At 40.4% G+C, this 72,089-nt stretch overlaps 3 protein-coding genes across 3 annotated transcripts; all 3 read right to left on the reverse strand.

The window, feature by feature from the left end:
- Window positions 1-5,797: 5,797 nt before the first annotated feature.
- Window positions 5,798-41,448, reverse strand: LOC104596239 (uncharacterized). The gene is made up of 8 exons (XM_010257317.3): window positions 41,181-41,448; window positions 40,330-40,455; window positions 39,017-39,115; window positions 35,582-35,724; window positions 33,144-33,252; window positions 32,108-32,215; window positions 6,573-6,713; window positions 5,798-6,482 (listed from the first exon to the last, which is right to left on the reverse strand). Exons 1-8 carry the CDS (start codon window positions 41,250-41,252, stop codon window positions 6,060-6,062), a joined length of 1,221 nt encoding a protein of 406 aa, XP_010255619.1. The 5' UTR covers window positions 41,253-41,448; the 3' UTR covers window positions 5,798-6,059.
- Window positions 41,449-58,911: 17,463 nt separating this feature from the next.
- Window positions 58,912-62,883, reverse strand: LOC104596240 (putative calcium-binding protein CML13). Its single transcript, XM_010257318.3, has one exon. The coding sequence runs from the start codon at window positions 59,752-59,754 to the stop codon at window positions 59,311-59,313; it is 444 nt and encodes a 147-aa protein (XP_010255620.1). The 5' UTR covers window positions 59,755-62,883; the 3' UTR covers window positions 58,912-59,310.
- Window positions 62,884-63,033: 150 nt separating this feature from the next.
- Window positions 63,034-63,672, reverse strand: LOC104596241 (putative calcium-binding protein CML13). Its single transcript, XM_010257319.3, has one exon. The coding sequence runs from the start codon at window positions 63,670-63,672 to the stop codon at window positions 63,229-63,231; it is 444 nt and encodes a 147-aa protein (XP_010255621.1). The 3' UTR covers window positions 63,034-63,228.
- Between the last annotated feature and the right edge of the window lie 8,417 nt (window positions 63,673-72,089).

The following is a 72,089-nucleotide window of genomic DNA, read 5'->3' on the forward strand; positions in this document are numbered from 1 at the left end:
GGCTGTCTTTGATATGCCAATCAGTGAGATCCTTAGATGGGGATCAAAACCTGGGTATGTTGGGACAGTCTGAGAATTCATCTGAGTGGGTGATCATAGTGACAGGATCAGCCCCTTTGTCGGACAAAGGGTAATGATCGGGAATGCACTCTCTCTGATGGAAACCAAACTGCCGGCAGTTGATTTCAATCGTTGGATTTTTGTTTTGCAAAATTAATATATATATATATATGTACGGTTTCGAAATGTTTGCAAATGGTTTTAATTCACAGGATCCATGTGAGTGGAGAGTGCGGCACTGTTCCTTACAGCCGAGGGAGAGGTCCTCTCTTGTCGGGCAGTGCTTGATCATTAAGGGCTGAGAGGTTAAGTGTAAGACCATTTAGGATAGCACCTGATGGGCTAATCTTGCACCTGCCCACAGTCCTTGGGTTTTTATAAGATGGCTTGGCCCAGGGACCACTTAATGTAAGTGTTGGGCCCATAGGGTCCATGTGATGGGCTCAGGGGTTCACTGAGCTTTTCAGTGAATTCGGTTGGGCCTTATAATAAAGGCTGGGCCGAACCCATGTGGCTGGTGTGTAGATCAATGCTTGGGTCCCACGCCATACAAAGAAGCCCAACTGGGCAGCAGATTGGAGACTAGTTAAACACTGAACACTTAATGGGCCAAAAGCCCATTTCGAGCTGGGCTGATATGATCACCCATCTATGGGGCGAATCTGAGATTAATGTTAGTAAAAGGATAGGGCCTTTAACCTTATCCACTATGGGAGACCAAATTCAAAACAGATTTGAATCTGGTAACCTCCTGATAAGATCAGGAGTAAGCTAACTTAATATGCAGATAGGATTAAGATAATCTCATATCCAAATACAGATTTGGATTGGGATAACTCCAAAATAGGAGGTTTCTTAATCAAGAAGAAAAGAGGAGAAACCCTAAGAGAAATATATCAGATTTCGAACCAAGGGTTTGTGGTGCAAGAAATTATCCTGCAAAAAGAGATTAGATCTCATACAGACTCCAGAGAGAAGAGAAGCAGTTCAACCATCTTCGTCCCAGGAGTTCTTCTCCAGCCGCCACCATTCCCTCTTGCAAGATTTGATCTTTGCAGCAATAGGAAGTCAAGAAATCAGTTCTTGACATCAGTCTTGCGAAAAAGACTGAGAAAGATTCAGTGTTCAAAGTTTCCAGAGGATTCTTGCGAAGGATCCAGTGTGTAGGATGCACCCTGCTGGTTCTGTTCCACCCACAGCTGTGTCATCTTCAGCAGGAGCGGATCTTGGTTTCTTCTTTGGGTGTGAACACCAACTTTGGGAGATACTGCTTCTCCGAATTAGGTATATTCCTCCCTTTTGCTTTTTGGTTCAGATCTGGTTCGATTATGGTTCAAGTAGGATCCTTGAATATAGTATTCTAATTTAGGGAATATGATTCCCAGTTGGAAGAAGGTAGGAAATTTTTGAAATTCGCCCACCCATTCCGCAACCTTATTGGCGTCCATTTTATGGATCCTACCATTCTTTCATAAACAACATATATATTATATATAAATAATATATATACTATAATATAAACAATTGATTTGACCACAATATTAAAAACTAGTGTTCAAACAATATATTAAAATTGCATTTCCTCTTGGTAAATAAGTAATTTTTTATTATCTCATAAATTAAATAATAAAAAATAAAAATATAGAATTTTTTATAAATTTATAAAAAAATTTAAACATACATTAATATTATATATTCTTCATATTAAACAAAAATATGTTTGAAAAATGAGAATTATTGTTAGTAAAAATAGAAATGGCTAAAATACAAAGAAAAAAGGAATTAATGTCTTAATCATAGTCCATTTTCTTGGTTAAATAGGTTAATGGTTCAACCAGTAAGGTCCTTTGGTTACTGATTATTATCATCATCATCATCATTTGGTAATGCTATGTGCAAAAATAAATGCAAAAATAAGAATTACTTTTATGGATGATGAAAATATAAAACATGATTTAAAATCAACCGAAAAAGAAAAAATGGTTTTTCCATCCAAGTGGTGGGTTAGTGGTTCAACTATCTATGTCAAACAGATAAACACATTATGTTATTATTAAATAATAAAATACATAAAATTCTAGAAAATGTAAAAATTTATAGATAATTTTGGGTGCTTTCTATAATATTATATATTCATCATATAGAAAAAGTGTGATTAATAAGAATTATTTTCATTAATAATAGAAATAGGATAAAAAATAAAGAGCATTAATGTCTAACACATGACCCCACTAACCATGTCAAATGGTTCAATGATTTAATTAGCTAGGTCATTGTAGTCAAGTGGTTTGGTAGGGATGCAAATAGATCGGATCAGATTTGAATCGAGGTATATTTGAATTTGATTCGATCCAAAGATATGATCGAATCTCATAAATATTGATTCAAATCTAATCCGATAAATATGCTGGATATCCGAATCTAATACAACACGAATTAATTTGAAAAATAATAAATTATTAAAAGGAAAAGAAAATATAATAGTTGAAATAAAGAGAAACAAAAAATATAAGTATTTTTTCAACTATTTTCATCATATAAAAAGTTTACAAAAATGCAATATAAATGATACACACACAAATACACACACACACACACATACATACATACATACATACATACATACATACATACATACATACATACATACATACATACATACATACATACATACATACATACATACATACATACATACATACATACATACAATATATATGTGTGTGTGTGTGTGTGTGTTATATAAAATTGATTATTTGACCACAATATTAAAAACCAATATTCAAACAATATATTGGAATTGCATTTCCTCTTGAAAAATAAGTAATTTTTATTATCTCATAAAATAAATAATAAAAAATATAAATATAAATTTTTATAGAAAAATTTGGACATGCATTAATATTATATATTCTTCATATTAAACAAAAATATGTTTAAAAAATAAGAATTATTGTTAGTAAATATAGAAATGGCTAAAATACAAAGAAAAAAATGAATTAATGTCTTAATCATAGTCCATTTTTCTGGTTAAATAGGTTAATGGTTCAATCAGTAAGGTCATTTGGTTGACTATTATCATCATCATCATTTGATATTGCCATGTTCAACGCATGTACACATTTACTAGTAAATATAGAATACCAAAAAATCAAACTGGCCAAAAACTGAAACCAATCAATTGGTGGTATCTATTCGGGAAAATGCAAAAATCAATAAGACCGGTTCAATTTCAAAAAGTTGTCATGGTTAGGTTAACCAAATCATAAGCACCCCTAACTGATACAAACCAAAATTCTTTTTGGGTGTTTCAGAGGTGTAATGTGGGGACCCACTGTTGTGGGCTGCCCACAGTATAATGGGCCATGCCAGGCTGGCACGTGGGTTTGGGCGAACCATGCCTGACTGGCCCGAAACCCTTCAAAAGGGAAGCTTGGCACAGCCATGGCACGAATCCAAATGAACCTGTTCTGGGCCATGGGTGGTACGAGTTTTTTTTTTAATTGAAAAAATAAAAAAGGTAAACAAATTAACAATATTCAAAATAATCTTAAAATTTTATTCTCTATATATTATGCTGTGCCATGTTGGCCCATGCGGCTTAAAACCCAAACCCGGCACGGCACAGTTCGGTTGCTACAGTAACCAGGCCGTGGCCCATATCATGCCGGGACGTGCCGGCCCATTTTAATTTCTAGGGTTTTTGGCAACGCTTTCCATCTTATCGTGTCACACCAGTCATGGCTTGAACTGTGAAATAGAAAAATTTTATAATTTCTATGACTTTAAATTTTTGAGCCAATGATTTTCCAATGGTTTATTCAATGAAAGCTTCTGCATTTCATAGCTGGGATTTTCCATGTTTGTAGTTTAATTTTGCCACGTGTTGTATATTTAGAGCAACATGATCCACCAGTAGCCTAAGCCAAAATCAGCATGATCTGATGATTTCATATCATGTAATTTATGCATTAAATAACAGCTTTTGAGAGTTTAAGATAGACAGTTGCGGTGTAATGGTGGAATCTGGATACTAGGGTGTTACCCAAATCAATTAAATTTTACATTTAATGAAAAATTAAACATCCAAATAGAAGTTATCTAATTCCAATTTATTTTATTTTATTTTTTTATTTTTAATCCCATTTTCGTTGAGGCAATTAGAAGGGAAAAAATGCTAAAAAATTAGTAAGAACAGAATGTTACTTTCCTACATAACTTAGGCTCAAAGTATTGGTATCACAAAAAATAGAACAAGAGAATTTTATGATACATATTGAAATATGATTTTCTTTTACGCTAATATCGAAATATGGTTAGATTATGAATGAATAAGATGAAATTATTAGGATACATGCGAAGATATAAGAACTTGCATATGACCCCACAAATTTATCAATATCACTAAATATAAGGTTAAAATAACTTAAACCCAATATATCTTCATATTTACATATATAAATATCATATAAATATGTAGTATTTATATTATATGTTTATATATGTATATATACATGCATCAATAATTTAATGTTTATAGGCAAAGATTTTTTTCAGTGTAATAATAGTATGGTACTTTTAAAGTTCCATAACATTGTCCCATATATGGTTAACCTTGAATGGCCAATTTTTTTTGATACATTAGAAAATTAAACCGAACCGGATGAGATACTCTGTAGTATCTGTGAGTGTGATGTAGTCCAGCTCCTTCAATCAAAATGGTGGTATCAAATCTGTGAGTGAATGGTAAATCTTAAGTTTAGGGTTTGATTATGATGCCAGAAAAACATGATACTTGAAAAACTTATAGCGAATCACTTGGCATCTTAAGAGTGGTAACCAATCAGGTGGTTTTTGTCAAAATTTATGAGGGGTTTTGATTGATCAAATTCTTTTTTGCATCATAATTTTTCTTCCAAGTAATGAGAACATTCTTTCTTCATAGAACAAAAGAAGTAAAAAAATTGGGCCAACTCGAACCAATCTGAAGTTAGCATGTTAGGGTTCAATAACTCGGGTTAAGTTAGTGTTGAGTTGACACCAGTACAACCTGACCTGGCCTGACTTGCACCCTATTTTTGAACTTTGTCTATCACATTGACATTATCTAGTTGTAGAAAACTGTCTACTTATGACACTCTACATCAACCTTGTATCACATTGGTGGTTTACCTCCTTAATATCAGCATTAGCACAAGCAAGGTTCAAAATTTTGATATGATACACCCCATATCAGACATATCGTATTGTATTGGACATTTTACGAGACACTTATTTACAGGTGTTTCGGGAACTGGCCTCTATTTAATGCAAAATATGGTTAAAAATAGGCTCAAAAACCAAATATTAAAAAAAAAACTAAAATATATATAAAAGTGTGCCATTTTAAGTATCAGGGCATATCAATATTTTGAAACTTAAGCACAAAGCAGAAGAAACCTTCTCCTCAAACCAATGGGTCCACCCATGTTGTCATCATTACAAAAAAAAAAAAAAAATTATGACGATGCAAAAAACCCATGACCCTTTAAATGAGTCACACAAGTCGATGAGTCATGGATGACGGATCAAGTCAATGGTTTTTGTAATAGAAGGTCAACTTACAACCTGACCCAAACCAGGATAATGACCAAGCTACCGGTCCAACCATCCAAATGAACACTTACGAGCTATGATACAAAGGGCAGCATCAAATTACTGGCAATTGCATCTTATACAGCAATCAAGCAATCGACAATGTCACCAAAACCAATAAAATATTAATATTCATTGAGTGCCACCCACTTCTATCTCTTGGAGTTTCTAATCATTTTGAATGCAATTATTCCAGGCATGCACTGAAGAAAGTAATGAATCTCAATCAGAATTGAGCCACACGAGACCTCAGAATTCCGCCAACCAGACTCGAGACAGACTAGGCAGTTGCAAGAATAAAATCACCAAACATTCATTGGTTTACAAACTCAAAGCATTGACTTGTTCCATGTCACACAACTTCTCTAGACTTTCGACAACACTTCAACGTAATGTACAATTTCTCTGCATAGAACGACTGCAGATAAATAATTGATAATGCCTGAGTAAGTAAGTTGGACAATGGCCTCAACATTCAAGATATTTCCCTGCTTCTCAGTAACTGCATGGGCTATCAGGAAAGGTGTTAGATACTCCAAACTCATGGAACTGATGCTTGCAGTATTGATGGGCTGGTCATTCAAATCATTGGAACTTGTGCTTTCTGAAGCTGGGGGTAGATTATCTTCTGTGGAAGGACTAGCACCACCTCCTATATCATCCTTCTGAGAGTCATCTGCATCTTCTCTTCGATCATTCTTTTCACTAGGACTTCCACCACTATCACCCCTTGGTGTGCCTGGAACCAAGTCTGGCCTAGCTTCAACTCCAACCCGTCTTAGGTGTAGCTGCCAAATTCCAACTTAAAGTTAAGAAACATATCCATTGTCAAATATGAAACAAGGACAGAATTAAATTATAGCAGTTATACACTGTACCTGGAGATGTAGGTTAACTTCATCTGGACGTGAAAGAAAAGGAAAATCACCCCCAGTCTTCAAGTATGCTTGTCTTGCCTCAGGATATCTTTCACGTATTTGATCTTTTAATTGTTGGGGAATGGCACAGTAGTCATTTGTCTACAGTAGAAAGAATGATCCAGTAATTGATGCAGGAGCAAGCATGTCAAAACTGAAACTTTGATATTTTTGTACTTTTAGATACTAAGTATATTTTGCTCATCTTATATTGTTACCTATGGGTGTAGCCTTGTGACTTGATTTGTCTTTTTATTCTTTTTGATAGATATGGTGACTTGATTTGTTTACCCATGGTTTTGTTGTGTTTGCAATTTCACAATCATTGGTTAAGTGTTTTAGGAATAATTGAGTTTTCTTTGAGTCAGTATATATATTAGTTAAACTTACAGCATATTGTGCTTATGGGGAGTCATTCTTATAAACCCTATGGTTATTCCAGGTGGCCATCTAGTGATTCTGGGTTTCCTCTCTCTATATAAAACCCTGGATTTTGAGACTTCTGGTTTTCTTACAAGAGAATTTGGTCATTTTGTGGAAACTTGCTTAGTATGCCTTCAAATTAGATTTTACCACATACAATCCATCATTATAAACACCTATTTTTATTGAAATGTTCCACTTCTACATGTTTATTTTGATTTTTTTTTAATTTTTTTATGTTTACAAGAAAACTGTGCAAACTTGAGCGATTTGATCCAAATTCTTTCCAACCCCACATAGTCCTTACTTTTAGTCATTAAATCATCTCTAAACCCTATTATAGCCAATCAATACCTTCCTAAACTCACCCTTCAATCCAAGGTTTGAAGTATCGATACACCCCAATATGCCAGCAGGGGTGTACCAATACTTTTTACCCCATGCTTTTTTATTTTTTAGTTTTCTTTTTTTAATTTCAGTTTTACATATATTTTAATATTGTTTAATAATTAAAAAACATTGATTTCCTGAAACTTTAAATAGGTGTATTGGAAACCCAAAGATACGATAAAATCATCCCTAAACCCTATCCAAGCCAATCAATAACTTCCTATTCTCACCCTCCGAATATAGTTATCTTAAACCATTTGGTATCATAGTAGTCGATCCTACATACAGTTTGGTATCAGAACAGTTGATCCTACATCAGTTGTTGAAACAACCAACAAGAACATCCAAATATCTGTTCTTTGGATTCCAGTCAAAATCTCATACAAAAATAATCCACAAGAATTGCTAAAATAGGCCAAGAACTACAATACTTTAACATACCAGTTTCAAGATACAAACAACAAAACAAAACTGGATCAAGAGTAGAAAATCAAACTAATAACTACAGCCTTAGTCTACCCAGAATCATTTGATTAATTACTACTAACTGGATCCACAAATTAGTAAAAAAAGGGCAAATTTCTTGAACTATCCTTATGGTTTAGCTAATTGACTAACTCTACCCCTACTGTTTACATGTTGTCTTAAAGTACCCCTACTGTTTCTGACAATTGACATCGTCATTAAGTGCTAACAGAAAACAAAATATCGAATTTGCCCTCCAAGATGGAGTTTCTCCTCTGATAAAAAAAATTCAAGAACCTTAAGAGAATCTAAGGAAGGAGAGAGAAGGTGGTCCTATTGGCTCCACGAAAACACGATAATGGATTCTCCTGAAACCTGAGTTGTGCAGGGCCAGGGATAAAACTTGGATTGTTTCTTCATGGAGGCCACGGTGAAACCTGAGTTGTGCAGGGCCAGGGATAAAACTTGGATTGTTTCTTCATGGAGGCCATGGTGAAACCTGAGTTGTGCAGGGAAGGATGAACCTCCAAAAGGATCAGATTTGTAAAGTAGAGAGGAGGGGGAGGGCGGTAGAGATATGGAAGGTGGGTTCTGGTTTGGTTCTCAGTTGTGGCTTGATATCATTTACGATTACAACTACAACTGAAAGCACATCAACAAAAAGAAACTCATCTGATATGGAAAAATAATGGAGGCAGCGATGAAGTTTCAGGAGAGAGAATATGAGAATCCAGGTTTACTTCACCCTTCTCAGGGACCTGCCTCCTTGTCTCAATAACCTGTAAAAATCAAATGCTTGGTGAGCATTCATCACTCAGTTCCACTTCCATCATCAGTTCCACTCTGGTTTCAGGCGAGTTGCAGCAGTAACTGTTGCAGGTAATGGAGTTTCTCCTCTCCGTCTCTGACCGTTGCAAGTTCCCTGCTGAATTTCAAAACTTCACTGGAGAGAGAGAGGGAGAGCTACCGAAAACACCCCAGAACCGGAAAAGGTTTCAACGATAAATCAATGCTGGTAATGGAAATGGTATTACTGTCATTTTCTCAAAATATAACAGTCACGTGGTGTGGCATGTGAGCGGATTGTGATGGAACCCTAATGGCAGGGGAGTAATTAGTCAATTGTCAGAAAACTTGGGGGTACCTTTAAGATGATATATAAACAGTAAGGGTAAAGTTAGTCAATTAGCTAAACCATAAGGGTAGTTTAAGAAATTTGCCCTAAAAAATCAATTCCATATACTCATCGACTCTAACCACCCTGTGCCTAAAAAAAATGAAACTAGCCACCAGTAACTGAGATTTCAATTACTGCCCAGGGAAATTTTAGAAACTGGAATCTAACCATCAGCCAATGACTAGATCTACTAAAATTTAAGCATCATCCACCAAACACATTAATACTAGTTTAGAGATGCAATGCATTGTCACTAAAGAGATCTGAGCCATCTTCCATTCTGGCAAGGATCCAAGGTGGATTGGGAAGATTTCTCATTTGAGGGCAGTAAAGATTGCTTCACTTGTGTAGAGGAAAGCACAAGAGATCCATTTGCTTTCAGTTGGCAGTAACTAAAGAAGAGAATACCCATGCCACCAATATGAAAGAAATAAATGATACAGCTAAAAGCTAACAGCAAAAAATAACATCAATAATAAATAAACCAGTGGGACCACAAACTAATCAGCCCCTTCTCTACACTCCCCCTCAACTTGGGAATAGACATTTGTTATTCCAAACTTGTGTAAATCTGCCTCTAACTTAACTTTGGAGACTGTTTTGGTCAAGAGATCAGCAAGTTGCATATCAGAGGCTACATAGGGAAGACATACTTCTTGAGAAGCAACTCTCTCTCTCTCTCTAATGAAATGTCGGTCCACTTTAATATGTTTTGTTTTACCATGCTGTATTGGGTTATGAGCAATGCCGATGGCAGCTTGATTATCACAATACAACATCAATGATCTTTCATACTCAATTCCCCATTCTTCAAGTAGTGATCTCAACCATAACACTTAAGCAACACCATTAGCCATAGACATATACTCTGCTTTAGCATTGGAGTGAGCAACAACATTTTGTTTCTTGCTCCTCCAAGAAACAAGATTTCCTCCAACAAGAGTATAGTATCCTGAAGTAGATCTCCTGTCATCAATACATCCTACCCAATCTGATCAGTATATACTTCTATCTTCATATGACCATTATTCTTAAAGAATATACCTCGACCTGGACACCTCTTCAAGTAGGCTAGTGTTCTTTCAACAGCAAGGAGATGAGTTGTCTTGGGAGAGTGCATATACTGACTAACAACACTGATTACATAAGAGACGTCAGGACGTGTTAGGCAAAGATAAAAAAGGTTTTCCACAAGCCGTTGATGCATACCTTTATCTTCAAGAGGCTCACCTCCTTCCACACTTATCTTACGATTTTGCTTAATAGGTGTGTTAGCAGGTTTAACCCCCAATTTTCCAATTTCCTCTAGGAGATCAAGGACATATTTTCTCTAGGAGATAAAAATGCCATGCTTGGACCTTGCTACTTCAATTCCCAAGAAATATCACAACTCAACTAGATCCTTCACTTCAAACTCTTGACTAAGTAAATACGTAAGGCAATTAATTTCATCATTATCAGTCCCTGTCACCACAATATCAACATACACATTTAAGAGAGTTAAAGTAGAGCTTGCCTTCTTAATAAAGAGAGTGTGATCAGACTGAGCTTGTACATAGCCAATTTTTTCCCAAGCAAGTCTAAATTTGTCAAACCATGCTCTTGGAGATTGCTTTAGACCATATAAAACTTTCTTCATCTAGCAAACTTTCTTACCAGCATTAATTTTGTCAACTCCATTAAGAAAAGCATTCTTAATATCCATTTGGAACAACGACCATGAGAAATTTGCAACAAGAGACAACAAAAACTCTAATGGTATTAATTTTAGCAACTGGTGCAAAGGTTTCCAAGCAATCAATACCATAAGTCTATGTGTACCCCTTTAGCAACAAATCGAGCCTTGTATCTTTCAACTGAACCATCAACATTGTACTTTATTATGAATACCCATCTACACCCAATGGGTTTCTTCCCTCTTGGTTGATCCACTAATTCCCAAGTATCATTTTTCACAAGGGCATCCATCTTAACCTTCATTTTTTCCTTCACTCAGGCACAACCAGGGCTTCTTGCACTATTCTAGGAATAGATATGGCAGCAATGGAAGCCAAAAAGGACTTGTATGATGATGAAAGGTGGTTATAGAAAAGGACATGGGAGATGTAATAGGCGGTAGAAGAGGTGCAACGACGCTTCCCTTTACGTAACACAATAGGAAGATCAAAATCATTTGAGGGAAGTTGAGGCTCAGTGATGGTAGTAGGTATGTTATCTGTAGTAATAGTGGGTAAATGGAGTGTAGTACCTGAATCTAGTGTTGTGGAGGGGACTTGAATTGGCCTGGACTATTCATTACCGGAACCAACCTGCCTCCACCATCATTTGTGAACAATTCTTTGCACTTTTGGTAATTCCCATCATCACACTCCCCTTCATTAACAGGAATAGGCAATGGGACTTCCTGAGCAAAAATACCCTGCTCACTACTCTCCCCTTGAGGTGGAACTTTAGGATAATAAGGAACATCCTCAAAGAAGGTAACATCCATGGGCACAAAAGGAGTTCCAGAAACAAGATCATAACAGCAATGCCCCTTTTGATTTTATGCATACCCAAGAAAAATACATTTTGTTGCCTTAGGATCAAATTTAGAACAGATAAGCCCAAGTATTTGAACAAAGCAAGTGCACCCAAAGGTCTTTAGAGGAATAATAAACTAGTCCTTATTAGGATACAACAGGTTAAAATGAGCTTTCATGTCTAAAACCTGTGAAGGAATCTTGTTAATGAGATAGACAACAATGTGGATGGCATCCCCCTAGAAATGTATAGGAACATTAGAATTCAATATGATGCTCCTTGCAACTTCCAATATGTGATGACAACAGTGTGGATGGCATCCCCCTATAAATGTATAGGAACATTAGAATTCAATATGATGCTCCTTGCAACTTCCAATATGTGATTATTCTTTCTCTTAACTACTCCATTTTGCTGAGGCATATAGGGACAAGTGCTTTGATAACCCCATGCTCAAGAAGGTATGAGGCCAAGGGTTTTGCAAAATACTCCTTGGCATTATCAGATTTGAAATTTTTTATTCTAATTCCAAAATGAGTCAGGACCATCTAGTGAAAATCATGGGTCAAAATAGGAACCTCATCTCAAGAGCGCATAAGACACCCATGAAAAATGAGAATAATCATCAACGAATGATAGAAAATATCTGTACCCTCCCATAGTAGGGATAGGTGCTCTGATAACCCCATGCTCAAGAAGGTATGAGGCCAAAGGCTTTGCAAAATACTCCTTGGCATTATCAGATTTGAGATTTTTTATTCTAATTCCAAAATGAGTCAGGACCATCTAGTAAAAACCATGGGTCAAAATAGGAACCTCATCTTGAGAGCACATAAGATACACCCATGAAAAACGAGAATAATCATCAACAAATAACAAAAAATATTTGTACCCTCCCATATTAGTAATATGGTATGGTCCCCAAACATCGGTATGCACGATTTCAAAAGGAATAATGCTTCTTTTATTACTCAATGAATAGGTTGATCTACAATGATTTACTAATTCACAACTCTCACACCTCAAACTGGACACTTGGACTGACTCAGACAAGTAAGAAAAAGACTCTTTAAAGACCAAAAAGATAGACCCAACTGATTATGCCAAAGCATAATCTGACTTATAGACTAAGACACAAAAGACTTCCCAACTTTATTCCTCCTAGGTGAATGCTCAAACAAGTAAATTTCATTTGTCTCATAGCTAGTCCCAATCACCATCCTTGTTGCTAGATCCTAGAAAACACAATGATTAGGGAAAAAGGTCACCGAACAGTTCTGATTTTTAGTGATACTACTAACTGAACGAAAATTATTACTGAGCTTAAGCACATATGAAACTGAGGATAAAAAAATGGCATTAGACACTCTGATGTCTCCCTTGCTAGAAATAGGAACAAAAGAGCCATCAACAAAAGATACGTTGTCTTTACTAGAGGATAAACAATATGAAGAAAATAAAGAAGACAATTGGTCATATGATCAGAGACACCTGAATCTACAATCCAAAAAAAGGCTATTGTTAGCTAGGGGAGAGGCATGGTAAGCAGTTGTGGGTGCTCACGATTCGATTAACCGAACCGTGGGCCTATTTTTTAAACTGAACCGGTATTACCGGTTTCTGGAAAATTGGTAACCAAAACCAAACCAAAGTTGATCAATTAACCGGTTGACCAGTTTGGATAACCGTCGATTTTTTGGTTTTTTATATTTATGGTATATATTACAAAAAATATATAAATATATAATAAAAACTAGAAATATATATGAAATATTATATTTTAAATAATAAATAATATATTATATATTACATATAAGTTGAAAATTACACCTACAGTAATTCAAATGATGCAAGAAAAAAAGGGAAGAGAGAAAAGATCGATTCAAACCTCTCTCTCTACCCCCCTTTCATCACTTCTATTAATAATTCTAAGTCTGAGTACAATTACTTGGATGTCCTTAATGGGGCGACCAACACTAAAGAAATAATTAAAGAAAATAAAAGGCCCACAAGGCCCATAACTAAGAAACATAGCTTTTAAATACTACTTAAAAAGAAATAAAGAACACTACGGCCCATTCAGCCCATTCTCACTACACTCCCCCTCAAGCTGAGCATAGATGTCAATCATGCCCAGCTTGCTTATATAATGTTGAACCTTTGCCTTTGGGACTCCCTTAGTTAGAAAATCTTCTAGTTGCTCTTCTGATGCAATGAAAGGTAGGCACACCTCTCCTAAAGCCACCCTCTCCCATATAAAGTATCTGTCTACCTCAATGTGCTTAGTTCTATCATGCTGAACTGGGTTGTGAGCAATGTTAATAGCAGCTTGGTTATCACAATACAACATTAGTGGCTCGTCACATGAAACACCCATCTCATTAAGGAGAGATATAAGCCATAACAACTCAAAAACACCATGGGCCATAGCTCTATACTCTGCCTCAGTTGAAGATCTAGCAACCACTGACTGCTTTTTGCTCCAAGAAACAATATTTCTGGCTACCGTAGCACAATATCCTGATGTGGATCTTTTGTCATCCACATGTCCTGCCCAATCAACATCTTTATATGCTTCTACCTTCATGTGTCCATGTTTAGAAAATAATATACCCTTCCTAGGGGTTCACTTAAAGTAGCATAACACCCTTTCTGCAATAGCCATATGTGTCTCTGGGAGCATGCATGAACTAGTTGATGACACTTACAACATATGAAATGTCTGGACAAGTCATACATAGATAAAGAAGTTTCCCCAATAATCTCCGAAACACTCCCCTGTGAGATAAAAGTTCTCCATCATTATCTGAGAGTTTATGATTCATATCAATAGGAGTAGAGGCAGGTTTAGCACCAAGTTTTTCAGTCTCAGTAAGAAGGTCTAGCACATACTTCCGTTGAGAAATAAAGATACCTTCCTTGGACCTAGCAACCTCAATGCCCAAAAAATACTGCAACTCCCCTAAATCTTTAATTTCAAATTCAGATTTGATAAACTTCTTGAGAGCATGAACTTCTTCTATATCACTGCCAGTAACCACAATATCATCTACATAAACTATAAGAAATGTCACTAAAGTGCCTTTTCTCTTAACAAAGAGGGTATGATCTAATTGAGTCTGAGTGTAGCTGAACTGAATAAGAGCAGCCCTAAACCTGTCAAACCAAGCACGTGGAGATTGTTTCAGGCCATAAAGTGATTTCTTCAATCTACACAACTTATCCTGCATTTCCTTGCCATATATACTAGGAGGAAGGGACATATATACCTCTTCAGTGAGATCACTATTCAAGGATGCATTCTTAACATCAAATTGATACAGAAGCCAATCATAGCTCACTACGAAGGATAAAAGAACTCTCACCAAAGTCATCTTAGCAACTGGAGAAAATGTTTCAATGTAATCTATCCCATATACTTGGGTACATCCCTTGGCAACAAGCTGGGCCTTATACCTCTCAATTGACCCATCTACACGATACTTGATAGTGAAAACCCACTCGCACCCAACAGGTTCCTTCCTAACTGGCAAATCAACAAGATCTCAAGTATTGTTTTTATGAAGGGCTTCTATTTCAGTACTCTTAGCATCCCTCCAATCTGGTGTGGCTAAGGCTTCTGAAACAAACTTTGGGATGGATTGAGAGAAAATGGAGGCTAGAAAGGCATAATTGAAAGGATCGGAGATCCATCATATGGATGGCCAAACCCTGCAGGAAGGTTGGGCGAAATTTCAAAAATTTCTTTACTCTCATCCAAGAATCCTATTCCCAATTTAAAAAACTGCATTTTCAAGGTTTGTTATTGTAACCAAACCGGACCAAATCTGAAACCAAGATTAGAGAGGGATATACCTGATATGGAATCTACGTGAAAAGCTCCTCCCAACATAGGTGTTCACGCCCAAAGAGTGTACCAAATCCTCCCTCCACTGAAGATGACACGGCTCAGGATGAGGCAGGATTAGCAGGTAGTCCTTCACCAAGAACTTGCGATTCTTCAGCAAGAATCGAATGGGGAAGTGAGCACAGCTTCAAAATTGTTTCTTTTAGCAAGAAACAATATCAAGATCAAATCTTGATCAGATCCAAGAACTGGAGATCGAACAGGGTAGGGCGGCAAGAGTAGGAAGAAAAAGGACTGAAGGCAAGATCATTCTAACTGAGTTGTCTTCTCTTTGTGTTGTGTTTGGTGTCATTTTCAAGTCCGCCCTGCTCTCTATTTATAGCCTTAAAGAGACAACCTCCTAATCTGATTAGGAGTTTCCTAATCCAAATCTTTATTTGGATCTGAACTCTTTAAGTGATAAGGATAATCCCTTATCTTATCTGTAATTCAAAATCAGCTTATTCCTAATCAAATTAGGAGTTTCCTGATCCAAATCTTTATTTGGATCTGGACCCTTTAAGTGGATAAGAATAATCCCTTATCCTCATCTGCTATCCAAACCCAGATCTGCCCCTATTTAATTAATCTAATTAACCCAGTTCGAAATGGGCTTTTAGGCCCATTAAGCTTTCAAGCTCACTTCCTATTCAATGCTGGCTAGTTTGGCTCTCTTTGTATGGCGTGGGACCCTATCATTGATCTACACATCAGCCACACGGGTTCAGCCTAGCCTCTATTACAAGGCCTGGCCGAATTCACTGTTGAGTACAGTGAAGCCCTGAGTCCATCACTATGGGCTCTTAATGGGCCCAACATTTACACTAAATGGTCCTTGGCTCCAACCATCTTATGAAGGCCCAAGGACTGTAGGCAGATGCAAAATTAGCCCATCAGGAATAACCCTCCATGGTCTTACACTTAACCTCTCAGCCCATAATGATCAAACACTGCCCGACAAGAGAGGACCTCTCCCTCGGCTGCAAGGTGCAGTGCTGCACTCTCTACTCACATGGATCCCGGGAATTAAAACATTTTTTGAAACCATAATATATATGTATATCTCTATATAAATATATTTTGCAAAAACAAATTTCAATGATTGAAATCAACTGCCGACAATTTAGGTTTCCATCAGAGAGAGTGCATCCCCGATCATTCACTTTGTTCGACAAAGGGGCTGATCCTATCACTATGATCACCCACTCAGATGAATTCTCGGACTGTCCCAACATACCCAAGTTTTGATCCCCTCTAAGGATCTCACTGATTGGCATATCAAAGACAGCCCAATCCAACACCTAGTGCAATATCAAAATCGAGTCTAGGGGTCAGGTGTGACATTCCAGTTTTGCCCATCTATCTCTAAGGTCCAGGGCAATACTAGAATTTTGGTCCGGTTCAGGGTTTCAAGAAAACCCACACTGCATGTACCTCAGGTCTCACCCTGGCAGCTGAGACAAGCCACCCCAACCAACTTGGTGGTACATCAGTGTCAGCCTTGGCAGGATAAATCTCCCAAGATCTATCCAACGGCTGTGAAGATTCTAAACTAACATGAGTCTCATATGTGTCCAGATTAAGGATATTACACAGAAACACACCATAATAACATGAATCAAATATGTACTTTATTCATTTACAATAAATGTCATAATGTACATCATGCTGATTGGAGCTAAGGACATACACTATCTAACAATAATAGGATGGGGACAAGCTGTAGGAAAGGTGTTTGGAAATACAATGAGTTGTACATTTCCTCTTACCTTTTCTCAAAGAAATGGGTAGGTCAAGGTCTGGAAATGTGGGTGTTGGTGGAGGAGGTGATGGGCATGTCCTCTCTTCAACAATTGAGAGCGCCTAAGACTCAACTAGGTGGAATCAACCTCTTTTTGCCTTGGCCTTTACCGCTGGTACCACCTCTGGAGAATAGGATGAGTGGAAACAACTGAAGGACTAGCAGGAGGAGGGGGAGGAACAGGAGTGGAAGACCTCAAAGGAGAGGATCCCTCCACGAGAATGGGGGTAACTGTGGAGGGCTCGACACAAGACTCAACTAGAGTTGGCAAAGGAAGGGATAAAGAAAACAACTCGAGAGATCTCTCCCCTTCAGAAGGATGGCTATAAAAAGGAACTGACTCTGCAAAGGTGACTTCCATGGAAACAAACCGGGTGCCACTAATGGGATCAAAACAATAATACCCTTTTTGTGTGGAAGCATAACCAAGAAGGTACACTTCTGAGCCTTGGGATCAAACTTGTGTCTTTTGGAACTGGGAATGTGAACATAACAAGTGCAACCAAAGATTCTCAGAGGAATAGAGAAAATCTCAACATTAGGAAAGAGGATTCCAAAAAGAGATTTTAATTTTAACCCCAAGGCTCGAGAAGGCATGCGGTTAATAAGGTAGGTAGTTGTTAAAACTGCATCACCCCAAAACATCACAAGAACATAGGTAGCAAAAAGAATGCTCCTTGTAATTTCCACAATGTGTCTGTTTTTCCTATCTGCTACTCCATTTTGTTGTGGAGTGTGAGCACAAGAACTCTGATGAATAACCCCAAACTTCTCAAGATAGGAAGTAAGGTCCTCAAAATATTCCTTAGCATTGTCTGATCGGAATATTTTGATACGGGTATTAAACTAAGTGAGTCTGTGTTCACGGAATTGTTGCACAAGTTTAGGCACTTCAGCTTAAGAGCACATAAGGTAAATCCAAGTATATCGTGAAAAATCATCAATAAACAGGATCAGATATTTATACCCACCCATACTATTAGACAATGTATGCCCTTAGCTCTAATCAGATTGATGTACTGATGCATTTATTGTAAATGAATAAAAGTACATAATTGTTTCATGTTATAATTGGTGTGTTTCTGTGTAATTACCCTTAAACTGGACACTTATAAGACTTGTTTGCTGGAACACAACAGCCGAAGAAGAAGAGGAGAAAGTTTGAGAATGGCGGCTCAAAACCTTTCAGCCGACCCTACTATCTTATATATATGTTTATCACATAGTGTTACATGAATGGACTAGAATGCCCCTGATTAGTGATGGGACACCTAGACAAATAAAACATTAAACAAGTTTAGGCCCAATAACTAAGGCTCAATAACTAAGGCCCAATAACTAAGAACTTAAGACACAAATATGACTAACATAAACACTAAAAACAGCCGAACCAACACTCCCCCTCAAGCTAAGCATGGATGTCAGTCATGTTTAGCTTGCCAACTAAGTCTGAGAACTTCATTGAAGCTAGTCCTTTAGTTAACACATCTGCAATCTGCATCTCAGAAGGAGTACAAGGAATGCAGAGTTCTCCTGAAATGATTCTTTCTCTAACGAAGTGTCGGTCAATCTCAATGTTCTTCGTCCTACCATGTTGCACTGGGTTATTTGCAATGTTGATGGCATCCTTGTTGTCACAGTACAGCCTAAGAGGACATTCGACCTTTATCCCGAGCTCACCAAGAAGGGTCCTAAGCCACAGTAGTTCAGCAACACCATGAGCCATAGCTCGATATTCAGCCTCTGCACTTGATCTAGCAACCACATTCTGCTTTTTACTTTGCCATGTAACCAGATTTCCTCCAATAAGCGTGCAATACCCAGAAGTAGACTTCCTGTCTCCAACAGAGCCAACCCAATCTACACCAGTATACGCTTCAATTTCAGTTTTATTGTGTTTTTTGAATAGAATTCCTTTTCGTGGGCAAGTCTTCAAGTACCTAAGAATTCTTTCCACTGCTCTCATATGAGGAATCTTTGGAGAGTGCATGAACTAGCTGACAACATGTACAGCATAAGCAATATCTGTTCGAGTGAGAGACAGATATATCAACTTCCCTACTAGTTTTTGGTATCTTTCTTTATCAAGGTAGTCCTCTCCAACTGATTCCTGTAGACCATGGTTCTATTCTATTGGAGTATCTGCTGGTCTACACCCCATCATACCTGTCTCCCCTAGAAGGTCAAGGACATACTTCCGCTGACATATATAGATGCCCTCTTGTGACCTAGCAACTTCAATTCCAAGGAAGTATCTTAGATGGCCCAAGTCTTTGATCTCAAACTCAGAAGCCAAGAACTCCTTTAATCATTTTATCTCTTCCAGATCATTCCCTGTAATCACCATATCATCCACATAGACGATGAGTACTGTAAGTCGGCTATTCTGTTTCCTTATGAACGAAGTATGATCTGCACCACTTTGAGTGTATCCCACTCTCTTTATGGCCCCACAAAGTCTCTCAAACCAAGCCCGAGGAGACTGCTTAAGGCCATATAATGCTTTCCTCAGTTTACATACTTTCCCATCAAAGCCATAACCTGGTGGAGGATCCATGAATACCTCTTCACGTAGATCACCATTTAGAAAAGCGTTCTTCACATCCAACTGATGTAGCTCCCATGAGAAAATCTGTAGCTAATGACAATAAGACCCGGATTGTGCTGAGCTTCGCGATTGGAGCAAAGGTCTCTTTGTAGTCAATCCCTTCCTTTTGAGTAAACCCCTTTGCCACAAGTCTAGCCTTGTATCTTTCAATGGACCCGTCCTTCCTATGCTTTACAGTGAACATCCACTTGCATCGCATAATGCTCTTCCCTTCTGGTAGATCCACTAATTCCCAAGTCCTTGCTTTCATTAAGGCTTTCATTTCTTCATTCATAGCCTCTTTCCATCTTGGATCAGACACCTACCTCTGAGTACCTAGTAGGAACATGCACGGAGGAGAGAGCAGACACAAAGGAATAATAACGAGGAGATAAACGTGAGTAAGAAACAAATTCAGCAATGGGGTGTCGGATAGTACAAGAACGAGTAGACTTACGAAGAGCAATAGGAAGATCCAAATCAGAAGTATGAGTGATAGGATTACCTGGAGCTGCTAAGGCAGATTGATCCGAGTCCGATTGATTGCTGCCATGAGTTAGAGGGTATTTTTTCCTTCTGTTGTAGGTGATTCTTATATCTTTTTGTTGCTTACTGGCATCCTTAGTTACATCTGCAGAGTGGTAATAGGTGCAATGGGAGCCTCACTAAGTTCACCCGGGATGCTACAACTAGGAGAATCAGGAGGACAAGATGGAAGGCCCGAGGCAGAAAGAGGCACAAAAAAGGAGAGGAAAGAAGAATCCTCTTCCATCCCACTAGTCTCCCCCTGAAGAGGATTCTGGAAAGAATGAAAATAGGATTGAGACTCAAAAAATACATCTTTTGTGACATATTTCTTCTTGGTGACGGGATCATAACACTTGTAACATTTTTGTGTAGGAGAGTACCCTAGAAAGATTCCTTTCGTAGCCCTAGGATCCAACTTGGTCTTCTTTGGATCCTTTACATGTATAAAACATACACAACCAAAGACTCTAGGTGGAAGAGGAAAGTCTGGAAGATTAGGGCAAAGGACAGAGAAAGGAGTTTTCATACCCAACACCTTGGGTGGCATCCGGTTTATCAGATATGATGTGGTAAGGACTGTTTGAGACCAGTAGTGCTTGGGAACCTTGTGCTGAAATAATAAAGCTCGAGCGGTCTCCAATAAGTGTATTTTTGCACTCAGCAACCCCATTTTGTTGAGGGGTACTAGCACAAGATGACTGATGTAGCATGCCAGCATCTTCCATGAACAGGTTCAAGGATCTTTCCAAATATTCAGCAGCATTGTCTGAACGGAATTGCTTAATCTTCTTGTCAAATTGAGTTTCAATCATTTTACAAAATGCCATGGTTATCCGTGGCACTTCATCACGTCCTTTTAACAAATAGATCCATATGCATCGTGAGTAGTGATCAATAAAGTAATGAAAGTCATCCACAGAAACAAGGGGTGAAGGGCCCCAAACATCAAAATGGACCAAATCAAAAGAGCTTGAATTTCATTACTAGAAATTGGATAAAGAGTTCTACATTGTTTTGACAATTGACACACTTCACAAACTAAACTTTGACTCGAAATACCCTTGAATAATTCAGGAAACAACCCTTGCAATGATGAAAAAGGTAAATGACCTAGCCTAGCATGCCACAAGTGTAACCTAGCTATTGACTCCTCATTATTCTGACTACCGGTAGCAGATGATTGTAAGGCCGAACTTATGTCTGCATAGAGACCTCCACACTCATGACCGCTCCCAATCGTTCTCTTCGTCAATCTATCCTGAAAGACACAATGAGTAGGAAAGAAAGTTACGTTACAGTTTAAATTCTTGGTAAACTTCGAAACAGATAAGAGATTGGAAGTAAGATTTGGAACATGTAGAATAGATTTAAGAGAGAGGTGGTTCTTGCTTAGGTCAACCCCCCCTCCCAGAGATGGTGGAGAGGGAACCATCAGCAACTCTCATCTTATCTTGGCCAGAGATCAATTGGTAAGAAGAAAATAAAGAGGACATGTGTGCCATGTGGTCAGTTACACCGGAATCAATAATCCAAGAAGTAGAGTCTATAGAACTAGTTGTGCTATAAGCAGAGACAACACCTGATCTAGCAAGAGAGGTGGAAGCAAGGGAATTAGTCCTTAGACGGGTTAGGGCCCGGCTAAGGACCTAGATGTGGAGGAATTAGCAGTCTGTCCCATGGGAGAAGATGCAACTGAAGATGTGTTCTTCGAGCTATCACCACTGTGACTAGTAACATGATTCCCACTTACTGTTTGATTCTTCTGGGGCTTCTTGTCTTTCCTTAATGCAGCTGGTTTCAGATGAGGATAAAGAACCCAACAAGTCTCTTTTACATGCCTTTCACCACCACAATGAGAGTACTTAAGATGCCTCTTGCCTGAATGCTTGCTCCCCTTTTGGTTTGAAGAAATCAGGGCTGAATGTTCAACAGGCTGTTCAGCTGGTTGTATTTAAGTGTCAACTTGCATCTCTTTCCTCCTAACCTCTTCATTCCTTACTAGATAATAGACATGGTGTAAATCTGGCATTTCATCCCTTCCCAAAATTTGAGATCTTATGCTCTCATACATTGGGTCTAAACCAGCCAAGAACTTAAAGGCTCTACCCTCTTCAATTTGTTTTTCATGCCTCTCCTTGTCTTTTGCATTCTCCCAATCAAGAATAAGATGATGATCAAGTTCTTCCCATAGTCCTTCTAGGGTTGCAAAATACGTTGCAACTGTCATATCTCCTTGTCTCAATGCAGCAATGTCTTGGTTCAGCCTATAAATTCTGGCATTGTTCTTTCTTTGTCCATAAGTTTTAGAGACTTTCTCCCAAATCTTAGCGGTAGTAGGAAAGTGTTGAACAGTCTTGGCCACTCTTGGAGTCATCGAAGCAAGCAGCCAAGACATAACAGTAGCATTTTCCTTACGCCATACTGCATACTCCGCACTACCCACTACAGGTTCCTTCTTCTGTCCATCTAAATAACCCGTAAGTTCCCGGGAAGTAATAAAGAGCATGGCTGAAACAGACCATTCTCTGAAGTTATATTCATCCAACAATACACTAGTGATCTGCAAGCTGTGCAGATTTGGATTTTCCAGCTTAGGAGACCTCCCACCAGTTCTATTATCCTTAGAAGACACTTCTCCCGATATTGAAGACATCTCCTTCCTCTTACAGTGATCACAATTGAAAACTCAGTACAAAGAACACTATTTCAGACTTACCGAAGCTGTTGCAGGTCTGAGAACCCCTTGTAACAGGTTTGAAACCAAGAACAATCCGCCTCTGTACTGTGCTGAACACTTCTGGACTAGACTGGGCTTTGATTTCTGCTGTCGTAGACTGGGATCACCCTTATGATCTGTACTAGGACTGTCGAAGTCAGTGCTTCCACCTAGATCTGTTCCACACAGATCTCTCTTAGCAGCCGAATGGCTACTACCTGCTGCAAGGTGTCTAGTAGGGCATCGGTTTCTGGAACAAACTCCCCTTGGGCCCTACAACCAAGGGAAACCCTAGATACAGACCTTGCTGTGTTCTATGGTCAGCCCTAGGGTTTCTTCATAGTGACCAAGATAGGAGAGAGAGAGAGAGGAAAAAAGGAATGGAGAAGAGCAGAGAAAGGTGGCGGCTATAACCAAACAGACGGATTAGTGCTCTGATACCATGTTTGCTAGAACACAACAGCCAAATAAGCCAGGTCTGCCCTACTCCTTTATTCACAGCTATTTATAAGGATTACGAGGATATCACAAGACATGTAAATGGGACTGTTCATGGCTGACGTGTCTTCCTTGTGTACATGAAACGAATGGGCGGATGTTTGGCTCCCTTCATTGGGTTGTGCTTCTCATGGGCTTCAGTTGGCAATGCGGGCCAGTCCCCGAGCTGGCTAGTGGTATCAGCCTGAGCTGCCACATGGACTGGGGCCTCAACAACTCGCCCCTCCTTCAAAACAACCTTGTCCTCAAGATTGAAGCCTGGAAACATCCTCTTGAGGTTGTCACAATCTTCCCAGGATGCATCCTCCTTTGGCAGGTGCTTCCAAACCACCAAAGCTTCCTTGTGGACTGCCTTACCCCTTTTAATCCACCTCAGATCTCGAACCACCATCGGCTTAGGCTGCAGAGGCATCCCCCATCATCGAACTCGGGCAATGTGGGGCTAGCATCCACCTAAGGCCCTATGCTCTTTTTAAGTAGGGAGACATGGAAAACGGGGTGAATGCGAGAGGATGGAGGAAGGTCCAATCTGTATGCCACCTCCCTTACTCGGCCCACTATTCGAAAGGGCCCAAAAAACCGAGGTGCAAATTTAGGCCACTTCCGATGGGCTACTGACACCTGGCAGTAGGGCTGAAGTTTAAGGAACACGAACTCCCCTTCCTAATAGGTCACCAGCCTGTGCTTCTTGTCATACTAGGCCTTCATCTGCCGTTGGGCCCGAGTCAAATGCTCCTTCAAGGATTCTAAAACTTCATCTCTTTGTTGTAGCTTTTCTTCAACCTCTGCTACCGCTGTAGAGCCAACTTCATAGGGAAGTATTAGGGGTGGTTCCCTCCCATATAGTGCCTTAAATGGGCTCATCCACAACGATGAGTGATAGGTGGTATTGTGCCACAGCTCGGCCCATGGTAGCCACTGCATCCACTGTTTGGGCCTTTCCCCCGTAAAGCACCTCAAATAAGTTTCCAGGCACCTGTTAACAACTTCAGTCTGACAGTCGGCTTGTGGGTGGTAACTGGTGGTGTGGTTCAACTGAGTCCCCCTGGGCTTTAAAATATTCAGTCCAGAAGCAGCTCATGAAAGGCGGGTCCCTATCCGTCACAATGGACCAAGGGGTTCCATGGAGTCGGGTCACCTCCTTCAAAAAGGTGCGTGCCACCTGGGCCGCCGTATATGGGTGCGCCAGCCCAACAAAATGGTCGTATTTGGTTAATCTGTCCACAACCACTATGATCACTGATTTACCCATGGAGATTGGAAGTCCCGTGATAAAATCCATGGTTATATCTTCCCATACCAGTGCTGGAATTGGAAGGGACTACAACAATCCTGCTGGAGTTTGGTGATCAGATTTGTAACATTGGAAAGTAGGGCACTGTGCTACAAACTGCTGGACGACCTTCTTCATCCCTGACCAAAACAAGTGCTGGCTTACCCTTCGGTAGATCCAGAGTATTCCCGAATGGCCACCCAGGGCAGAACAGTGAAATAGCTGAAGCAACTCCGGGAGAAACTTCGATTGGGCTGCAATCACCAGGTGTCCTTTAAAGAAAAAATCTGGCCCCACTAAGTAGAACCCTGGGGTTGTAGCGGGATCTCCCTTAAGTTTCTGAACAAGCTTCTGAATTGTTTCATCCAGGTGGGCTTCTTCCTTGAGCCTGGTCACGATAGGAAAGTTAGGATGGGATTCGCCCAACATGGACACTTCATGGCTGCGGGACAAAGCGTCCACCGCTTTGTTCATTGTACCGGGCCTGTACTCTACTCGATAGTCAAACCCCAACAACTTATACAACCACTTCTGCTGATCTGGACTGTGCACTGGTTGTTCTAACAAGTGTTTGAGTCTCTGGTGATCAGTACGGATGACAAAGGAATGGCCCAACAGATAGGATAGCCACTTCAACACCGAGAGGACAACCGCCATCAGCTCTTTATCATAGGTAGACTTCAGCTGGGTTTAGGTAGATAATGCTTTATTGAAGTAGGCAATGGGTCTTCCCTATTGCATGAAGACTGCTCCCACTCTGGATTTAGATGCATCACACTCTACTACGAATTCTTGTGAAAAGTCCAGTAAGGCGAGAGTGGGTGGTGTGGACAGGGCCTGTTTGAGAGCCTAGAATGCGGCTTGGGCCTGGTCATTTCAAAGAAATACATTCTTTTTGAGTAGCTGGGTCAGTGGGCCAGCCATCAGGCTGTAATTCTTTAACTAGAATGGGCCAGTTAACTACGGCTGCAATCTTGTCAGGGTCAATTCTAACCTGGCCTTGAGAGACAATATGGCCTAGGTAGTGCACCTCCGTCTGGCCGAGTAGGCATTTGTCTTTCTTGGCATAAAGTCAATGCTGCCTCAAGACCCCCAAAGTAACTTTCAGATGTTGTAGATGAGATTCCCAACTGTCACTGTACACCAAGATGTCATCAAAGAATACCAGGATAAATTGCCTGAGGTAAGGCCGAAATATATCATTCATTAAAGCTTGAAAAGTGAACGGTGCATTAGTTAGCCCGAAGGGCATAACAAGGAATTCATAGTGCCTGTCGTGAGTTCGGAATTCCGTTTTCGGCACATCCTCCAGGTGGACCCGGATCTGGTGGTATCCGGCCCTCAAGTCTAGTTTGGAAAACAACATGGCAGCTCCTAATTCATCCAACATCTCATCGATAACTAGTATAGGAAATTTTTCCTTTACAGTGATGTGGCTCAAGGCCCGGTAGTCTACACAGAATCTCCATGTGCCATCCTTTTTCTTGACTAGCAGGATGAGAGAGGAAAAAGGGCTGGAGCTGGGCTATATCATTCCCTTCTTCTTCAAGTCAACTACAATTTTCTCAATTTCAGACTTCTGAAAATGGGGATAGCGGTACGATTTTACATTAGCCAGTCCTGCTCCTGGCATGGGGGGAATCTTATGGTCTTGGTTCCATTTCAGAGGGAGGTCCATGGGCTCTTGGAAAATATCTTGGTAAGTTTGCAGCAGCCTGGATAATTCTGTGGGGTCCCCTCCTAGGCCCACTGAACCCGGTGGATGGTAGAGTGTGGGTCCCACAGGGTTGCCTCCCAAATAGAGAATGACAGGTGGGGAGAAATGGTGCCTTGGTTTGATTGTCAGGCTTAATTCTTCTTGCAATGGGGGCCCCGGGTCGAGGCCTTGGAGAGTGCAACTTTACCCATCTACTATGAAATACATGGTCAGACGAGCCCAATCGGCAGTCACTGGGCCCAACTATCGAAGCCACTAGACGCCCAAAATCACATCAGGCCCCCTTAACTCCAACTGGTGCAGATCAGTTTGGAGTAAGTGCCCTTGCACTTTGATTTTCACCGCTTTACAAACCCTGTCACAACCGAGTTTGTGTCCATTAGCTACATGGACTAACAAGGCTGGCACGGGCTCCACCACTAAATGAAGCTGGTCAACTAGCTATTTTGAAACAAAATTTAGAGAGCTCCCGCTATCCACTAATATTGCCATCTGGTTATCTTTGATCACCGCTCTAAGCTTCATGGTTTGAGGCGAGGAAGAGCCAGTCAAGGCATGGAGGGAGATCTCCGGCCCTTGCTCTGTAGATTCCTCGTTAACTTCCGAGGTCCCGTCTTCAACGACGAGACCCTCCTCCTCAGGATCCTCTGGCTCCAATAGGAAAAGTTGGGGTTTCTTGCAATGGTGCCCAGATCCGAATTTTTCATCGCAATTATAGCAAAGTCCACGCTCGCAACGTAACTACATCTCCACCCAGGAAATTCGCCTAAGAGGTAAACCATTCGGTCCGACCAGTCTGGACGGACCCAGATCAGTTTTGCTTGGGGGAGTCTAGAAAATTGGTCCAGCCGGGGCTGGTTTAGTTACCCATCTAAGCTTGTTCAGTCTTTTTTCATGCAGGCGGGCTAAGTGAGCCACCGCATTTACGGTGACCAGTTGCAGGGCCTTTACTGACGGAAGGTGAGATCCATCATATGGATGGCCGAACCATGCTATGGTTGGGCGAATTTTCAAAAATTTTTTTCAGCCTTCCGGGAATCGTATTCCCTAGTTTCAGAAAAACTGCATTTCTCTAGGATCATCCTTGCACCGAAACCGGATCAGATTTGAAATCAAAAGGAGTGAGATGCATACCTGATACAGATTCCACATATGTAGCTCCCAAAGAGGTAGTTCACACCCAAATTGAATCCCAAAACTAGCTTCCACTGAAGATGGTGCAGCTTGGAATGAAGCCGGTTCAGCAACGCAGTTTTCAGCAAAACTGCAACGAACTGTATGGATCGAACAAGGGAGGTGAGCACAAAATTTCTCTGAAATTTTCTTGCAAAAATCAAAGGTAGAACTGATCAAAATCAGTCCAAGAAACTGGAGGTCGAACTAGGGTTTCTGGGCGGCAAGAGCAAAGAGAGAGAGAACTGAAAGCAGAGTTGTCTGGAGCAATTCGATCTCCTCTTCTCTTAATTCTTAAGGAACACCTCTCCTAATCGAATTAGGAGGTTTGTAATTCAAATCTTTATTTGGATCTGGACTCTATTAGTGGATAGGTCTTATCTTCTTATGAGAATGGGTGCTCCAAACCCATATTCGCCCATGTCACATGACTGCTTAAGTTATCATGTGACATCTTGATTAATCCCATTAATCATGGGCCTTAGGCCCATTAAGCAAGTGGCTCACGTCCCAAGATAGTTGCTGGCCCATTTAGGTTCAATTTGTATGGCATGGGACCCCAACAATGACCTCAAATAAGCCCACATGTATCTGTACATCAATCTGATTGGAGCTAAGGGCATACACTGTCTAACATTTACTTCATATCGGATTTCATCCCTTAAACCCCCTAAGAAGGCTCGCACCAATGCCGATTCAAGCCACCCATAAACCCGAGAAGCCAACCTCTCAAATTCGTTCTGATACTCCCTCACCGTCCCCATTTGTTTCAGTCTCGATAGAGCTTCGTCAAAGTTCTCAAACCCTGATGGTCCAAAACGGTGACAGATGGCCTCTTTAAATTCCGTCCACCCAATCTGAGCGTTTGAACATCGATACCACTGAAGCCATCGGATGGCTTCCCCTTCCAAATGGATCAGAGCCATCGGCACATGCTGATCCCCGGGATTTCATTTATCTCAAAGAATCTTTTTGCTTTAAATATCCAGGAAATAGGATCCTCACCTGAGAACGTGGGAAACACCAACTTGGCCATCCTTCCGAATCCGGAACCTGCGTGCGAGTGGCCGGAGTGGCTGGAGCCTTCGTTATCCCCTTCGCGCATGTTGGAATGAGACGACCTTTGAAACTCTCTAGACACCACTGAATTGGAATCCTTCAACTCCTTCAGCTCCCCGAACACCTTGTGAAGCTCTTCTTCGATCTTGTCAACTCGATCCTCTATCGCTGAGGATCTCGTGCTCATCATCTTGCTTCCGTCAGCTGCTCCGATACCAATTTGATGGGATACTACCCACCAAAGAGGTCTCTTCGAGGGAGACCTAACCTCCTATGAAGAGAAGAAGAAGAAGAAGAAGAAGAAGAAGAAGAAAAATGAAATAAGCCAGGTCAAACTTACTCCTTTACTCACAACTATTTATAAGGATTACAAGGATATCATGAGACATGTGCACGGCTAATGTGTCTTCCTTGTGTACATGAAACGAATGGGCGAAATTTTGGCTCCCTTCATTGGGTTGTGCTTCTCGTGGGCTTTAGTCAGCAACATGGGCTGGCCCCCGAGCTGGCTAGTGGTATGGGCCTAAGCTACCACATGGACTAGGGCCTCAACAGGTTATGGAAGAAGAAAAGAAGGGAAGAGAGAAAAAGAATTCGAACCTCTCTCTCTAGCCCCCTTTCATCACTTTTATTAATAAATCTAAGTCGGAATACAATTACTTGGATGCCCTTAATGGGGCAGCCAGCACTAAAGAAATAATTAAAGAAAATAAAAGAAGGCCCACAACTACAAAACATAACTTTTAAATACTACTTAAAAGAAATAAAGAACGCTAAGGCCCATTCAGCCCAAATATATAATGTACATTTATTAATTTATAATATATAAAAAAATATAAAATATATAATATGCATAAATATACATAAAATATATAGAAATATATGTATACCGGTCAGTTTGGTTAACCGCAGCTTTTCCATATGGGTTAACCGAAACTGAACCGGTACCTTTGGTTTTCTAAAAATACCAACCGAAACTAACCGGTTCAGTTAACTGGAATTTTTGGTTCAATTTCATCGGTTCGGTTTGGTTTTTTGGTTTTTCTTGCTCACCCCTATAGGTAGTAGCCATTGTACCTAAGTGTGCAAAAGTTGATGAAGGAGTAGGAGGTATAATAATTGGTGAGACTGTCTAGTAATACCAACATCACTCTACAATAAGGTGGCTCTAATTACAACCAAGGCATCAAGAGAACTTGATCTTCTACTAGATGTGGATGGAGCCTCTGTAGTCACAGTTGTGTTGGCATTCCCTTTCTTATTCTTGAGCCTTGCTAGAATAAGTTGAGGGCGAAACTTACAACAAGTATCCGTGGTGTGTTTTGGTTTCTTACAGTAATCACAAAACACTTCGCTCTTTTCCTCCTCTTTCATTTCCTTCTCCTTATCTCCTCCAACTTTCGGCTTTATAGCAGCTAAAGTTAATTCCATATGTGGAACCTATAGCATAACCTTCCTTCTACTCTCCTCACTATGTACTATGGAGTAAGCCTAAGATAAGGTGATGCTATCTCTAGTAAGAAGTTGTCTCACAATATCATAATCTGAATTTAATCCAACAAGGAACTCAAACACCCTATTTGTCTCACAACTAGCTTCCTATATGTTGTTGTATCCTTTTGGCTCTCCCACTCAATTGTTTCCAAGTGATCTATCTTATGCCACAATGATTTTAGGGTGGAGAAGTAAACAGATACAGGTTTCTCCCCCTGTTTAAGGTTGTCCACCTCACTTTTCAGCTCATATGCTCTAACACTAAGGGGCTAAGAATAGGTTTCTTTCATATTATCCCAAATTTCTTTAGTTGTCTTTGCCCAAAGATAGTTCCTGCTAATATGGAGCTGCATGGAATTGCATAACCAAGTCATAACAAGATAATTTTCTTGAACCCACTTAGCATGAGATGAATTCTCCTTTGCTGGTTTTTTTTTGTCTCCTGTCACATATCCCAATTTGCCTCTTCCTCCAATAGCCATCATGGCCAATTGAGCACACTCTAAATAATTTGTTCCTTCAAATTTCACAGTTGTAATCTGAAAAGAGTTGTTGTCAACAACACTTCCATCAACCATAGGTCCTTCTCCATAGGATTTAGATTCATTCCCAGTTGTTTCCATGCTGAGTATACCCCAAAGAAATCACATAGTAGTAAAAACTGCACAATTTTACCCTTTTTTTCACAAACCAGTCCTTTCAAGAGCTGTTCAGTAATCTTCACACCAGAAACAGCTCACAAGCTTCTCCTGGAATCCAAGACAGAGGAATAGCAGATGAGAAAAGAAGGTTACAGCCCATAGCTGATCACTCTCCTGATGAAACCCTAGAATCAGCCCTGGAGAAAACCTAAAACTGATAACCGCTCTCTCCAGAGGATTCTAAAATACTTCTAATAGGTGTCTGTCTGAACAAGAAGGTGAAACCTACCCAGAGAAGTCTGAGCGCCACTTTCAAACACTGATTTAAGAATACAAACTGAACTGTTTTTCTGACTCTTCCTGATCACCGGGCAAATCTCCAAGATCTCAAACACCTTGGGCACCTCCAGTAGTCTCCAATGGCCTCCAAGGGCGAGTAAAGCTGTAATCTCCAGCCCTAAAAAATCCTCATGTGGCTGGCGGGATTAGGCCTACATGAGAACCCTAATCGATCTTAAACTTGGCTCTGATACCAAGTTGACAGTAACCAAAGATAATCTGATTTGTTTTAATAAGAAAACAGCAGATAAAAACAGAGAAACAAGAGAGAAGAAGAAGAAGAAGAAGAAGAAGAAGAAGAAGAAGAGAAGACAAAAGAATGAGAGAAGGGGTGCAGAAGTCTAATGAGCTGCCACCGCCACAGATTGCTATTTATATTAAACAAATAAAAGATGTTACAATGACAGGAATACCCCTACCTCCAATATGAAAGAAAGAAAAGATAAAGCTAAAAGCTAGCAGAAAAAAATAACATCAATAATAAATAAACCAGTGGGACCACAAACTAATCAGCCTTTTCTCTACCCTTTTATTGCTTGGGAGGGATTGGGCTATGTTTACCTTTTCTTATTAACTTTTTAGATATTTAAGTAGATATTTTTATGTTCATGAAAAGCTTACAGAATCTTCTCTTATGTTTAGTTCATGTAGTTCCATAATAAAACTTCTTTCAGGTTTCCCCCTTTTTGCTTTGGTTTGGAAACTGTCAATGCGCATAAAGAACTATGAGGAGTGGTTGTTTCCCAGGAGCATTGTGTATAAACTTGCAAACCAAAAGCATGGCACCATAAGTTTGAGTTTCATACATCCATTATAGTAATAAATGAATCTGAAACCAAGAGAGGTCCAACTGAAGTGGTTTCCACAGTCAAAGTTAATCTTGATGCCAGGTCATCTCTTGAGAGTGTCTCTACCTGTCATGGTACAAGAAAAACACTAGAGAACATTAATAAACAGTTTTTGCTTGTGTTACAGTGCAAAATAAAAAGCTTTTGTAAAGTTGCAAATGTGGTGGAAACACACAAAAAAGGAAAGAAAATGTAGGTATATAGTGATTAAAAAAATGATGGATTTACATTCAAAACCTCTCTCTACAACTCAAGCTTCTATTTCATTCTATGCTACATGGACACTTCAAAATGGGTGCTGTGTGTGTGAGCATGTCATACATGTACACATTGACATCAACATAATGTTGAAGGGGACTCTTCTCTTTGTCGAATCCATAATATGTGACTAAGAACCTTGAAATCATATGAATAAATTTGGGCACGATGTTTATTTGTCATACTTGATAAGTTAGTATGATTAATTGTGTGCCATTTTAATGGTTTAATGCCATTTTCATAAATTTATGCTTCTATCTTTAATTTTTTCTTTCCCAATAATTATTGCAACATAAAGAATATGTTATTAAAAACTAAAAAATATACTCCAAGTCACTGAATCTTCTTTCTAATATTTTTGGCTTAATCAATATTTCATCCCATAGATTCCAACACTCACACCTGTATGATGTAACTTCGCTTTCAATTAAAGAAGATTCACAAGAAGGTAGACCAAACCATATCTTTCCCAACACAGATATCATCATCATCATCATCATCAAAAGCCTTTTCCCAACTATAATAGGGTCAGCTGCATGAATCCTGTTTTGCCATTTCTGTTTAATGCTATATCCACTTATGAGCACTTAAATCATTTCTTACTACTTCAATGTCCTTTGTGGTTTCCCAACACACTTAGAATAAATGGACCAAGTACAATATGCTTCGTATTAAACACTTAATTACTAAGAACATTTGCTTGGAAGGACATATTTGTACATTTTGTTGATTTTACCTGGGAAACAACAAAGTCTACAGCATCTGCAATAAATGGTTCATGTGGACCATCACGAATTCCTGTTAAGACATATCTCTTCAGCAAAAAGGAAGGGGTCCAGCTAAGACTGCAAATAAGGCAGATGACAGATTAACCAAGCAAGTTTTTGGAAACAAGCAGTGCATAAAAAAAAAAAAAAAGAAATGGGTTGATTAAGAGATTTTGGTAGTGAGATGTGAACTACGTATTAATACTGATTAGCAAGTAAGCTAAAATTAACAAGTCTCCTCTCTGTCAATATGGATAATTCATACAAACGGATTATATATTTAGTCATCTCTGACATTTTTACAAGATACATCCTATACATCATGGTAGGCAATATAGATAATGCTTGCTTCTCCTGTTACAAAATTTGTTGAACTTCAAATTTCCAATCACCTTTTTAATTGGATAGCTTTTACTTCAAACATTCACTTAGTCCATTAACTCACTTCAACATTTAGTGAATGGAGATACATTTGAAAGGACAGATTCTCATTCAGAATATTGCCATCAGATGAAACCCTTGAAAGTGTTCACCCCCTTTTCCAACTGATGATAACATCATTAGAAATTAGCAGGCTGTAGCATGCTCTTACATGAGAAAGAATCTCGCATCTAGGAACCCCTTGCCATTAATACCATTAAGTTAAATTTTGATGGATGCAGCTTGGGAAACTCATGAGCCTTAAGGAGTAAGGGAGATATTCAGGAATTCTGATGGAAGAATACTAGCCTTATTTTCTAGACCCACAAACCATGGCGATTCAGCTCTATGCAGAATTATTATCAGTTACTTTGACCTATGGTGAGACTGGCTAAATCTTCAAATTTCACAGACTTACTGGTGGAAGGGGACTCAGATAATTATGGGGTGGTTTATAAGAAGTAGAACTCTTGGAAATATAGACATGTTATGAGCAATGTTTTAAAACACGGAGGCGTGACGCGAGGCGTTCCACTACCTAGAAGTGTGAGGCATAGTTAAGCCTCCCAAACACAAGGAGGCGTAAGCCTCCTTAAGCAGAGGGGGGATGAGAGAAAAAAGGAGGAAGAAGAGGAAGAAAAATCTTATTTTTCTTTATTTTTAATAAAAATCTTTTATATTAAGAAAAATGAAGATGCATAGCACTAGTTGAAAGGGGGAGGGATGTGGCAGCGTTTATACTTGGAACACCAATGGTCCCAAATATCCCTGTAATTTAATTAAGCTATTTGATTGCTACTGAGTAAAAAAAAAAAGAAGAAAGATTTGATGAAAAAGAGAAATGAACTAAGAAATAAGTAATTGGACATTCACATGAATGACATTGAACAAATACCTTCCAAATACCCTGTATCTTGAAATAATAAAGCCAATGCTTTTGCCTAAGAACACAATCCACATTAGAAAGGAAATCATCACAGGGATTTTTGAGATGAAACAGACTTGAAGGGAATGGGAAACCTCCCCAAAAAAATGAGCTTTAAACAGCAAGACTTAACCAAGAATATTCCTTTAGGAATCACAACCCATATCCTCCTATTATCAGAGCATTATTGAAAATCTGCAATTTAATTTTGTACAGTACAAGTCTAGCAAATGGTTTTTAAGCCATCCAAATACCTGATGGGAAGGAAAATCTAGCTAGCAAAGGTGGAAGCTGGCTCTGCTGGTAATGTCAGTGGATATAGTTAGAATTAAATCTCACCTTCATTCTCGCCCTCACCCTCCCCTAAGTTTGTCTAGTATGGGAGAGAAAAGAAAAAATGATCTGTGAACTGTATAGCCCCCATACTTGAAAGAAGTTGCTTGCCATCGTGGAATGGAAAAAGGAAGCCTAGATGAATGGCTTTATTAAATCAAAGCCCTTTCAGATGGACATCATTCAGACGGCGGATCATTTAGACCTACTGATATTTTAGTTCATCATTTAAGGACATACTGACAGTAGAGTTGATAAGGTCAGTTTCCTGCACCTTCTATTCATCCTTTTTACGGAATATCAATAGGACATGCTAATATTCGTCTTGTTATAAATGTCAATGTTTATGGAATATCCATCTCTCCTTTGGAAAGTTGGAAAAGGTTAGCCAACAATGGGTATAGGTAGCAAAACAAGGATTCTCACCAAACGTTTTGTAAAACATACAACTTAAAAGCATTCTTAGTCGATAACCAATATATAAAATAGATAATGAGAGTGATCTGCATGATTCCTAATAGACTCAATCAAATGTATTTATCTGTGTTGAGAAAAGCATCTCTGAAGTTAGAATTGATCTAAAAAAAGGAGAAGGTTTGAGTGCTTAAATTTTGAATAGATACCCTTGCAATGAGAACTAAATGTAAGAAACCATGTGGTCAAAATATTCAAGACAATAAAGATTAAGCAATCTGGTCATCTAATTAACTATGACTGCTAAAAACATACACGGGGGACCACGGCATTGCAGCAGAGAAACTCTGTGTCTCCAAAAATGAATTTGAGAGTATCAATGATCGAACACGTCTTGGACGATACTGTGCAAAAAGTTGAGCTAGGAAGCCTCCCAATGATGTTCCATAAAGATGTACCTATTAAATAAGATTGATCAGCCCATTCAGGAGAAACTCGGGCTGTCAAGAAGAAACACCATAATGGAAAAAAGATGTTTACAATTATGGAAAAAAACACCATTAACACTGAATAAGAGTTACATAACACTAAATCACAATTAGGAATCTGTAATGCTTCTCTATGTTTACTTTGCTATGTTTAGGATTTGAGAATTAATGGGTGAAATTGTTGGTCCATCAGTTTACTTTGAGTGTGAGAATTGTTCAAAACTATTGGATTTTGGCTGATTTTAATTGTATTTTAGTTCATAAGATGTCTTGTTTATTAAATTGGATTTACCAACTTTTGAGATACACATGCACATAGATGCACATATACACTTTTCCTGAAAGGAAATTCTCTTGATATCATATAGATATTGCTATTTTTTCTCTTCTTCCATTGCTTATAGTTCTGCTACCCCCATGCCCCACCATCAGTTTGTTATGTTAAAAGTTTATGCAATAGTGGATGTTGAATGGCTCAAAACCTGACCATTTTTTTATCAGTGACAGAAATCACATTTTATTAATGTTATAAAATGAAAAATGTAAGCCCAGAATTCTAAGGTCTTTGAAATGAAGGGCAATACAAAGGGTAATACGGTTACAAGCTAAGAAAAAGAATCTGAAAAATCACCTGCTGTTACAGATCAGTTACAGACCCTGGTAAATCCCATAACACTTCCCTATTAACTCCATTTCTTTTTAGTGAATCAGCTCTTTCATTTGCAACTCCATCTGAATCAAAAATACAGATTAGACACTGAAGATTTTGCTTCTCTCATTGAGCTCTTTCAGTCAATGACCACTTGTCACTTGACAATCAGCTTCCACCAGCAAGTCCCTCCACCCCCTTGAAGAAGCTATTTTGAGGCTGTAGCAATGCTATTAGTTCTACCCTTGTTGAATTGCCAAGGCTGAATGGACCAGAATAGCTTAATAATGTTATACCTGTTTGGTCTCTAAACAGACTACCTATCCCTGATGGACCTAACTCCTAAATTCTCTAGACAGCAGCCATTCAGTTTTAGTCCTCCCTCTTCTGGGATTATCCAGTCTTGATTCATTTATTGTCTCCTCAGTAAGTAGCTTGCTATTGAAAGCCATCCTCTAGCATCCATGATTACCCCTTTGAATTTAAAACCCAGCAAGCCACTCTTACCATAGCCAAGACTATTATGGCTTCCACAAGTTGCTACTTATTTTCAAATATTCTTGCTTTCACTCACTCCAAATTCTCAAAAAAACAAAGCTGTCCTGGTACATTGCCATTTGCTTCTTTTTATGTCTAATGTAATCAGTTGACCATAGAAGAGATCCATCAATAAATCTTCTGGTAGAGACCAAGATGAACCAAAAGGAAGAAATAAATGATTCAATACATTAATGGAGAAGGGGCAAGAGAGAAAAGGGTGATAGATGTCTCACCATTCTTAAGGCATAAGATATACCCATGAGCATCAATTAGTCTGTTTTTGTTGTGCATTTAAGAGGTGTTAATGAAGATTTCCCAACAAAAAGTTTTATCCTTACTTTTTAGGCTGAGTGGGACCACCCAAATAGCTTTGACCGGAATAGGTATAGTCAACAATGGAAATTCATCAAGGTCTTCAGAAAAGAGAGGCACAACTGTAGAAACTAGATGACTTGAGAGACTACCCTATTGTCTAAACCATCACAGACAAGGAACACATCCTTTAGTGTATCAAGGAAAACGAAAACCTCATCACTCTCAGTCTCTAAGACCTTTCCTAAAATCAGAATCTTAGGTGATACCTGAGGAGGACTAGGGACATAATATCAGCTATATGTTTGAATTTGTGCCTTGAGATAGAATAGAGTCTAGGAGACTGGACATACAAAGGTCTCTCCCCCCATGGAAACCCACTGGATTTCTTGCACACTCTAGACTTCAGTTTTTCCCATTTTTATCTGAACCTTGAATAACTGAAACATGCATTAGATGATTTAGTTTAGAGTGTGCAATCCACTACAGTCTTCTCATTCTTAAACAGAAATATGGCTGAACCTACTATTTATATTGTAAAGATAAAAGTCACTCTGCTGTGGGTATTTTAATTCATATTACTTGTTTTCAATTATATTAGCCTCATAGTTTTCAAGGCGCCCAGGCGAGGCTAGGCGACTGGGGGGCGCCTAGTCACGTAGTTGCCTAGGGGGGCGCCTAGGCATCGCCTAGGCGATGAATTTTTTTTTTATGTTAAAAAATAGATCCTAGGGTAGTTCCCTAGGTACCATAACCATATTTCTTTAATAATTATTCATGGTTTTCATAAGAAAAGTATAAATTTCATATTAAAGTATAGAAAATCAACATATTCATGAGAAGAAAAAGAAGAATGGAAATAAAATTCAAAAAATATAGGGGCTGAACCCTTATTTTTGTTATAGGAAAAGAAAAAAATAAAAAGTATTGGAAGAGGAAGAAGAAGAAGAAGTAGTAGAAGAAGAATATATGGAAGAGGAAAATGTGCTGATTAGATAAAATTTTTGGTTCTTCCTTACTTACTGGATAAACACACAAAATGATTATTTTAGTTTAATAATGTCTATTTTATAATTATAATCTCAAAAAATTATGAATGAAAAAGTATTTTATAGTAGGAAGTAGAAAAGTGTTAGGCGATTGGGCGAGGCGAGCCTCAAAGGGTGCCTTGTCGCCTAGGCGTCACCTTGACAACTATGATTAGCCTTCTTTCTTTTCATAATCACATAACATGATCACAATGTGGAGTCCACCCCCCCCCCCTATTTATCGTTAAGACAACTAGGTGTATAATCAAAGTAAAACTAGCATGCAATCAATCACTGTACTTGTTTCAGTTCTACTAGCCTTCTTTCTTTATACAATAACATCACAATGTGGCTCCACCATCCCCCATATTTTATCCTTATGACAACTAGGAGTATGATAAATGTAAAGCTAGCATGTATTTCTACTCTACCACTATTGAGAATGATGCCAAGGGCTCCTATGTTGTAATTATGAAGGATATGCTGTCTTGATGGCTTGCTCATTTAAGACATTCTTAACATTGTAAAATTTGTTAACCACATGAAGTGCATGAATGTGACATTCACACAAGTAGAGGCATAAGAAACCAAATGAAAGCAATTTGACTTATGAATGAGCACAAAAGTCAGATTTGTAGAATGGTGTGTAAATTTTGAAATGGATAACATGCCTAGAAAAAAACTAGAAAATAACAAACAAAAATAGAAATGAACAAGCAAATTATATTCTTACATGATGAACATCAACAGCGTCCAAGAACTTTTCAAATGCTTGAATCCACTCATGATGACTCCATACACGTGGTATATCAACAGAAATTACTCTGTATCCCTGAAACAAAATTTACAATCACATTTTTTCAGTTGATTACCAATGATATAAATACAACAAGACAAAACAGTAAAATAGGAATCTGCAAAAAAAATAAATAAAAAATAAATAAAACTCATAGCCAAGCCAATAACCATTTGTAGATAATGTTAAGTAAATCCAAGATCATTCTCTAAAAGAATTTTGTCACCTCTAGTTTTCGTTAGCAAGAGTCATCATATGGAATAGGAATTTTTGTTCTTTGTTGTGCTAAATTGATAATAAATATGCACCAGTTACCTACATCCAGATGATTCTAGTTTGGCAATGATGCAACATTGTTCCATTAATAGTGGTCTTTGAGCATGTGTATAAACTATAAATGTGGGGTTGCGGGGGCACATTGGACAACTTTCTAAATTCTAGGCACGCAATGCACCAAGTATATACTAGGACAAGGCAGATCAAATGCACACAAGGAGGAAAAGATATAATAATTCAGTTTGTAACCAACCTCTCCACTGACAGGTCCATTGAACTTGATGGGAGTTAATGATTATTTACCTACATTTTCAATGATTCACTTCTAGTTCTAGCTGAACTAAAATAAGAATAAATCATGTATCCAAGTTGATTTTGATATTCTAGATGGCAACAAAAGAATCATCACCCATGGTTCATGTATATGATGACTGACCCTTATTCTAGATTGCATCCAGCTTATGACAATTTCTTCTATCCACAAGGAAGTGAATCAGAACAATGAGATGTAAACTCTTAAGTAGTAAGTACCATGGGTTTGCTCAATATTTTCTGAAATAGTATGCTCACTGGGTATTTTTCCTAAACAATTTCCTGAATAAAATTCTGTAAGTATCAGGAAGAAGATTTGTATGGCTCATAAAGAAGCCTGTTTAAAGTGTTGGAACTTGGAAGCGCTGATTAGCCTGATCTCGAAAGGAAGGAGCTCACTTGCAAGAGCAATTAGATCACAACGGCATTTTTTTTGATAAATTATGGCATTTTTTTTATCTGCCTATGGATATAACATTACTGTTTGTTAAATATTTTTACCTAGATTTATCTACTATATGGTCTAAGTGGTTACTCTTTACGTCAATTTTCAGCATTGAGAGTAACATTTTCCACCGAAAAAATTCTAAATTAATTGGCAAAGCTCATTATAGGGTGCAATTTATTTATGCAGCAACAATAAGAATGGGCAAATGTATTACCTTCATGGAGAGTGACATGATCTGTTTGTAATAAACATCAGCTGTTCCTGCCGTCCCAGGGATACAGATAAGTGGAGGGACAACCTTCGGACCAAAGTCATAATACCGCCACTGCTTTGACCCAATCTACAAGAAGCAAAAGAAACTATTAGGCATCCATAACATTACTAACTTGTGAGTTCTTTTTAGATTCAATAACAACTAGGATGAGTTTTTCGCCCTCAAGGAAATCACACTATTCACAGTCAACGATATCAGATATAAAAAAGCCGTAAAAAGCAAAATCGAATAACTGAATTGATGGATATGGTGAAGAATAATTAAAAGAATATAATCTTCGAAAGCATTGACATTGTAATATGCAAAGTGATTTTCAAAGCATACACATTTCAAATTTTGGTTAACTTCGCCATTCAGAAAATTAGCGAATGCACCAAAACAGGGAGAAAACAATATTTTGACAAATAGATATTAGGCTCATTAGCTTATGTCTTACAATTTACAAAGAGAAACTAAGGTTAAAACAGTTGCAGGACAGGACTCGAAGTTACAAAATATGGCCTAGAAGCGTGTATTCAAGCATATTCGCCTCAAAATTCGTTGAACTTTGCTGGTAAATATTTGAAATCCAATTCATTAGATGATCAGACAGTTATATAATCAAGGGCAGAACAAGACTATTTTCGACAAAAACAATGCTAACATACAGAAAGATATTCAAAATGAATATGATGAGATACCCAATTGCACATGAGGCTAAGGAAGAAACCCATGATCATAATTACAGAAAAAAAAACAGAACCGAATCACAGAAAATTCTCGCATATACAGAGAGAGAGAGAGAGAGGTACAGTAATCTTGTGGAGGGGAACTTGAGACTTAAAGTGGATGTAATCTCCAGGCGCCGAAAAGACGCCTTTCATTGCTACTGACCGAATTCGCCCATTACAAAGTGTGATTTAATCGAGTCTGATCTCTCCCCCGTCTCGGAAGCTGCAACTGTAGTTGCTACTTTTTTCTTGCCTGATTAATTCGATTGACGAGAGAAGACTAGATACAGAATGTGGATTGTGACGCTCCTCCACCTCTACCTATGAAATTCAAGACCTTGTCAAAATTACTTTTTTTTTTTTTTTTTTGCTAAGTAGCTTATCAAAACTGATGTGTAATGGATTCGAACCCATTGAAGTAGCGCAAGATTATTTGATGAACCATCGTGGCGCATTTTAGATGGACCCACTCCTGCTAGGTTCGACGACGGTAGGATACATAGTTACATACAAGTTACAAGCACGCAACAACTGTTATCGGCTTTTTGGGCCGTCTACGTTCGACAGCCTTGTTCCAACGAGTTAGTATTAGCTGAACGCAAAAGGCCCAGCATCCCATTGGGCCCCATTGGGATTGTTTCTGGAGGATTATTATTAGTGGGCCCTCTTGAACGCTTGAAGTAAATGGAAGCTTAGCTTCTTCGTTGTTGTCCAAGCCCATTTCTGGGTTACGAGCAAAAATGCTGATGATATATTATATAATGGGCAAGTTAGTCTTCATGTAGCATAGAATCACTAAGAGTCTGTTTGGTTTGCAGTTGGAATCGGAATCAGAATGGTCTATTCTCATAATCTATTTTGTTTAGACAGGAATTGTAATGAAAATTAGAATCAGCAGGAATGAGATTTCATCCCCAAGGAAGGGTGGTCATTCCCTTAAATGGGGAAATTCTATTCCACTAGGAATAAGAATGGGATTCCAATTCCACCCAACCAAATAATTGGCTATTCCAATTCTGATTCCAGACATCTATTCCCGCAAATCAAATGAGCCTAAGTTTTCATAAAAAATAAAGGAAAATCTATGATACGGGAAAGATATGGTAAGGAAAGAGTTTTGACCAATCAAAATCCACCCATGAATTTTGATAAATAACACCTTATTTGCTATCATGTTTATGGTTCCAGTTTATTAGTCAGTTGTTTTTTGGATATCATAACTTTTCCATATCATAATCGAACCCGATAAATAAAGATTGAATTAAATTTAAGCTGTGTTTGGCCTGAAGGACTTGTATAGATTTCCCAACCTTTCCTTACCTTTTCCTTCAAACCTTAGACAGCCTTAGTGAAATCCCAAAATGGGCTCTATTATTTTAATTTATTAGCATTTGTGTAATTAATCTCTTTTAGGAGATCAATTTATGCACCCAAATGGCTTGGAGTCATTTAATTCATGCTAAGAGAGTTCTTAAGTGAATTGTACAAATGGGCGTTTTGAATTGCTTAGCCCAAGTTCAATTGCTTTTGGCTAAACATTTTTGCTGAGCAGCATATACTATTGACTTATTGAGCTTTTTTTTTTATGGAATGCTAATTGATGATCAATTAGAATTGGAAATTTTAGCATAAATTTTTGAAAGGCATTTGTTGCTAATGCACACTCAACCTCTTTATGTATTTGCCATCCTTGCCTTCATACATATCTGGGTGAGGAAGGGATTTAACACTAATTATTTGTTAACTGGAATTTAGTAAGACAAGTGAAACTAAAATAATTCAATTTTTAGTTTTTTTTTCCTGAATTCATAAGTCATACCTAATAGATTCTTTAGAAAAAGAAAAGAAAAGAAAAGACCCCAAAGAAAAGGATAGAAATGAAATAAGCTCATTTAACAAAATACCATACCGGCTTCATCTTCTAATGTACTGGAATTTGCAATATTAATCCCTTTCAGCTGGAAAATTTATACAGTCAGAAGTTTCAAAAACTTGCATGGGTAATTTAATTCATCATGATTTCAAAAGGCTCCATATAATAAGAGAGTTCTTTCCTCCAATGTCCATTTTAAACCACCTAATCCAGGTTATAGTGCTTTTTCTTCTTGCTGTTTTGAATCACGGTACCCTTCTTCTTCTGGAATAATCAAATTATACAAATTTTTATTCATTTATATTCAAATTCGAATTGGATTCAAGTCAAATTCAGATTGTAACCGGACATTGAATAGTACAGGTAAATTAGATTAAAAATAACCAACATATTGTATGGTATTAATAAAATGAACTAAATATGACTTCAACATCCTATTTCATGAACAAAATGAATTGAAAGTTATTTGTATAAAACTTGAACTTATACGACAATATATCAAATCACGAAATTTAAAATATATTTACAAATAGATGTAATATAAATTTTTAGTATATATGAGTATATACTTAAATTGAATTGAATTGGGTTTTATCAACCATGGCATGGGGGGTTAGCTCATCCTCCATAACTCCTAATCCTTCAACCGTGATGGAAATAAGATTTGATTCCAAGTCTATGCTACAACCAGCCAGAGTATTTGATCTAATAATAAACGGATTGAATTCAAGTTACCCTTAATGGGATTAAAGTTGAATTTGAATTCAATCAAATACCATTTGCAGCCTTATGTTTGTCTAGAAAAAATAGAAAAAAAAAAGTAAGAAAATATTAAAATAGGCAAATCTTCAATTTCTTAGGACACAACTAAGGACAGTGCATGGTGTAGAAACTTTGCACCAACTTTCCTCATTACAAACTTAAACCTACTAAGTCATAAGTCCAGCACAAATCCTATTTATGCTACTTCATTATTTATATTATTTATATAGATTTAAAATAAAGTGTATACTTCATTATAAATTTCTAGAACCATGTTAGAAATGTAAATTGATAAATGATTAATTAAATAGATAAAATTAAGCAATAAAAGAAAAGAAAAAATAGAGAGAAGAATCTAGTTGATCTGGTGTAAAACAATAGTAGCAATCAATGGAAAAAAGCCATTAAATATCTAAGGCCTCGTTCGTTTTGCGGATTTTAATAGGGGAAAAGTTGATCAATGGGATGTGATTCCCATTAGTTGACTCTCCCGCATTCTTTTTCAGGATTTAGGTGGAACCCATGGTAAATATGTTTTCCCCAGGTATCACTTACCTGGAGTGGAGAGTAAATGCTCAAAATATAATGTAAAAAATATCTATTAAAACAATATAATCCAAAAAGGCATGGACTTGGGTCTAAGGGTAAAAATAACAAAACAGAGAAAAATTAACCACATTCCTGAAAAAATGGGTGAGGCAAAAGAAAATGGGAATGTTGAAAGGCCTCATTTACTAGAAAAATTTAATAGAAAAGAATATGAGTAAGTGCACTTACTCAGGTAAATGAGCTTTTAATAAACGAACAATGCCTAAAAGTTATTTCAGAGGTTGAATACAAAGATATAGGTGGCTAGGTGCTACCATGCAAGTTCTTATCAAAAAACCAATTGAGGGCTGGCTCATTGGTATGATAACTGGTTTGTTCCAGTGTTGATGCGGAATCAAATCCCGCAACAAGGACTTTAGGGAAAAAGGGGTCTAAGGGGGAAGTTATTAATGGTGCATGGCACCGAATATCAAAAAAAATAAAAGTTCTTATTAGAGAAATTTTTGCACAATTTGTAATCAACTCTTCTTGTAAGGGAAAATTTAGAAATGCCCATATCAATAATTTTCTCAAGAAAAAAAAAATCTACATAGAAAATGGAATAGAGAATTTCTACCGTGCTTTAAGCCATTTTAATTCATTTTTATCTTGAGTTGGGGAATGACATTTTGAAGCCCGATGATTAAAATTTGAGACACGCTTAAATGCTTGTTTTATGTTGCATACGGCATACTTGCCTAATGTAACAAATTTAAAATGAGGGAAAGTGGGAAACAATGCAAGAATATACTGTTTTCGCCTATTTAACTATTACCTAACGTGATGATGATGTGGATTTAGACCCAAGCGAAGATTGAAGCCAACGGAGATTACATTGGATTGTGGATTTTCTTTAGGTTGTGTTTGGAAAAGATGCAAATGGAGTGTAAATCCCAGTTTAGAGTAAATTTGCACTCTGGTTCACTTTTACCTATGATAACATTACATTTATGCATTGACAAATGACAGATCAATGTATATTTACATTGATAATAAGATGTAAAAGTACATCAATAGAAAAAAAGTAAATTTGCATTCAAGTGGACTTTTGATTAAAAAAAGCATATGCTTTATTGGTGATGTAGCGCGATTCGGTCACTCCTAACTGGCACTCGCGTGGCTCCTGAGAGGTACCTAAGACAAGAGGAAAGAGGAAGAACTCCCGGGGGGTTTCCCGGCGGGAACGCTCCGATGCTTAAGTCAGTATTGTGTGCAAGAAGTAAAAGGAAAACGAAGGCTAAGAGTGCAGGTTGCGCAGGTGATTCGAAGATACCTTGTTCCTTGAGAATAAGCCCCTTATAACTGAATTCCGTTGCTTCAAGCTCTCTGACTTCTAACAGGGCAGGTATAACCGCCACTGCCAGTCTGCCACAGCCGTTACAGGCAAGGCTGAGGTGGCACGCGCGGGGTCGTCGTTGCAGGGTACGTGCCTGTCAGGTGCGGGACACCTTTCTAAAGGTGGCAGACGCGGCGCTATCTCACGAGGGACATGTCTGTTGTCCACAGATTTGTCGGGTATGGCGGTCGAGTAGGAAGCCCTCCTGTGGTATACCGAACTACCCTCCCGCGAATTACCCTAAGCCGGGTTGTCCTTTGAGTGACGGGCTGCCTGTAGCCAGTTATGTCGAGCTAGCTGACCCGAGGTGTCTATGCCTCGGGGTGTCCAGAGATGGATCGGTGCGTTCTTGCCTAGGAGTGGTGGCCCGAGGTCCATTGGGAGGAGCTCGGGCCTTAAGAGAGGTCAGGGCGCCCCGAACTCGGGATGCCTCGAAGTGCCTTAACCCCGGGGAGGAGGTGCAGGTAAGGCGGCTTCCAGCGAGTAGTTTACCTGTCGAGTTGCCGAGCTGAACTTGGTGGGACTTTCCCTCCGAGTTGTGCTCACGCTCGTTGCGCTGTCATGCTGAGTCACTATTTGAGCAAGGTCACGCCCACGTGTACCCGTGCTACGAGGTCAGGCCAAATCACCATTTCCCCCCACTCCCTACGCTGGCGGCGATGACCCTGCGCGGGGAGGTCATGACGCGCCGGGTGGATTTGGCGTTGGTATTCATGCCGCTTTGTCGCGCGCTCCGTCTAGCTGGACCGGTCTAGCGCCCGATTTAACCAAAAAGACTCGAGCCGCGTCTGGATTACACGCGGATCTCACGCGATTTGGACTTCGTGGACGTCAAAAATGCGCTCAACTGTTTTCGCCTCGAGGAACCCGCAGCTTTGGCTATAAATAGGGGGACCCTTGGCCATTTTCTTCGTCACAAAGCTCTCGTCATTATCGTTTGAACTCGCGTTGGAGGTCTCTTAGCTCGGGTCTTCCGGTTCGTCCTGTTCTCCCAGTCCGGTCGCGTTTCTTTTGGTGAGTCTCCCCGAGCTTCCTTCCCCTTTTCAATTTGTTTCTTCCTTTTAGTTCGCTATGTCGTCTAGTGTAGACAACCTTATCGATGAGCCCGAGGTGGGTACCTCGGCTCGGGGTGACCCCTCTGCTGCCCAGCCATCCGAAGTACAGGTGGCTTTGGGTCATCTGGCGTTCACCTCCCACCGAGGTCGGGAACCAGATCAGTTCGGGCCCTCCATAATGACTTCGGAGAGGCTTCAGAACCTCATACAGAGGTTCCGCCTCCCTAAGGAATACTCGTATAGCCTTCCCACCGGCAACTTCCCATGGGAGCACAGTCCTGACGAGATCGTGATCTTCAGGGAGCAACTGATAGCCGGGCTCCGACTTCCTCTTCACCCTCTGATCGTTGAGGTGTTGGTGCACTTTAACATCACCCTGGACCAACTCCACCCAAACTCCATACGGAATGTGGTGGGGTCCATCTCTCTTTGCTTTGATCGTTCCCTCTCCATAGATTTAGATGTTCTTAGTACAATTTTGGCTATAAAGAAGAGCGCTTTGGGCGCTCTCCCCGGGCACAGGTGATCCTACTACCTGTCCCCCCGCCCGGGTTTCAAACTCATGCACAAGCTCCCGAGCAAAGTCCCATCTTGGAAGCGGGACTACTTCGTAGTCCGAAGCAGTACGGGGTGGCCCTTCCCCACCGATTGGAGGATAGCCATTCAAGACCCTGGTGTCATCTTAGACGAGAAGACCAAGAAGGTGCTCTAGTCACTGGCTCAGCTCGGGTTGAATTATAAAGACTTCACTTCTGAGGAGAAGCTTGTCTAGGAGAGCTTGAGCCCGAGTAGGTTTTCCTCCACTTCAGCTTTCTGTTCATATGTTCACTTCGGGTTGCTGATGTCATGTTTCACTACAGGTCCCATGGAGGCGAAGAGAATAGACAACCATAAGCTCTTCCGCCAGATGAAGAGAAAGAAACGTGTAGCCAAGAAGGCGCGCGTTGAGTCCCCGCGAGCTTCAACCGAGCCCCAACCTCCGTAGACTTTTGCCTCGGGGCCCGAGGTGGTAGCCGCGCCTGTCGTCGACTTGGAAGAAGGGGTCGTGCCTAAGAGGCCCAAGGTGATGGCGGAACCTGCCGTTGGGCTCACCGAGCCTACTGCCAAGCCCACCAGACCTGCTGGTGAAAGCGTTGCCGAGGCCGATGTTGCTGCTGCTGCCGGGGCTCATCCTGCCGAAGCTGCCGCCGAGGCCTCTGAGAGTTCCACTTGTGATGTGGAGATGACGGCTTCCAGCTCGGAGGGTCAGGAGAGCCAAACCGTCCTGAACCCCTAGTGCAGCCTGAAGAGGAGCAAGCTGGCTGCATACCCGGGGGAGGTCAACGATTGGGCCGAACTCACTCCTGGTCAGCTCGGCGCTCGAGCTGCCGCTCATACTATGGTGGTGAGTCTTTCTTCTCTTTTCTCTTCCTTTTTTTTTTGATTTCCCTCTTGACCGGTTTCCCTTTTGCAGGTGAACACTGTCATTCACGCCTTGACCCTTCAATCATATCAGCACCTGAGGCGGGCTCTGGAGGCTGAGAAGTCATCTCGCGCAGCCCATACTGAGTTGAGGGCAGCTCGCTGTCAGGTCCACCGCCTGGAGAGTGACGCCTCGGCTCAAAAGAGCTTCATCGAGGTGTTAATGGCAGAGAAGGGGGAGCTGGCCCGAGACAAAGACAAGCTGAGGGCCGAGGTGAACGGCCTCAAGGTCGGTCAGGAGGCCTTAGGGCTCGAGGTGAATAGCCTCAAGGCTGAGCGAGATGCCTTGAAGCTCGAGGTGCAAGGCCTCAAGGAGGTGAAGGGGAAGCTGGAGCATGAAGTGGGGTACCTCCAGGAAGACATGAGAGAGAAGACTACAATCTTTGAGGGTGCTCTCGAGGAGGCCAAGACTCAGGCCGTCATTGACTACGTCAACTCTTCAAGGTTTGACGACGTGATGACGGAGGCCTACCGTAAGGGCTTCAAGCTTAGTCGGTGGCTGATCAGGCACCTTTACCCCGATCTGGATACGAGCGCCATCACCACTTCACGGATCACTAACGACATCGTGCGTCAGTCAAAAGATGATCCAGATTCTGAAGACGAGGGTATCGAAGATGAAGCAGAGGATGCTGGCCTAGTTACTACCCCTGAGGAGGTCTCTAACAGAGGCAACGAGCTTCCGAAGTAGTTTGCTCCCTGTATTTGTAAACTTAATCTCCCTTGTAATCAAGACATTATTAATGAAATTTGTGTACCAAACTTCTCGTAATGAAGAGATTTTTTCTTTCTTTTTGCCAAGAATTTGTGCATCCTATCTTGTCGGAGTGGTCATTCACCCCAAGCTGTTAATTTATCGAATTGAACTTCCGAGGTGGGAGTTCCTTAACGGCCATCGCGACCCCGAACTGTTTAGTAGGGGTAGCCTTGTGTTTGCCCAAGTGAGGGGCATAGTAGGGCTCATACCCGACCTGTCTGCACCCGAGGTAGTTGGTTGTCAGTTGTCCTTACGGGTTTAACCCTTCGCATGCCAGGGCAGGCTATTTGTCGTAAGGTTCGTGCCCGAACCACCTGCACCTCAGGCGCTGCAGGTACTTAGTTCGTGCTGATGGGGTAACTTAGCTTTGTATGCTGCCGAGGTTCCTTCATTAGCTCAGCGTTTCAGCCCTTAGGCTGGAGGAGTGGCTCGTGGCCTACTCTCAGAGTCTGCCCATGCCATAGAGGCGACTGGGTCCTGTTGTGCCGAGGTCATATTAGCTCGGTATTCTGGCCCTTAGGCTTTGGGAGTGGCTCGTGGCCTACTCAATTCTTACAGATAGTATTGTCTTAGGTTGACAATATTCCATGCCCGAGGTACTTGTTTCCCTTTGAGGGTCTCGAGCTCGTAAGTTCCTTCCCCGAGCACTCGTTTCACTCGGTAGGGACCTTCCCAGTTGGACCCGAGCTTGCCAGCGCAGGGCTCAGGTACCATAACTTTACGAAGGACTAGGTCGCTAACGCAGAGGTTCCGCCTCCTGACCCTGGCGTTATAGTACCGGGCTACTCTTTGCTGGTAAGCTGCGGTCCTGATGTACGCGAGGTCCCTTACTTCGTCGAGTAGATCGAGGTTGGTACGTAGCTCATCTTCGTTTGTCTGATCACTGTATGCTTCTAATCGTAGCGTAGGTACTTCGATCTCTGCGGGGATCACCGCTTCGGTGCCGTAGGTGAGATTGAAGGGTGTTTCTCCCGTGGCGGTCTTCTCTGTGGTCCGGTAGGCCCATAGAACAATGGGTAGTTCATCTGCCCATAATCCTTTAGCTCGGTCCAGTCGTGCTTTTAGTCCACGGAGGATGGCTCTGTTCGTAGCTTCTGCCTGGCTATTTGCTTGAGGGTGTGCGACTGAAGTAAAATTCTGTCGGATTCCCATGTCTTGGCACTAGTCTTGGATTTTGATATCTTCAAACTGCTTGCCGTTGTCAGAAATCAATACCCGAGGTAATCCAAAGCGGCACACGATGTTCTTCCAAAAGAAGTTTTGGACATTTCGGGTTGTGATCATTATAAGGGGTTCGGCCTCTACTCACTTGGTAAAGTAGTCCACTGCCACTACTAAGAACTTCCTTCCACCCGTTGCTGGCGGGAATGGCCTGAGTAGATCGATGCTCCATTGTGCAAAGGGCCACGGGCTAGTGAGATACTTGAGGTCGGCAGTGGGTTGATGGTGAATATTGGCATGCCTCTGGCATTGTCACATTTTCTGACGAACTCAATAGCGTCTACTTTCATTGTTGGCCAATAATACCCCTGTCGAAGTGCCTTCTAGGCGAGGGCCCTGCCCCCCAAGTGTCCGCCGCATAATCCCTCATGAGTGTCGCGGAGTACGAGCTTGGCTTCGGTAGGTCGCAAGCAACGCAGATAGGGGAGTGTGTAGGATCTCCTGTACAACCGTTCGTCTATCATGACGTATTTGGCTGCCTGGCGCTGCATCCTTCTGGCTGCATTGCGATCTACAAGGAGGGTCCCGTGCAACAGTAAGCTCGTGAGTGGGTCAATCCAGCTCGATTCTGCTTGAACGACGGGAGCAACCTCCTCTGCCCCCCCGGGAATGCTAGGCTGGAGCAAGTCCGCTATGTACATAGTCCTCATGGTTATGTCACTGGTGCTGGCTAGTCTGGACAGGGCGTCGGCCTCAGCGTTCTCTGACCTTGGTATCTGCCTGATGAAGTGTGACTAGAAGTTGAGCAGGGCCTCTCTGACTTTGGTCAATAGGCAATCATGGTTGGCTCGCGAGCTTCGTACTTGCTGGTGACCTGGTTGACCACGAGCTAGGAGTCGCTGCAGATAACAATGTGCTTTGCTTTTACTTCTCTAGCTAGGGCTAGTCTAGCTATCAACGCCTCGTACTCTGCTTCATTGTTAGATGCCACGAACTCAAAGCGTAGCGCGTACTCCAATTTCGTGCCGCTTGGGCCGTGTAGAACTATTCCGGCTCCACTGCCCTATTGATTCGAGGAGCCATCTACATGAAGGATCCATGGCTCCTCATCCCAGCTGGCGGTTGGCCGAGCTAGGAGAGATGCCACACTGGCTGCTACCTCACGGGGTTCGGACTCGACCGGCCTGGGAGCTTCGGGCTCGCCCGAGCTGGGAGCCTTGTACTCAACCGGCCTGGGGACTTCGGAGCTTAATGTGCATTCGGCTATGAAATCTGCCAATGCTTGGGCCTTGATGGCAATTCGTGGCCCATTTCGTCAACCGACCAGAGACCTTCGGGCTTAAGTAATACATGCCTCAGAGGTTTGTCGGTGAGGACGATAACAGTATGAGCTTGGAAGTATGGGCGGAGCTTCCGAGCTGCAATTACCAGTGCGTATGCTAGCTTTTCGATCTCCGGGTATCTCGTCTCTGCTCCCTGTAATACTTTACTAACATAATAGATGGGTCGTTGGACCCGATCTACTTCCTTTATTAGCACCGAACTGACCACTTCGTCGCTCGCCGAGAGGTACAATTCTAAAACATCGCCCTCTTTGGGCCGGGTTAAGGTTGGCACACTAGCGAGGTATTTCATGAGCTCGTCGAACACGAGCTAGCAGTCTTGGGTCCATTCGAACCCTTTGCTCTTAATTTCCTTAAAGAATGGCAGACAGCAGTCCGCCGATTTAGACATGAAGCGGCTTAGGGCGGCTACACGACCATTCAACCTCTGAACCTCCTTCAACTTCCGGGGTGGTCTCATATCTAAAATGGCCTTAATCTTATCCGGGTTGGCCTCGATGCCGCACCAGTTAACAATGTATGCTAGGAACTTGCCTGAGGTCACACCGAACATACACTTGTTTGGGTTCAGTCTCATATTAAACTTACGCAAAATTTCAAAAACATAATGCAAATCTTGTATTAATTCATGTGAGAATTGAGTTTTGACGACCATGTCGTCTACATAGCATTCTACTTTTCTACCAATTAATGGCGCAAACAACTTATTTACAAGTCTTTGAAAGGTTGCCCCTGCGTTTTTCAACCCGAAGGGCATAACCTTGTAACAACACAGACCGAACTCTGTGATGAAGGCAGTCTTTTCTTTGTCCGCCGGGTCCATCTTGATTTGGTTATAGCCCGAATAGGCGTCTAAGAAACTCAACAACTCATGCCCTGAGGTCGCATCCACCAAACGGTCAATTCTGGGGAGCGGGAAGCAGTCTTTCGGGCAGGCTCGGTTTAGGTTGGTGTAGTCGACGCACATGTGCCACTTGCCGTTAGCCTTCTTTACCAGAACGGGGTTGGCTACCCAGCTCGGGTAATGGACTTCTCTTATGAAGTCAGCTGCGAGGAGCTTCTCGACCTCCTTGTCGACCGCTTTCCACCGCTCCAGGGCTAGGTTGCGTTTCTTCTGTCTAACAGGCCTAACTACAGGATCAGTATTTAGCTTGTGAGTTATGAGTTCGAGGTCTATACCGGGCATCTCTGCCGCGGACCACGCAAAAATATCTAAATTTTGAAGTAAGAAGCTTACCAGTTCGGATCATAAAGGTTCCTGGATGGAAGCGCCGCGTCCGAGCTGGGTCCACCGCTGAGGTCGGGACTGCGACAGTTTCTTCTGTGGGCATGGCTCGTTCTTCGCATTGCTCCGTAGGTCGCTCCAGTTCGAAGTCGTCGACCTTGGTTTTTCCCTTTAGGGTGGCGACATAGCACTTGTGGGACTTGAGCTGGTCGCCCCGCGCTACCCCCACACCAAAGTTTGTAGGGAATTTCATAGCCAGATGGTTGGTGGAGACCACCGCTCGCAGAACATGGGTGATCGGTCGACCTATTATGGCATTGTAGGGGGAGGGGGTCGTGACCACCAGGAAGTCGTGTTTGAATCTGACCACACAAGGCCATGTGCCGACTTCCACAGGTATTGTTATTTTCCCAAGGGGTCGGACTTCTTCTCCGCTGAAGCCTGCCAAAGGAGTGTCTGTAGGCCTCAGGTTGCCTCTCTGCAGTTGAAGTTGGTCAAACGCAGCTTTGAAGAGGATGTCGGCTGAGCTGCCTGAGTCGACGAGTACGCGCCTGACCTCGAAGTCGTTGATTCTTAGCTTTATTACAAGCGCGTCATCATGTGTATAGTGGACCCCTCGCGCATCATCTTCTGTGAAGAAAATTGGCTCTTCTGTCCTCGGCCGCTTTGGGGGGTTTTGCTCCTCCCGGGTGGCCTCACGAACCGACATCCGAGCTACTGCTGAAGTGCAACCCGCAACGATCGAACCTCCCACTATCATGTGGATGGTCCCCTGAACTGGCCTCTCCTCCAGAGGTTGCCTCTGCGGTTGTTCGGTCGGCCTGCTGCTGGACTCGGGAGCATCCTTACCGTGCTCTCCTTGCCGACCTGTTTTATTACTATTATTATTATTCTGTACAAAGTTTCTTAGATATCCGCGACGGATAAGCTCCTCTATCTCGTCGCGGAGGTTTTTACAACTCTCGGTACTGTGACCGTGATCTTTGTGAAAACTGCAATACAGATTCTTATTTCTTTCATTGGGATTCCCCCTCAGACGGGGTGGCCACTTCACGTACGGGGCGTCCTTGATCGCCATCAGGATTTCAGCCCGCTTCGCATTCAGTGGGGTGTAATAAGCTCGGTCCGCTACAAGAGGTCGGAATAATTGACTCGGCTTTGCCCCCCGAACTGTGTCCTTTTTCTTTCGGCTATCCCCTTGACTGGAAAGTTCTCCTTCCCTTTTCCTTTTTTCGGGCGCGCCCTCGCCCTTTTGGTTGATCTCCTCTTCGGTGGCTATGAACCTGTCCGCAAGATTCAGAAACTCGGTTATGGTCGTTGGTTGGTTGACGACCATGTGCCATTTGAACTCTTTGTGAGTCACACCCTTCTTGGCTGCTGCAAGGCGTACAGCGGGGTCCAGGCGCGGTATCTGCATACAAGCATCGTTGAACCGTTTGATATAGCCCCGGATGGACTCTCCCTCTCTTTGCACTATGCTGAGGAGGCTTTCCTCAATTCGCAAGCACCGTTTGCTGGTGACGAAGTGGGACGTGAAGGCTTGTGCAAACTGCACCCAACTTCTTATCGACCCAGGTGCCAAGTTCCGGTACCACGTGTGGGCTGCTCCCCTAAAAGTAGTAGAGAAGGCCACGCACATGCACGACTCACTGCCTCTCGCCAGGTGCATCTGTGACTGAAAGGCATCTACGTGATCATTTGGGTCAAACGACCCGTCATACTTGTCAAGAGGGGGGAGCTTGAAGTCTTTGGGCATTGGGACTGCCAGAAGTTTGGAAGACAGGGGGGATGGAACCGAGAGGAGGGGAGCTTTGACTTCGGCCGAGCTTACCTCTTCTTTGCCCATGAGCTCGGGCAAATCGCGGGTGACAGATCGACGAGCTCGGCGGCGGCGTCTCTGCTTCTTGGTGGGTTCGGCGTTCGTGCTGCTCACCTCTGCGCTGTCCGGGATGGTTTGTGCAGTAAGTAGACCGGTCTGCTGGTGATGGCTGCGGACAGAGGGATCCTGCTTGGAGTCTGTTGCCAGGACCTCGAACCGATTCTCAAGGAGTGGGGTTTCAAACTTCGACTGCCGAGGTGATGTAGACTTGGCGAGCTGGGGTCTTCTCGACCTGTCCACCCGCGGTGAGATCGGGGTAGCCGGTCTCTCTCGTCTGTTGCGGGGGGAGGCCTGGTTTTTTGGGAGGTTTTGGGGGGGCTCTCCTTGGCCAGAGGGGCGCTCGTCCTGGCGGCGAGACTTAGCTTGTTGCGAGGCGGGAGCTGCGGCTGCTGAAGTTGAGGTTGAGGCAGCTGGGGGAACTGCTGTTGATACTGATACTAGGAGACCTGGTGTAGTACGTGTTGTTGATAGAGTTGAAGCTGCTGGAACTGTTGCATTTGGGCCTGCATGGCCCGCATGCACTGCATCAAGTCCTCCAGTTGGTTTGGGCTGGCCGCTGGGGGCACGACTGAAGGTTCGATGAACATCGCTCTGACTGTAGCAGGGAGTGGGGCGATGACAGGTGCCACTTTGAGAGGCACATTCAAGCTGGGGATTCCGTTTGCTGAGAGGGGGACGGTGAACTATTCGATATAGACAGTAGGAAGCTGGGGTTGTTCCCTGGAGTTATCCATTTCCGTGCTTTGTCCGACGTTGCTAGAGGAAGCCATGAGCGTTGGATCGTTTCAAGGAAGAAAAGAACTGAGAAAGTTTAGAGAGAAAGGCCTTTTGATGTGTTTCCCACAGACGACGCCAAATGATGTAGCGCGATCCGGTCACTCCTAGCTGGCACTCGCGTGGCTCCTGAGAGGTACCTAAGACGAGAGGAAAGAGGAAGAACTCCTGGGGGGTTTCCCGGCAGGAACGCTCCGATGTTTAAGTCAGTATTGTGTGCAAGAAGCAAAAGGAAAATGAAGGCTAAGAGTGCAGGTTGCGCAGGTGATTCGAAGATACGTTGTTCCTTGAGAATAAGCCCCTTATAACTGAATTTCGTTGCTTCAGGCCCTCTGACTTCTGACAGGGCAGGTATAACCGCCACTGTCAGTCTGCCACAGCCGTTACAGGCAAGGCTGAGGTGGCACGCGCAGGGCCGTTGTTGCAGGGTACATGCCTGTCAGGTGTGGGACACCTTTCTAAAGGTGGCAGACATGGCGCTATCTGACGAGGGACATGTCTGTTGTCCACAGATTTGTCGGGTACGACGGTCGAGTAGGAAGCCCTCATGTGGTATACCGAACTACCCTCCTACGAATTACCCTGAGCCAGGCTGTCCTTTGAGTGACGGGCTGCCTGTAGCTAGTTATGCCGAGCTAGCTGGCTCGAGGTGTCTATGCCTCGAGGTGTCCAGAGATGGATCGGTGTGTTCTTGCCTGGGAGTGGCCCGAGGTCCATTGGGAGGAGCTTGGGCCTTAAGAGAGGTTCGGGGCGCCCTGAAGTGCCTTAACCCCGGGGAAGAGGTGTAAGTAAGGCGGCTTTCGGTGAGTAGTTTACCTACCGAGTTGCCGAGCTGAAATCGGTGGGACTTTCCCTCCGAGTTGTGCTCACGCTCGTTGCGCTGTCATGCTGAGTCACTGTTTGAGCAAGTTCACGCCCACGTGTACTTGTGCTGCGAGGTCGGGCCAAATCACCCTCCATCAATTGGAATTCATGTTTGTACCATTACAGCTAAAAGTCTGTTTGGTAAGAAGAAAACTAACCCAACTTTGCAATTTATATGAACCGTTTTACACTCTACATCAAGGTTCTAAATATCGATACGCCTAACATGCCATATAGGCATATTAGGCAGTATCGGAAAAGTTTTCTTTGTTTTTTTTTTTTTACTTTTTTTCAAATCCAATTCGGGGGGGCGGTTTAAGGTTCCTCCGCCCCCTGAACACATCAAAACTCCGATACACCCTCTGTAGGGACGTATCGGAGTGCTCCCAATACAATACAGATACAGGCCAATATGTAACGATTTTTTGAACCTTGCTCTACATATTTGCATTATTTCCAAACGCAGCCTTACACCAAAACGAAGACTGTTTGTAAGAAGCCAAGTCTGAATGTGAGATTACTTAAGTCATGCGAGGTTTAAGCTGATTGAATTCAACACACAACTATGTATCCTCATTCCTCGTAGGATTAAGCACCGAGTGGCTATCAGATGCTCCAGTAGATGAATTTGATCTTCATATATGATACTTGCACATCAGCAGCAAACATCAATACAAACTATCAAATTAAGATCCTCTGTGCAATGCTCAGCAAGTATCCACATTAGCTAAAGAGGTATTTGATAGTGAGGGCATGAATTTCTAATATCACATCCCTTCAGAATGAAACAACATAAAATAAAACCAAATGCAGATGCAGTCCTTGAGGCCAATATTGGAAACTTGCATGTGGATCTGATGCTTAGACCTGGTTAAGGTATGCAAATTTTTATCTGGTTGTTTAAAACACATGCATGAGAATGAGGTTCTGAAAGCGGCCGCTTTGTGTGAAAAAAAAAAAATGAACAAGGTTAGGGTTTTATCCACTTCACCCCTCCCAAGGCCCCCAGATAGCCGGGACAAGGACATATTGGGCAATGTCCAAATCAAATTAGATATGCAGAGAAAGGGAGATGATGCATGATATGCAGAAATATTTGTTAAACTACAAAATGCCTAAAAATAACCAAATGCAATTTGCAATAGTCTAAACATTTAATTTTAAATCAATGGGAAAATACAGTGATGCTTATTCAGTGGGAAAGTGAGTCCAGGAAGCACCAAAAAACACCACCTGACCGTACTCATACTGACTGATAAAATCCTCAGCATATCAAGTAATATTGGGGGGCATCCCCAGACACATAACACCTCCAACCCTTGTGCAGGCGGGATACGATCCCGCCTGATATGCCTCTCTATAGGGGCATATCAGAAAGCTCCCGATACGATACGATATCGGTATTTTGAACCTTGAGTACAATTACTGGTGTCATCTTAGGAGTACAAAGAGAAATGAGAACCGAAACTTCCGGGTTCAGTGATGTCATCTAGTTGTAATCATTGATTCTATAAAGACTTTGTTCCGTGCTTCTTTGCATAAAATGACTCAGATTTTGATTGAAATTTGGACAACTGTTTAAAGTACCATTAAGACCTATAATTTTCACACAACCTTGACTTGGCTTTAGCAAGAACAGGCCTGGTCGCATAACTTATAACCAACCTTTTATCATGTAACAGTATATACATCTATGATTATACTACAGAACCTTGAATTAAGCACTCCTCTACTCAAATATAGCTTTTATAGACAACCAAATTACATTACCTAGAGAAACAGATCCTTCAGTTACTAAAAGATCATCAGGCCCCTAATGAATCTTATAAATACATCATCCAACAGTGGACAACGAATACCTATATTCAAGAGTTAAATCACAACATTCTACAAATGCAGAGTTCATAATGTCTCAATTTATAATAATTTATAATCAAAGACTGGTACAGTGACCACCTCAGAATATCCCTCACAAAGAGACATAGTTCTCAATTGATGATGTGTCTGTCTGGTCGAATTAAAGTTAACTCTTTCTTCCCTCTTCGGTTCCAGTATGCATCCACATATTTCTCTACAATATCCTCAACTTTAACTTTTTCTCCACCATACTTCGTAGCACAATACCTTGACCCTGATGACTTAGCATGCTTTACCTAGGTTTGAAACATTGAATATTCTGTCTCAAAAGCGTAGTTTTCAATAGCCGACTTACTTTCAAATGCAGCGCCATTCAATATTCAATAGCTAAATTGGTCAGCTTGGAAGGAGCAGAATCAAAGGGTTTTTGAGTCAAAATCTGAGCCAGTGGAAGCTACTAGGCAAGGTGGAAAGAGTTTTGAAGAGCTGGGCTGGCAGCCTGAGGCTTTTTGTAGGAGTGCCTGCTATTTCCTTTAATGATCATTGACCTTCCATCATTTTTAAGCTGTTCTGTATAGGATCTGAATGTATGCAATCTGTGCATACTTACAGGCACACTTTTTGTAAATGTTTTCAGGGCTACTATCCCTCATTTAGTCGTTTCATAATATTAATACAATCCATACTATTTATAAAAAAGAATCCAGTACCATTCATTATTTCACCATTGTAAGACCGCCATATTAGCATATTTCAATAAAAGATTAAACATCTACTCGAGCCAACTGCGTTCTTAACATTTGACATTTCGTTGCTTCTTGCTCTTGTGGTGATTTTCCCTGTCAAAAGGAAGTCAATGGCTCCACAAAACGAAAAGTTAAAAAGAAAATGCTGCATTTAGTTTTCACTCAACCACATTGTCTCAATTCTACATGACTTCGTAAACCCATAAAAAGATAAGCCAACAAACTGTAAATTATATGAATACCCTCAAATTAGACAAGGATGGACATACAAGCCTATGCATTATGAACACAGATAAACTCTGCGGACGCGCCAAGAACAACAACAAGATGTCCCAGATCTCCCAATTAATCACCATTAGTTAAATTGACAATACAAACAGAAAAAGGGGGAAAACACCCATCACCGCAAAGCAAATAAATTCTAAAACCCAAAACGAAAAAAAAAAAAAAAAAAGAAAGAGTAGAACATACCAACTACAGGGAGCAATTAATTAGGGTGAACTGGTGAGTATTGATTGTATATTAAAATCTCACTTGGCAACCATCCTGACGATGAAATCTTCATAGCGAATCCGACCGTCAGATCCAACATCGACTTCACGGATCCACTCATCGAATTCAGCGGGGTCAAGCTTCTCCCCGATGCTAGTGAGTACATGGCGGAGTTCGGAAACGGCAACATAACCGGTGGAGTCCTTGTCAAGGACCTTGAATGCATCGCGGAGTTGGCGATCGAAGGGCTCGGGCTTCATGTGTTTGCTCATGAGTTCGAGGAATCGAGGGAAGTCGAAAGGAGAGGTAAGATTCTCCTGAGCTATGATGTCCTTGAGCTGCGCTTGTGTAGGGTTTCCTCCCAGAGATCGCATCAGGATCCCTAGTTCCGATGCTGCGATCCGACCATCTCCATCGGTGTCAAACAGAATAAATGCTTCCTTCATGGAGGCCACTTGATCGTCGCTGAGATCCTTTCTCATCGTTTCTCCTCTGCCTCTCTGTATGTCAAAAATCCTCTGTGAGTAATGAAAATGGTGACGAGCGTGTGGCGCTCCTTTTTGTAGCTGCGCCTTGTTTCCTGCCAGTGCCTGTTAATAATGACGCAAGCAAGCGGGAACTTTCCAAATTCCCGGGTTTGGATCTCATCGTCATCGAGTCATCGGTGCTTGGCGCATTTGTTTTTCACTTTTTCTTTTCTGCTATTTTTGAAATTTGAATTGTTAAGAGTTTGAGGTGGCAACACGAAGGCGATCACCGATTGACTTGTCCGTCCGGCATCATAGTCGTTAGTCGATCCCGTTGGTTTAAGCCTAGTCGGGTATTCGGGTTGGTGGGTATCTCTGGCATTAATTTGGACGGAGAAACGATGCATCCATCATTGATCATCCATTCCGTTAACTTGGCCAAATAAAAATATCAACCGAAAGGACCAATTACGGTGGTCGGTGGCTCCTGTCCTCCTGAATCCTGACCGGCTTAACCAAGCCTTTAATAATTTTGAGTTGGAACACCTATAGGAATTTGGGTTGGACCTGGGCCTGGGAGTAACTTAAACCATTTAATAGTTGCACAACCTAGTTTTTGTTCAAACTAAACTCTGCCACCAAACAAGGAGCAGTCGTCAATTTCATCAAAATCCAAATAATCCAAGTGAGATGAGAGGCACTTGCAATATCATATGAGGTGCATCATAATTCATGGGAGGCAAGTAACAAACAAAGTATGGAGATATATTAGTAGAATAAATTCCTTTTCGTGGTAAGCTTTGGTTCTTGAGTTTGAATCATCAGTATGAGAAGAACAAAATTCTGCTATATTGTGCCTTGGTATCCCCTGATCTAATGGAGGTTTTGCTATCTTTATCATAGAACCGATGCAGCATGTATTGGGATTTAGGACCATCCCCCAACTTAAGTGAGAATGCCTAGAAATCGTTGTTCCTTCTTGCTCTTCAGGCTTTCCTAATGTCCTCCATAATATTAGTATAATAAAAGTTGTGTGGCTATTTCTAGATTTATGTAATTGTTATGGTTCATTTACTTCTTAGCTTTTCTTTTAAGGGGGTAAGTCCATAACAACTTAAGCAGCTGAATTAAAAGCTTTATTGAATTTAATGACTTGTTGCTTTATCTTTTAGTGAATAAGATATTATGGAGATTGTGACTTGTGACCTTTCATGGCTGAACTTAAGTTGGGTTAATTACCATACACTCAAATACTTTTATAATTTAATTAATTTACCCACTGAAAACCAAAGGAAAAGGTCATTCAGTTCACCCTCTTCAGCCGTTATTAAATAGCCCTAAAGTCTCTTACTTTTATTTTGGGTATAAGGGGAATGTATTTTGTCTAAACCAGGCTTATTACTTTATCTCCATTTAAGTATTCATACTTGACGTATTTTGTTGTAAATAATTAGTCCCATTGGTTGGTTAGAAAATTTTCAAATATAACTAGGTTTATGCTATGACCACCATTTGATTACCCAAATTTTCAAATATTTGGCCTGTGATCAAATTTTCAAATATAACTAGGTTTATGTTATGACCACCATTTGGTTACCCCCCCCCCCCAAAAAAAAAAAAAAGATCACCATTTCAATGTACTATGAAATGATTAAAGAAAAGAAAAGAAAAAAAAACCCTCTCCTTCCCTTGAAACAAAACCATGGTGCCCAACACCCCATTAGTTGTGTAATTGTGCTCAGTCCTTTTTTTAAGAAAGTGCATAGTTTCCAAGGTTATCCAGACTTCACTGAACCAACGTATTGTATCTTTGGCATTATGGGATATTTGATGAAATACATTGAAATTATAAAATAACACACTTGCACATAAACAGTTGTAGCAATATCATGTTTTCCCTTTGGGGTCTCCTCTCTTTTGGGTTTTTAAAAGCAAAGATGTTAATGGTGTTTCAGTATGATAGAAGATTGTTTTATGATAAAAAAAGAACCCCAAAACAAGAACCGTGTAAATTGAAACATTTTCAAGTTGAACTGATAGTTTCAGTACATGCAATGAATGCGTCTTTTCTTAGGGGTTTCAAGGTGGATTGAAGGATTATTAGATAGCAAATAGATGCATGCAGCCATGCAATACATGTCTATCTCTCTCACACACACAATTCGATAATGGGGCCTCTACCACGTGTTTTTTGTAAGAAAAGGATGTAAATTATTCAATGTCTATTTGTTCACACGACAGGAGAGCATGGCAATGCATGATACTTTGTGAAGAGTGAAGACAGTCTGAAGACTCTGAACTGGCCAAATACCTCGTTAGGGCCCATATAGTGGAAGGTCTCTCTTATCAACAGGAAAAGAAAAGAAGGTCGCTTTGGCCAACCAGGATAACCTTTTTCAACAATCAAACAACACTAACAAAAAGTACTGAACTTCTCTCTTTTTTCTTTTATTTAAGAGCCCTTAGTCACCTTTTTACTTCTTGAATATTTTGATTATTTTCAAATAAACAAGTTGTATTACTATCATATAATGGTTTGGTTCTGCCGTATGGATCATCTACAAGCGGTAGGGATGTAACATGAATAACACATTTTGGTGATCACTGCAGTGTTTTTGGTTTCACTGGTTAACTTTTCTTGGTAATAAAAAAGATTGTTTCTGGTTACTTCATTGAAAAAAAAAATAGTTATGTGCCAGTGGCAGTCCAGCATTTCTGTATTAATCTAGTTCTGTAAATAGTTGGCTCTGGCATGCCTCAGGGTAGACCTAATCCCAAACAGATAAATATTCAGAATCAGGATCAAAACATATAGCATCATGGCATTCTGTTGTTCATCCTGTGAATATACCATGACAATACAAGATATCTATCTGTAATATTCTAAAGTCTATCTACAACAACACCAAGCTTTGTTTGGCTCCCGCTCCCTCCTCAAACCAAAACAACACTAGAAAATTTCAATAGCTCTATTTCCAAGCCCAGAAAAAAGAACATGTACTTAAACCCTGTAAACTATGTTGTTAGGGTATCTACTGGTATGGCATTTCTTTGTTGCTTCTAGGCTCTAGCTCATGTGGTGTTTTTCCCTCTAAATTTGCACTAATGGAAGCCGATGACTCCACAAAACGAAAAAAGGAAAAAAAGAAGAAGAAAATGCTGCCTTTAGTTTTCATTCAATCACATTGTCTCAATTTCTTCAGAATACCCACAAATTCAACAATGATGCACATACATGCCCACATATTATGCACACAGGTAAACTCTAGGAATGCATCAAGAACAACAACAAGATGTCCAAGATCTCCCAATTAATCAGCATTAGGCATTAGTCCAATTGAGATTACAAACAGAAAAGGGGGGAAAGCACCCATCATCAAAAAGAAAACAAATTTTAAAAGCCCAAACAACAAAAAGAAATGAGCATACCGACTACAAGGAGCAATTAAACAGGGTGAACTGGTGAGCATTTGATCATATAATAAAATCTCACTTGGCGACCATCCGGACAATGAAATCTTCATAACGAATCCGACCGTCGGATCCAACATCGACCTCGCGGATCCACTCATCGAATTCAGAGGGGTCGAGCTTCTCCCCGATGCTGGTGAGGATATGGCGGAGTTCGGAAACGGCCACGTAACCGGTGGAGTCCTTGTCAAGGACCTTGAATGCATCACGGAGTTGGCGATCGAAGGGCTCGGGCTTCATGTGTTTGCTCATGAGTTCCAGGAACCGAGGGAAGTCGAAAGGGGAGGTAAGCTTCTCCTGAGCGATGATCTCTTTGAGCTGCGCTTGTGTAGGGTTTCCTCCTAGAGATCGCATCAGAATCCCTAATTCCGACGCTGCGATCCGACCATCTCCATCGGTGTCAAACAGCGTGAATGCTTCCTTCATGGAGGCCACTTGATCGTCGCCGAGATCCTTTCCCATCGTTACTCCTCTCCCTTTCTCCCTTTCTGTTTGTCAAAAATCCTGCGTGAGGAATGAAAATGGTGACGCAGCGTGTGGCGCTCCGTTTTGTCGCTGAGCCTCGTTTCCTCCCTTTTAATGACGCAAGCGAGCGGGAACTTTCCGATTTCCTGGGTTTGGATCTCATCATCAGCGGCGCGTAGCGCATCTATTTTTTTCTTGTTGCTATTTTTTGAATTGTTAAGGCAATTTTAGGGCTGTAAATGCATCATTAGAAAATTCGATATGCAACGGATATTGAAAATTAATATTCTAATTCAAATTCGATTAAATATTCGAATATTTTATTCTATTCGAATTTGATTAATTAATTATTTTAGGTAATTAATAAATATATAAAATAAATATTTTATTTATATAAAGTATATAAGTATATAAATTATTTATATAATTTAATTATTATATATAAATTAAAACATTTAAATATTTTATACATTATATATAAGAATTAAATAATTGGTTGAATTCGGATATTTATTGAATCGAATCAAGTTATATCTGAATTCGATTCAATTATGTCGAATTTCAAATTCAAAATCGGATTTTCGAATACCGTTGGCACCCTAGTGGCAAGGCGAAAGCAATCATTGAACCCATATTCACATTTGTTAAATTTGTCTAAACCTAGTCGGGTACTCGGGTTGGTGGTATCTCTCGCATTGGTTTGGATAGGAGTACAATTCGGATTGGCTCGAATTGCATTAATTTGAACTTGGGCCATTCAAATTTTGACAAAATCCCAATTCTAAAGAGTCTGATCTACTCCTTATTCCTCATAGAGCGCTCCTCACATCAACCTGACAACATGTTCGAGTTGTACATCAGAAACATCTCCTATTCTTGTAAGTAATTATTTATGAGAGATGTGGTTGTGAGGAGTGTTCTCAAAGGAGCATATGCATATCCAAATTCCAATCCTAAGTCATGTCTGATTCAACTCTCATTTTTGTTCATTATATTCAATAATAAAATTCTAGAATGGATAATATGAGAAAATGTTATTACAAACTAAACTCTTTTTTTTCAAAAGAAAAGAAGAACTCTTTTCAATGCAAGGAATAAATTTGAACCCTTTGGTTACAAATTTCAATTTTATTTTTGGGAAAATTCCTTATCAGTACCCTGAAATTTAGGGGTTGTTTCAAGTTAGTCCCCAAACTTTAAAATGCGTTTTTGCAGTACCCCTAACTTTCAAAATGTGTCTAATAGGTCCCTTCTGTTAATAGTTCATCAATTAATTTTAGAAAAATCAAAAATACCCTTCGATAGAAGACACTATTCATTATCTTCTACCTTGAGACTGAAGACATTGTTCATTATCTCCCACTTCTGCGCTTTAAACTAACTCAACTCCTTTGTTCCGAGAGATACCAAGCCCACGGGGACTTCAATTTTCGATTACGATTTAGAAAAACACAATGCAAGAAGACGAATAACAGAACTAAGGAATCTAAATGTTCTGAAATCTACCAAGATGAAATTTTCATAGTTTTAATCATTTAGAACTTTAAACAGGTCCAAGAATCCAAAGATCGATACTAGAGAAAGATCCAAGAAATAAAAAAGATTATGTCTCCAAGGCTGATCTCTGAAGACTAAGGAACTTCTCAATCTGCTTCTTTTAAGCATACTCCATTGCAGATAATCCATATTATTGGAAAGTTGATGAAAAATATGGTCAGTCTACTCCATGTACCACTATTTATGTGAGCATGGAGCTCCGGTTGTGGCTTTTATCTTCAGTTGCCTGGTTCCATCATCCATTCTCTTTTCAGCATTGCAAAGGCCTTGAAAGGAAAGACCACTGAGCAATACATTGGTGGTGCCTTCTATAATCAATGGTGGAAAAACAGCATTATACTTTGTAATGTGGGGGAAGGGCCTTAAGTCATGTGGAGAGCCATAATGGCTGAGTATGCTGGTGTTATTCTTGGAGTTTTATCTATAGTAGTCTATGGATGGAAGGTCAACATTTGGAAAAAGGTCGGTGGACTCATTGTAATGATGGCATCATTCTACTTCTTATCTCAAGGGCAGTTTCAGTACTTTTACATTTCCACTATTTATATATAGAGGAAACGTTATCGAATTCAATCCTCACAAGAGTGTGCCCACACTATTCTCATAGCCTCTTATAGTCCTGCTTTGAGAATATTTTCATACTTGTATGCTTTTTTTCAAGGCTACAAGGACTATGTGAATAGTGTGAACTAGGGGAGCTCATAAAAAACCGAAAATCAAAAATCAAATCAAACTGAGAAAACCGAATTGAAAATTGTGATCAGCTGAACCAATTGTTTCAATTTTGGTTTGGTATTTTTGAAAAACCAAAGGACCAGTTTGGTTTTTAGTGAACTTAGAAAAAAACCGATGGTTAACTGAATCGATTGATATATGTATTTATATGTATATTTTTAATATATCTCACATATTAATTATATAGTATATATAAATATATATGCATTATATTTATATATAATACATATATATATATTTACATTTATTTATAATATATGTTATGAGCATAATAACCGAAACCAATCAACTGATTAATCGGTGGTATCGGTTCGGAGATACGCAAAAACCAGTAGGACCGGTTTGGTTTCAACAAATCCCACCCCCAGTGTGAACACGGTCTTGTGAGGACCAAATTCGATTTTAGTTGAAACACGCATGCAAGACCCTCACCAACAAAAACCACAAATCAACATGTAGATTGTGGACCCCACATCAATAATGCAAAATATGAAAAACAAAATTGACAAAAAGTAAAAAAAAAAAAAAGATTATGCATTTGATAGCGTAAAGAAAAGAGAATTTAAGGTTGTGTTTGGTTTGAAGGAAAAAGGTAAGGAAAGGAATGGAAAGAAAGAGAAACCTATACAAACCTTGCACAGGTTTCCATACTTTTTCCCTTCCTTTCCCTAGCTTTTCCTTCAAACCAAACACAACCTAAAGGAAGCAATTAGCACCTATTTAAAATTAATTGCTGAATTGAGTAGGCAATTTTGCAAATTAAAAAAAAAAGTATGGGACTTCTAAATGCAAATAGAATTTAAAAATTGTAAAATTAAAAATGAAATAATAACATGAAGAAGTACAAAATGCTTAACAATTTTGTCAAATTGGTAAATTCAATAAACATAATATATTAATAAAATCATAAAATATAATAAAACATCGTAAAAAGGTGCCCTATGTTACTCATTTTCATTCTTTAAAGAAGCTTTATGCCAATGATTTATGACCACTAGGCTAGGTCTCCAAAACCAACAGATGAAAAGTGGTCAATGTCCCTCAACATAAGTTTTCATGGTTGTCTGCTAGTAAACATCTATTCTAGAGGTTTTGTAAACCGAAAATGGCAGTCATAAACCACCAACACAAAGCTTCTTTGAAAAATAAAAATGAACATGAGGCATGGTTATTTTTTATGCTACAAACTACCTAAAATTTTGTGCAATGGGATGATTTTTCATTCTGAAAAGAATGAGACCTATAGAAAGAATTTTATAACCAAACTCTCTAAAGTTATTCATTCTTACCCATATTTGCCTAGATTGAGAAAGAATTGAAAGAATAAGGCTCAGAGCAAGAAACCAAACAAGGCCTAACCTGCCCAAACTACACCCATAGATGGACGAAGCAACAATTCATCATCCATTTGGGCCAAATAATAGGACCAAATTAATGGTGGCTCCTAAGCCCTGATTCATTTGTGAAAAAAAACAAAACAATTGACCCTTTTTCCAGGCCCCTTAGCCAAGCCTTTAATGAGGTAGATTTTGGGTGGAGATTGATCGGTAGATGGGCTTGACAACTTTTCTACATAATATAGAGTTTATTCAAACCAAGCTCTGCTACCAAACAAGGATCAGTCATCAATTTCATAAAAATGAAATGAGATGATTGGAATTTGCTATATCACATGTAGGGGTGCTCTGCTTGGTTTTGGTTAACCTAAAAAATCGATAGTTAACTAAACAAAACGGTATATATATTTATATATATTATATATACTCGTAGGGGTAAATTTCTTAAAGTATCCCTGTGGTTTAGGAAAATGACTAACTCTATCCTACTGTTTACATATTGTCTTAAAATACCCTCATGTTTTTTGACAATTGTGATTGTCATTAAATATAGATAGAGAAAAGTAAAATGTCAAATTTATCCTCCATTTTTTTCTCAAATTTTCAAAATAAAACCCAACTAATGAGAAAGTGATTGGTGCTAAACACTTTTATACAAAACACCTGCGTACTTCAGCTCTCTATAAAAAAAATCTTTTGGGGTCTTAATGATATCTGGTGCAAGAGACACCATTTGGTTCATAGTCAAAATCGGAATCAGAATCGAAATCCTTTGGAGTTGAAATCAGAATGGCTTATTCCCATAGTCTGTTTGGTTCATACAGGAATGGGAATGGGAATTAGAATCAACAGGAATGAGATTTCATTCCCAAGGGAGGGGTAGGGAATGGCCATTTCCTCAAATGGGGGAATGCCATTCCAGCAAGAATGGGAATGGGATTCTGATTCTTTCCAACCAAACAACTAGAATCGGAATAACCCATTTCGATTCCAACTCTAAACCCCTATTCCTGCGAACCAAATGGGGCCTAAATTTTTGAGCAATTTCAGCCTTTCGGAGAACAGCCAAATGAGAGCACCACAAAACTTGAGAGAAAAAAAAAACTCTAGCTATTACCACCCTTTCAATCGTATCGCATATTTGCTTACACAGATGGTTATGGCAAGATGACTTGTCTTTTTTGGGTTTTGGGTGTCAGTAGGAGCTGAAGGATTTGATGAATTCGAATGTTAGCCATTGGGATCATCAAACTAGCCATCGGGGTCATATAAGTAACCATTGGAGGTGGAGGATATGAGACAGTAGGTGAAGCTCACTCAAACGAGGACCTAAAGCTCCACCATTCGATGTTGTGAATCTTAGTACACCCTTGAGTTGAACTAGAAAAACCCACGAACATGAAACCCAACTGATGATAATTTACAAGACCATGTTTCATTGTCTCTTCGGTGGATTTAGAGACTAATTATTGAATGACATAGGAAACCCTTTTTTATGAACATGGAAATTCAGCTTAACATTGAAAATAGCATTGAATTACAATTCACAAGCTTTGATCAAGGTGTACCATTGTCTTCTACAATTCAACTAATCCGTGCTTCGTGGAGATTGAACATTTAATCGCAAGGACCCTATTCTCACCCTCTCATTAATGCAAGGTCACCCTTAACTTCTTGGAAAACTGGAAGGATCTCACTCACTTCGCTTGATCCCTGTCACTACAAGACTTTCCTTTGGATGCAGCACTTCCTAAACCTTATGACCTCTCTGGCAAAATGCAAGATCTAGAGTTTGTAATGAAAATGTTGTTGGATTGGGTTTCATAACTGCCTCTTCACGAGGAAAACCTTTGATTACCTCAAAATGACGTCAAATGGAGCTTAAAGGGACTATTCCTTGAGAGAGAAATAACATTTTGGACTTCAAAACAAGTCGAGATGAGCCTAGACAGTGGGACTGATCGTTGGGCATAGATGCAAATGAGATTGGGTTGAAAAATGCTTAGTTCTTTTAAAATTGAGGAAGCCGCCTTTTATTGTCCAGAAGCGGCTAACTTTTTTGGGATCTTTGGCAACCTTATATTCAATGGCACTAGGTTCAATGGGTCTCTCTGACGCCAGCAATAGCAACGGAAGCCCGCCTGTTAGTTTGAAGAGATTTCGATCCCCAACCTTTGCTTCAAACACTGGCAACCTTGACTTTGCCTGAATCTCCCTATCCCCCCTTTCCTCTATTCCATTTTTGCACAACTACAACCACTTCTTCTTTCTGCGTTGTTTCCTTTTATAGTGGTTCTTCTTGAAATTGGCCTCCATACAACCACCCCCAACGAGATGCTTACCTCAAGTCCCAATCCCCACCTCATACTCCAAAATAGGGTGCAGCTTCCTCCCGAAGTTAGACGAAATAGGCAACTGCTAGATGGGCTCCTAGTTACAACTACATGACGGTCGGTTCTCCAATGGTAGCTCAAGTTCTTCGACAACAACCCGTAGAAAATATGTAATGCCTCTCTCACAGTTTTGGGTATATCCCGAACCCCTTTGCTCTAGACCAGAAGACAAAGTGAGTCAAGGTTCTACCAGGTGAGGTTTTTTTGGGTCTACAAAGTTGAAATCCCCGACTGCGTCACTAACTTCTTTGAATACAATTGGGCACTAGACCGAGAAAGGAACCACCAAAGGCCCTGATCCACCACTTACCATAGCCACTACTTCGACTTTCCAAATAGTGTATCAGAATCCAAGGCAATAAGGAGAATCACATTCCATTTAGGAATTGATTTCGTGAATGAAAAACTCCATAAGCTTCTTCCTCTGAAGCGAAAATGATAAGCCACTTGTTTCCTTCTAGTTTTCTCACCGACGGTTGCTGTAGTTGTAGCCAGAGGAGCGACCATCGATTCACCTCCTCACTCGAAGGAAGTGACCATTGATCAGCCACCATAACCTTTATCGATCGACCAAGTACTTGAATCGAAGGAAGCCCTTCCTCAAAGATGCCCAAATCTGCTATATTTTCAAATGGCTTTCGAAAGCAGTCAGGCAGCAAGAACTCCTCGAAAAGTCGAGGTCCTAAGAATGAACCCATGTTAAATAGAATGATCAGAAAAATAGGATTTTGTAATTGTTATAGTTTATACACTTGTTTGCTTTTCTTATAATCCTTTTGCTTTTTTAATATTTTTGTGAAAGTCTTGAGAGGATGCATTCTAACAACTATCACTAAGATTACATTCCACAAGGACATAAGGCTCAGTTTAGAAAGAGTGCAAATACAAATATCTATAGTATAAAGCCTTGTATTTTGTATTTTTAAACATATATTTGCACCATACATGTTTATAGTTGTAATACTTCCAAATCGAGCCAAAGTCTATGCTTGGTCGCAATGTAAATAAATTTGCAATGATGCAAAACCATGGCAATGCAAATGATTTAAGTGTAAATTTTGGCCTATTTTTGTTTCAAATCTTAGCTTATTTTGTTTGATTGCAAAACAAATGAAGTAAATTAAGACATGAAGTAGAATAAAGTGTAAAGACTAATTTATGTCGCTTGGGAGGACCCTTTTATGCTATATCTTATGTACATTATTCTTTCTTTATTTTCTTGTAAAGTCACAATTGTCCTTTACCGTTGTGCTATCCATATTTGTGCTATTTTATTCTTTATTGTAAGAGGACACAACTATCCTTTTTCATATTTGTGTACACTACTACTACTCTTCTATAATTCAGGGTGTGTACATCATTGGACACACCCTTTCATATTCTCTATGCACTTTGGATTGTCTTTGTCATGGTATTGGAGCAGGATTGATCCTATATTTGTTGAAGCTCTTTCTCCTAGTTGTTGTCTACTTCGAATGAAGTGCGTTAGAAGTCATATCTTCTTTGTAATTTCTGAGACTGATTTGGTAATTCTCTAAGGATTGTTTCAATCAGTCTTCTTCTGGGTTGTTTTCTAGTAAAGGACGAGTACCAGGTTGATGTTTGCTTTAGTTCTCTTTCCTGCTTTATTGGATAGCCATGAAACCCTAGATCTGGTGTCGGCCAGATCTACTCTTGCTTCTCATATCATTGCTTTGTAGTTTGGTTCCTTGCTAGTAAGTTTTTTTTTTTTTTTTTTTTTTACTTCATCTTCTTGGAGTCGACCCCATACTTTCCTTTTCTAGACTTTCAATATTTCAACATTTTTGGGTAGCTTTTATCGATAAAATCTATTCTCACTTAGTTATATCAGATCTATAGCACTTGATCTGAGACTTGGTCATAGCTTGGTGGCAATAGTAGTTGCTATTTACACAAGTGGAAAAGGTTTAAATCACATTGCATGCATGTTATTTTTACACAAGCAACAAAGCCATTTAACTATGTTCAGGTTTCGGATTTTGTGTAGGTTTAAATCACATTACATGCATGTTATTTTTACACAAGCAGCAAAGCCATTTAACTATGTTCAGGTTTCGGATTTGACGAACCACTTAGGTTCAAACCGGTTAGACCAACTTGAACTATCTAATAGGATTGCCTTCGAGCTAATCACATCAAGAGTGGTTGAACCGTTTAGATCCAGATCAGTCTGGTTGGACCAGACTCCAACCGAATTGGTTTGTTTTGGTCGGACCGAACTGGACCGATTCAGTCAAATGATAGATTGGCTTGGGTCGTCTCATATTAGGTTTGTACACGGGTTTGAGACTGAACCGACTTGCCCGAAGCAGTTCAAGAGAACTAAGTCGGGCTGGGCCAGATCCGGGTCGGGTTGTATGGATACAAACCT

This window comes from Nelumbo nucifera, chromosome 1, assembly GCF_055504915.1.
Source record: "Nelumbo nucifera cultivar China Antique chromosome 1, China Antique-T2T, whole genome shotgun sequence".
Taxonomy (NCBI): Eukaryota; Viridiplantae; Streptophyta; class Magnoliopsida; order Proteales; family Nelumbonaceae; genus Nelumbo; species Nelumbo nucifera.

What these genes read in the sequence shown, in the direction of transcription:
- LOC104596240 (XM_010257318.3), bottom strand. Translation starts at nt 59,754, where the DNA reads ATGAGAAAGGATCTCAGCGACGATCAAGTGGCCTCCATGAAGGAAGCA.
- LOC104596239 (XM_010257317.3), bottom strand. Translation starts at nt 41,252, where the DNA reads ATGAAAGGCGTCTTTTCGGCGCCTGGAGATTACATCCACTTTAAGTCT. An exon ending in TTCCCCTCCACAAGATTACT is followed by an intron (nt 40,456 to 41,180) that starts GTACCTCTCTCT and finishes TGCTTCTTGTAG; the next exon opens with ATTGGGTCAAAGCAGTGGCG. An exon ending in GCAATGCCGTGGTCCCCCGT is followed by an intron (nt 33,253 to 35,581) that starts GTATGTTTTTAG and finishes CCTTATTTGCAG; the next exon opens with TCTTAGCTGGACCCCTTCCT.
- LOC104596241 (XM_010257319.3), bottom strand. Translation starts at nt 63,672, where the DNA reads ATGGGAAAGGATCTCGGCGACGATCAAGTGGCCTCCATGAAGGAAGCA.